A 58,544-nucleotide genomic window follows, 5' to 3' on the forward strand; every position below is an offset into this window, starting at 1 on the left:
TTTTACTAGTCGACCAATGGTATACCTGTGTTGGAGGAAGCGGACGCAAAGAACAATAAGTTTGATGTGAATAACATAAAAATTGTAGTTGCACTAAGGACCTCCGGTTTGATTAATGCAGAGTGACAGATTTATCAGAATCAGAGGCCAATTCCTTTTATTATCAAGTTGAAACAGTTAAGAGAAAAGGGGGAAATACATTTTGGTTGCACCAAAAATATATATTGGCTTGTCAAGTTAATCCTTTTAATGACTTGATAGTTTTATGGTTTGGTGTAACCAACTAAAGATGAGAGAAGACAAGCCCTTCGACCACAGCTTAAACCAATAATTGGTTCATGCTTGAAAACCGATACGAACACCTTGACCTCTTGCCAGACTGGCAGCCAAAAAGAACCTTTACACCGTGTCCGTGTACCTGCTTGAGCTCCCCTGGTCAGAAAAACAAACACGGAGCGGAGAAATGTTTTTTCCTGGCTTACACCTCGGTCCCAGGGCACGCAGCCCGAGCGCTAACCAGCAAATGAGCACGGGGCAAGAGGCTGATCTGAGGTTTGACTCTTGCATTCGAGGGCAGGGACAGAGTCAGAGGAGGGGGTGACACTGGGGCTCGCTTGTGAAGAAGAAACCGAGATGATTTCCGTTCCCAAATTTTGGAAATTATAAATCCCTGCCAAGAGCGCTGAATAGACACCTAGGGAACTTCGAGATGCAACTTTTGGCATATTAATTGAGCCTTTAAGTCACTTTTCCATTTTAAAAATCACATCTCTAGCTTTGCCTCTTTGTAACTCCTAAGTCTAAAGACATAACGTGACACTGAAAGGATGCCTTATGCACGTGAATACCAAATGTGTTCCTTGACTCCGGGTGATTCGTGCTGACTGATAAGTGGAGGTGGTTTCAGATTTGTTTTAAAAACAAGTCTTGATGGGTCACTAATAGTTCTGGGAATTAAGTGGTTATGAAAATAGACGCAGGAAGGGTTTGGAGAGCACTTTGTGAAATCTGTACCGTGGCCAAAACATATCTACATGTTTGATGAACCTACTTTCCCATTTGCATTGCATTTATTCTATGATTTTATTTTCCTATATACACTTCACCAAACACGGTTTGGTGCACCTTTGTTCATTCACCTCACCCTGGACAGCTTGAAACTGACCCAGAACGATGTTGCCTGACGTACGTTTCGTCTTTTTTCCACAGGTGTCCTGGAGATCAAGTCCGTGGATGTGGGAGTTGTGGCCATCAGGGGCCTCAGCAGTAATCATTACCTGGCCATCAGCAAAAAGGGGGAGCTGTATGGAGCGGTAAGCACATGATCACCTCCAACACCTGCTTCGCTAACATCCACACGTCGGGACAGAATTCGGGAATTACAAGTTCAATAAAAGCGATGTCTCCCCAGCACACAACAGGACATACAATCCTTGAGTTTGTCAACTCCACTTCAGCCCCCCGAGGGAGAAACCCGTTGTTTCATCCAATTTCTCGCTCCCTCCTTTTCTCCGACTCATTCTAGCACTCCTTTTTTCTGCTTTCCTTGCTTTGAAAGACCGAACTTTCAACGTGTCTCTCTGGAGCCACACCACAGATGAAATGACACACTGTAGGAAGAAAGAGAGGCATTCTGTTGCATGGCCTGAAACTGAATTCCCATGACGTCTTATGCTCGCTGCAACACTAGCCACAGTAACACAGAGCCCAAGAGCCGGCGTCCGGTTACACTTGATGGGTTTACACAGTAGCTTCTTTATCCAGTGGTGATCAAATGAAATCATTGTGTCAGATTATTACATGTGAGATAGTTATGATTGCTGTTCTGGTATCGTTCCATTGATTTCTGGAGAATAAAGGATGGACCACACATGAACAACTCGAGGGCCACGAAACTACAAATCAAATAACAAAACAGAATAGAGACATTATCAGCTTCCAGATCATTTCAATACTTTTACGAGATTGTTATTGCATTTTCAACACACAAGCCCTGCAAGCATTTTCAAGTCTGTACCAGTGGTTGGTCATGCATGTAATGAACCGTAAAAAAAAGTGTCGTGGTGTTTTTTTGCTAGAAAAAAAATGGTCTGAAACTTTACGATTCGGTGTCACGTTAACCTCTCCGGCTGTGACACACTCACAACATCTCTTTTAACTTTTATGATGTCACATGGTGGCAAGGAAGATCTTGACTTGAAATCTGCCTCGTCACCACTTTTAAAGCATTCCAATCACCGAGATGTTGAAATTAGATCGGCTGCAAAAGATCATATGTTCAAGGTAATCACTTTGGTTTGCCTAACAGCAATATCTGAAGAGAAAGATGGCTTTTAAAGGTGGACTTCTTGAACCAAAGTGTTTACAATAATTGAAGGTTCAATAGTGCATTTGTAGATCAGCTCACAGGTTTTTTTAGAAACTGTGTTAAAAATGTTCAAATTAAAGCGTCAGTAAAAGGAAATAGGAAGGTTTAGTTGGTGATAAATCATTAAAAATACGCTGCCATTTTAAGTGTTTCAATGCACTTTTTAATGCATAACGTTTTGATTTTGATTCAATACTAGACCTTGGATGAACCTGCTGAGCCATCATGTCATGTATTAAATCCCTTCTATGAACAGAGTAGACTTGTGGTTCTGAATCAAATTTGTGAAGCAGTAAAATGGTTGAAATATGAATAAAACTAAGGCAAAAGTCAACTTTACAGCGGACACAAAATTATTCATGACAGAATATGAAACTAACCACTTTTATCTCCGTGTCACCATAATGACTGTTGTTGTTTTCCCCCCGCAGAGGGACTTTGGTCCAGACTGTCGTCTAATTGAACGCATCGAGGAGAACAAGTACAACACATATGCTTCGGCCGAGTGGCGCAACAAGAAGAAGCACATGTTTGTGGGACTCAATGCTAACGGAAAGCCGATGAGAGGGAAGAAGACAAGAAGGAAAAACACTTCCACTCACTTCCTGCCCATAGGGGTTCAACCCAGATGATCTGACATATCAACCACGTACAGCTCTACTGACCACAGAGTGATGGACCCTGGAGCGAGAACAGTGACGGAAGAATTGGACGGATTCAAAAATTGGACCAGAGATGCACTGACGAGGAACAAAAAAGGAGATATTTTTTGGACTGTTGGATAAAGACAAGTCTATTTTTTAAGAAATAAATAAGATATATTGTTATTCAATGTATATATTATTTTCTGTCTTAAATTATGAAAGAGCATCGGCACGTTAGGAAATATGAAAGTCTCGTGCCAAATTATGGTTATCAGCTCACATTTCGAGGTTCATGAGGAGATTAAGTTAAAGAGAAGAGCATCAAGAAAGAAGAAAAGAAACAACTGTAAGCAAGACTATCCTAATCCTTCTCCAAATTTATTTATTTTTGTGTAATTTTGAGGAGAAAAAAAAGGCAAGTGGACATGTGTTGTCATTTTTCTACCATTTATGCTTCTCTATTTGAATAATCATTTAAGCCTGAATAAATATAAAATATATATTTGTCTTAAAACCTGCTTGAGTGACTTTCAGTTATTTGACTTCTGAGAACTCCACAATAAAAGTCTCGTCCATGTACATGGACAATATTCATTCTTGTATTTGTGAACCAAATCACTGAAAATAGTGGCTGTATACTCAAGTGATACCAACTCATCATCATCCTCAAATATGAGGAGGCGCTTCAGTACAATTGGTTAATGAATTTTGCAACTGGCTTTACTACACAAAATAAACATTACGACCATCCCACAAGCTTGTGTCTCAGCTGCGTCACTTCATTACAACAGGCGATACAAACTATAAAATGAGATGCCCTTTTGGTCTAATGCCTCACTTCGTCTCCAGGGATTGTTGTTTCACATTCATAAATCCAGTTAAGAATACTGCGGAGTCAACACAAACAATATAATTTGTCACCATAGTCACATGAAATTCATTAATTTTAGTGAGCATTTTCATAAGGTCGACCTTTGTGTTTTATGCCCTTTATGTCATCTTTTTAGCAGCAGTGCACTGATGCAACTCAAGTGATTGGTAGAACCTTCAAAACCTTCATTAAGGGTCAGAATTTTTGAAAGACATATGAACAATTTAAAATAGAATAACCTCCCTATTCTTATAACCACAACTGGTCTTTAAAATAATAGCACATGAAAGTTAATGAGCACTTTCTAAAATATCCATACATACTTAATAATATTGTAGATCAAAGCTTCTTGTCTTCATGCATACTGTAACAAACAGATTATTTATTTAAACTACAAATAAACTTCAACACAACTCACTTATGGAGCCAACTGAACCGTGAGCTTCCATGATGTCTCAACTTAACTGCTCTATTTAATGAAGGCTGACTAGTAGCTACAATACTGTATTTAAATACTTAATATATGCCATTATGCCAAAGGTGATCAACATCTGTGATTGGTTGGCTAGGTGGCAAAGCATTATGAGAGCTGTTCAGGTCACTGTTACCGAGCGGGTTGTTGAGAGGCAGGGCACTTCATATTCAATGTTGAGTTTCAAGGTTCAAATAAATTGTTGAATAAATGTTTAATTTAAAAAGGGAAGGATTAAATTGTTGGTACTTTAAGGATTTCGTTAAATCTATGTGGTGGGTTTTCAGAACGTAACCTTCATCATAAAGGAAGGACCACCATATACTGTGACATTAAGATCATAACATGACAGTAAACACAGACAGAGAGAACCTACTTCTCATCGATCATCCATCTTAAACGTTAAGTGTCAATATTGCGGCGAGTAATTCTACCTCAGATAAGATTTGTTAGCGCGCAGCAGAGCTTTCCCAGACTTCGACAGATTTTCCAGCCAAAAAGAACAGATGTTAGATGAGCACTGGAAACTTGATAAATACAGCAAAGATAGCAGAAACTCAAAGTTCTTCCCTGCGATTTTCGAATGATCTGGCAGCTTTAAAATCATTTGAAATCGGGGTAAACAAGCCTCGTAGCTATGATTGGACTGATAGACGAGTCTGTTAGGAATTATGATTTTGAGGCGAGTCCAGCAGACGGCCTTGTTGATGAGTCTGAGGGTTTTAATTTCGACTACAATGGCAAACGTTTGGCAGACGACTATTGTTTTTAATGTGATGTTAAGCAAGGCACAACAGGCTTGAGAAACACAGATACAGACACTCGCAGTGAGAGAGGGGGGGGGAACAGGCGTGTGCATCAGTGTGGTCCAGCAGCTGGTAAAAGCCTCGTCCTTGACCTGACTTGTCTGAAACCTGTTGTTGCACCCCTCGAGACAGAAAAGCACATGAACCAGGGCATATGGTATAATGTAAATATCACTCGCTTGTTTATCACCTGATTCTAATTAACTATGATGTCATGTTTTCTTATTCGGCCCCCCCACCCCCCTTCTTTATCGTTTGCCATGTGGGCGCGGTGACTTTTCTATCAGCGTTTCTTTCTTTTTTTTTTGCAGTGAGATTTTCTTTTAGTTCAATCACCTTCAACTCCATGCCATCTGGTCCCATTTCTCCATGTGTCTGTAGGTTAATTTCTGAGTATGATAAAGGCAACTGGAGTCTGTTCCCCCGCAAACTGTGTTTATGACTAAAAATGTATTTAGGATTCCTGAATGTTCAGCGTGAAAACGTGAGTAAGCGCAGCACATCAGAGGCAGATTGGAAGTTCCTTTCATCCTCCCGGGGCATCTACCCTTTGTTTATATGATTACTTGGGTGTTCTGTAAACGACATATCAAGTACAATTACTTTGAAATGTGTTCGAGACACTGATCCCCCCTCCTCCTTCACTCACCCCCATAAAATTCACAAGCTGGCATTACTGAGCCAAGAATTCTTTTTTTTTTTTTTTAACGGGACTAATTTTAGTCCAAACATTACATAGACATGGTGAATATCTAGATCTTGCTGACTCTGCTATGAAACAACTGGTGGTCTTTAACAACAGATTCAGATGATTGTGGAAATATCTCACACAAACAAAATGGTGGGTTTGCCAAGAAGATCAACACTTAAATAAACCAGAACATGCGGAAAAAGTCTCTAATTCCACATTTATCTAAAGGGCAACTACACTGTTTCAGTTAAAAACTACTGCCGGATCCCAATCAGTCAGTATTGCTGTATGATAAATGATATTAAATATATTCCGACAATAATAATAATTGATGAGTGTATATCAATTGTTGTCATAATTTAAAGAAAAATTCTCAAACAACATAAAAACCAATCGCAAACATACAGTAATCTATATAGTTTTTATATACCTGGAATTTGTCAAATTTACAGATAAAAATGAATGAATGCCAATTTAATCATGTGATAAATAAAACAATAAAGAGAAGAATGATACATAAATTAAATAAGTCATAATTAGTAATCTGGGATGATATAGTGAAGGGATGGACATGGGGACATACAAATCACACACATTAATATAGAGAACAAAGGGTTGCCTCAAGGTGGAATGGTTTGGAACAACCAAACTACCCAAAATATTAATCTAGTACAACTTTTCCATACCTGTCTCAGAAAGAAAGCACTAATTTCCATCATTCTATCAACTTTTAAAAACAAATACAAGAAAACCTCAGTCACACCATGAAATAGCTTCCCAAAACCCAGGGAGCCTGTTCTGCACGCTTGTGGATCACCTTTCTCAAAATGAACGACCCCCCGACACGGCCAAGCTAGTATTGCCCGCCTGGTTGTGGGTTCAACCCCCAGCTCCAGATAACATTATCACTTAAACCCTAAAGGCTGCCAATGGCTGGTACACTGCGTCACAGAATACATGACATAATGTACTTGATAAGTCACTTTGGAGTCTGATTTTATTTACATTTATGCATTTGGAAGCCACTTTTCTCTGGTCTTTTTCAAGTCGAGACAGGTTTACCACAACTTTAAACAACCAAATAGGATGGTAAGAGAGTGTGTTACACTCTAACCTTTTCTCTGGACACGTGGGTGTATCAGCTCATTAAAGGAGCTAAAACCAGACCTGCGTGTTCATCATGTGGACCCGTTGGAATAGTTGGATGAGGTTTTATTGCAAGTTTAACGTGACTTAATGTGGTTTTCTCTGTAACTGTAAGGCACAACAAGGCCAAACTTTAAAAGCAGGACATTTATTCAACACAGATGTGAAACACTGTCTATCAACCTGGAGGAGAGTCGCTCGAGTCCACACATCGCTTCTCCTGTTTCTCCCCATGTTTGTAGGTTTCTTGAAGCTGTTTGTTTGTCAATGTCACATTTGAGAGTCGTGCTTGGCTATGTTTGGTTTGTCGAGGCATGCGGCGAGGCCCAGTATGCGGTTTCTGTTTTGACTACATCAGGATCTATCGGACCTGTGTCGTATCTCAAATGAAACGTACACCATTGGCTTCGCATGTTCACAGCTCCTCTGTTTGCTCAGAGAGTCTTGCGGCTGAGAGATTCGACCGCAGCAGCAGCTGTGAATATTTTACATCCTGCGGAGCGGCGGAGTCGGAGAGACAGCGATGGAGATATAGAGAGCGGGCCTGTTGAACCTGTGGCTTTTTTTTTTTTGAGAGCGTGAGGTGCAAACTGAAAGAACCGCAGTCCCCTGAGGATATACAGCAGCCAAGTAGATTGGGGCATAAATATTATTTTTTTTAAATGATGAGGGGGGAAAATTGGCACTGAAGGCTGGTACATGAAGGAGGGAGAGTGAGGTGGCTGCTGTTGAGGAAGAGGAGGTGACAGCTTTAGATCAAGAGGTTTTTTTGCTATTGTATGGTAAAGAAAAAGGTGGAACTTGAGAGCATGTTTGCCAAAGCAAAGATGGTCGGGGGCAGAGGCACAGGTGAAGTTATTGGAAGCAGACCGTAAGAGTTCCTGTAACACAGGAGGTGGCAAGAATTTTGCTTTCTGCCCCGTTCATCATTTTGTTAAATCGTCCTTTTTTTTACTCACATATTCTTCACATCGGCCTATTATTTTATTTTAAATCACAGCCGTTTGAAAAAGAACTACTACATATTACTAATTAAAGATCTATTACTCAATCAAATCAGCAAAATAACACCCATGATTCAAGAGTTGTCAATACTACAGTATAACGGTAACATGTAGCGACTTCGAAACAATTGTGAATCAACAGATTTTTTCATGAAAGTTAATTCATTTTGCTGACTTGTTCTGTTTGTTTGTTTTCTTGCAAAAGTTCCAAATTCAGCAGAATGACGATTCTTGAACCCAAATGGAACTTCAGAAATCATTCATTTAAAATTCCCCCTAATTTGATTAATATGTTGGACTCATTTTGACAGAAGACTGATAGAATCAAAAACCTTAAATACTGTTAACATCACAGTGGTCTTAATAGTAGTATTAACCCTTTGCATGCACAGCCAATGTATAATGACCACACATTATAGATATTTCCTATTAAATTCCATTTGAAATGGAAGTGTGTTGCGTCATGGAAAGTAAATAAAAATAAACTTCAAGCCTTTTATTTTCATCTCCCAAACTCACGAGAGTGATGTGGTAGGTGAAAAGGTTAATCACATCAAGATTATAATGTTTAATAATTTAAAGTCAGATTCCTGCTTTGACTGTTCATGATGAATTTTTTCCCATAGACTTGCTAAACTAGCTATTCATTTGTTGACTAATCACAGGTGGACACAATAATACTTATGTCTTGTTGCCTTTTAAAAAAGGAATAATTATAGATTATTTCTAGGGACTGGGGACTTGGCATAACACAGATTTCCAGAGGCGCTCATGTTGAGTTGCTAATAAAGCTCAATAAATAAGTACATGTTGCAGGAAATGTTGGTAATTCTGTTCAAAATAAGACAGAAATTACTAGGTTCACGGATGTGGTGGAAGAGGATATTAGAGAGGACTATTTGCGATGGCTGGAAATTATTATTCTAGTACATTTGGATTTATTATCATTTATTTGGTTATAATAGTCACTTGTGTTGCCCCCAGTAGGGGGAATTGGTTTCGTGCAAAATATTATTATTTCATCTTTATGGTCTTTTGAACATACAAATGAAAGAAAACGTGTAAAACGTGTTAATTCCATCCCCTCTGAGATCAACTTTGGGTGTAAAATGCGTTCGACTCGTATACAGCTTTTTATGTCGGTTTAAATATAGTTCTCTGTTCTGGTCAAAGGCGACCTGTACCTGGAGTGCAGCTCCATCTTCAAGTCTCCTGGGGGCGTCAGGTTCTCTACAACAGGTGGCTCAAACATTTGCTTTGGCCTCAACTGAGTCGAGGCCTCTGTTTGTGGACTCGTGGTGACGAGAGGGAGGGGAAGGCTGAAAGGAAAAAAAAAAGAGGAAAATCTAATAAAATTGACAAAATAGATTTAATCACATCTTCCGCAGACATCCTCTGAAACGGTATAGAGAAAAACAAATAAAGACTTTTTAACTATTCACAAGAGCTGTGGTTTTAAACCATTTTTATATTTGTGTAATGAGTCGATGAACCTCATCAGACCTTCTTGATTCTGAGCCAGAACAGGTACTGTGGCTTTGTCGGTGGTACCTGCTGGAACATTTCCCTTTCCTCACTCTTTTTCTGCTTTACCTTTCGGCTTCTCTGCTCTCCTCACTTCTACTCCTCCACCCCCTAATCTCAAGAGAAATATGCCTCAAGTCCAAAGGAAAATATATTTGTTATTTTTGTTGGCCTGCCGTCCTTCCACTCCTCTAGTGTGATTAAGTCTTAAACCCGGGGTCTCTGAAAGCAGCCATGGCAGCAGAAAGCCTCCATTAGTCCTTGATCACTGGTTGTTTGACAGCGAGGCAAGATGCTGAGCATTAGGGCCGACATGGGATCAAATAAAGGTTAATTTATTGGGTGGCTGTACATGTTACAACCCAGATAACTAACCTTTTTCCCTGGCTTTATTGTACATTAATGAAATTAGCCAATGCAAGTCATTTGCAGATCAAGAGGGGTTTTTATTTATTCTGTCATGTGATGAAGAAACATTAGACTGGATCATGTTTAGACTTAAACAACAAACAATTTCAGTCTTTGGACAGTATTTTAAGTAACAGACATTTTTGATCATGCTTGAGTAGGGTGTGACTGATGCAAATAATATTCACAATCAATCTTCACTTTTAATTACTTTTCAAATAAATAAAACATACTCCACAGGGCGGTGTTTTTTCGGGACCCATGAGTGAACAAAACTTGATTATTTCTGGATTTTTCTGATGAGAAAAGTGTTGATTGAAAAGGCAGTGAACATTAGATTAATTTATTACTTGATGATAAGTGTTCTTTTGCACTTTAAATCATTTTTTCAGTGAGAAAACATTTTTTCTGCTTTGGTACATTTCCACTCCAATCCAATTCAAGATTTGTACCATTTGTAATTCCATTTTCTCAGTCAGTATTCCTCTTTAAGAAATTGGTATCGGGAACTGGTCAATGCGAAGCCATCTGTATCTGTACTGGTATCAAAAACTGTTGACTGAGCCATAAAACCCACACCTAATTAAAAAGCTCACAACAAATGGAATCAGAGTGAACACAGAGGTTACGATGTACAAAGTGAAAGTGGCATCATTCAAAATCAACAAAGGACTTTTTGCTGTACAGGTTACCAGAGGAACGGAGATTTATATACATGATTATGTTTGCATACGTTTGCATGGTTATTACACTTAAGTTATTTAGATGCACTGATTGAAATGTTTTACTAGTACCGAGTATCCTTCGTCTTCTATCTATCTATCTTTATGTTCTTTGTCTTTATCTTTAGACTTAGATTGTGTCATCTTGTTCTTTCTCTTTATGTTCTTGTTCTTCTTATTTTATTTTGATTTTTTTTTTTAATTGCTGTATGTATTGGCTATTGGAAAAAAAACAATAAAGTTTTACCTTATCTTATCTTATCTTTCGGTGCCAAGTTGCGGTGCCCATGCGTGATCAAACTAATAAGTGAAAATAGGCAGTGAATATCAAAACAGTGTGTCATGCGTCTTCTGAACTAGAAATTATTTGTTACTGGCTTCGAGGGCAAATTTACCAAACCTGAAAATTAAACTTGATATATGCATTATGTGTAATGTCAATTTTCAAATTTAGGATTTTTAATCGAAAAAAAGTGTAATTCAGTGAAGGTATCGGTATTAGTACTTATTGAAATTAAGATGGCATAAACTTAGATTCAATCATCTGCATTTAAACATTTAAAAAAGGCCACTATTAGTGGTTCCTTGTCTTTTTTCTCACGTTCAACACTGGCTGTCGTCACCTTGAGTTGCTTGAGCCGTGACATGACAACAAAACTACATCTAATGGTGAATTTATAATCTCCACGACTTCCATTCACTCATCCGTGACTTCAAGCAGAAGTTTAAACTGACTGCGGTGGTCAAGATGAGCAAGAATCCCCCGAGGTCAGACTCCAAAATCCAATAGAACACAGCGAACAGATACCGGTGGCATCTGGAGCCGCTCAGGACTTTTAAGTGTTTCAAGCTTGAGGTTGCTGTTGTTTAGTCGTGTATGAAACTTTATGGTTGCTCTTTCCATGTCCAACACGACCCTGGCTGTGTGTTCGTGCGTATGCGAGCACGTCTACGACCATGTGTGTTAAATGTGTCCGTGCATCCAATTTTCTATGGCACAAACTGTGAAAGCTGTATTCACTAAATAGCCACTTCTACAACCTCTTCATGGTAACAATCTCCATATGGTGGCTGTTAGGATGTGCTCTCTCTTGCATGACACGCATCAGATAGAAAAGATGAAGGTCTCAGCCTTTTTCATGGCACTTACACAGTTCCCTCACACACTTATTGTTTGGTACACTTTATATCTATACAAACAAAACCAGCAGAGAGAAGTGAGGAGGTTTAGAGTACATTTTATCGGATCATTGTTAAATCAAAAAAGGATTTAGTTGAGTTTACCGTCAATAAAATCTGATGAGTGAGTGGTTTGGTTTACGAAACACCTCTTTGCAGAGTCTAATGCTTGTATTTGAATTTGATTTTTATTGAAAGAAAACATCCCAAAAAATGCAAAAGCACCAAATAAATGTTCATTTGAAAAAGTTAAAAGAAATAATATCTGTTCCAGGCTTTTGTTGCTGGGATAAACTTCAACCCAATGTGACCCCATTAAGAAAAAAAAGGGATGGAAGAACACATTCATAGTAATGTTTGTATCGAGCTCAGTTGTGGTCACCAGTTTTAGAGAGTTATAGTAAAGTTTGTATGAGCTAACAGCAAAATAAAAAAAGTATGCAACTATGAGAGCTTTACGCGCTACATTAATGATATTTTTAATCTTCACATGAAGTTATTTTATCACTTCTATCTCTGTCACGGTTTTATCTCCCTCCATTTTGCCTCTTGCTTTTCTTTGTTTAGTAGGTCAACATGTCCTGCTTCCACTCGACATTAATTGTTGTCTTGCTGTATCACGCAACCACACACACATGTGACTCATTAGACCTGTGTTTGTCTCTTTGTGCAAGTGTGCGTTTGGGTGTCTGGATGTGTGTTCACCAGGCCACGATAATTCCCCTTGTGCCTTTCATGAGCAGGTTGGTCCAAGGCTCTGGGCTCATTTATGTACTTTGCTTCACACTTGACAAGTCAGCTTGTGTTTGTCATTTTACACACACCATCTCTGCTTCTCTTGTAACCAGTCAAAGGTTAAAAAAAAAAAAAAAACGAAATCTGCTCTTGTTTTTCCCAATTACAACTCAAGCTTGTATGCATTATAGTTTTCTCAAATAATGATTGTATCTATACAATGTAATGATGCAATTTCTAAAATATGTTCATCAACATGCATGTTCATTTTTCGAAAGACAGCTCATCCCTTTTCTTCTGAACATCTTCCTTACATCTCTTTTGAAGTCCACAAACAGTTCCTGGCTCTTCCCAATCGTTTCAGGACTTGTGTCAGCGCCAACGTAAGATAAACTTTGAAACTAATACCGTTTCAAACAACCGGAGCGAGCCAAACAAACGTCAGGATTTTATAGAGAATGATCAGAGTGGTGAAGTGAAGGATATGGGAAGCAGCAGTATAGAACTTTAGGGAAAATAAGACCTAAATATGCAGCCTTATACCTATTGTGGGCAATTTTATATTCAGTACATGTGGAATACCTTTTGAAATCCACCATTTCAATACATCTCAATCAACAAACCTCAAAGCTTGGGGGCCAGATTTGTCCGCTCATTTTAAAAGGATGCAACATTATTTCAAACCAAAAAAACAGAACGATTCCATTGAAAATATACTGATCAGTAACGATTAGCTTACAACAGACTGTTTTGCAGCAAACAAAGTTAGATATATCATTGGTTACTTTGAAAACCTCCAGCAGGCAAAGTATTGAAAGATAAAATTCAATCAAAACATCTCTGCAGGATTGACAAAACCAATAAAATTCTATCAAACAAATTTTTAGTACACTTTAGTTTGAAAGAACATTTTTATTTTAAGGCCATAGTTCCCACCCATGTCATGAAGGAGCCACAACTCACTTGAAATGTGTTTAATTCAATCATAAACATGATATACTTCATACATAACAGTATATATAGCTACTTGGTTGAAGGAATTTTTATTATCATTCCACAAATGACAAGAATTAATTTTAAGGCGGAATATATTGGTTCAAAAACGGTGATGGTTGATAAGAAGCGAGATAAGACATTAGATTAGACTTCAGAGTTCATCTCCCCCATACTTCTAACCGTGCTATCCATGCAATTTGAAGATTCTTTTTTTCTTGGATTTTGGAACCTTGTTCCAGATGTTTTGGATATGGCTCTTCATCCTCTAAGAGACGAAGATGGGTATATCTATCGTTTTTGAAGACATCTTTGTTCCATTTGTTGTCATTCCCATTGTTCTAAATTTAATGTAGGTTTATTGATATTTATTATTTTTTTCAGATAAATAAGATACTTGTCAGAAAATTGGTTTGAAAATTGCTAAGATACGCAATCCTTTTTCTGTCATGGAATAAATAATTGACTTTCTTTTGTTAAATTGTTGGGTTGATTTTAAGGTCCGGCACAACTAAAGGTGTATTTCTTTATACAAATATAATGATGTAAATAATAGCACACAAATAATAAATTAAGAGCTTATATCTAGACATTGCTTTTAGGCATTCCACGTTTTCTTTTCTTACTGTTGGTCACATGATACACGTTCTTAGTTAGTTCTTGATTGCATAACCGTTGTTTAAAGAAAACAAGGGTGGTCTTATCTTTTTTTCCATGACTGTATTTGATTATCTCAGACTCAGAAAAGCTTCGTAGAGCCCCATCAGAACGTTAAAAAATATGTTACTATAAAATATTAGGGACATTCCTGACGGTTTAAGTGTATATTTAAAAAAATACATTTTTTATGGCTGTGTTTTAATGTACTTGTACACCTGTGCTTCACCTGTCCATACAAAAAAAACTGAAGTGTAATAAACACCTGTCTAATTTACTTTTGCCGACTCTGTAAAACCAACAAGTAACGCACTAATCCCATCCCCACAAATATTTTAAGAGGTGAAAGCCACAGCAGCTGCTTGGACGTGTACGCACACACACTCGCTCAAGATGCCCACAAACATGCAAGCAAAGTCATTTATGTATAAATGCTGCCCCAGTGTTTTATCTCTTTTACTGTTGCACACATGCACGTACACAAACATGCACACAAAATGTGCTTTCAACTCTGACCACCCAACAATCTTCAGGCTAATAAAGAGCTTGTTTTTTGGCCCAGTACGGTGATGTGTTTTAGTGACTCTGCAAAGTAAACAAAGCTTTAAAAATAATAACCGGTTACAAGTGAATTGTACTTGGCAACTTTGGAGCAACAAAACATGTGACCTTATTGACTCCTGGGACCCTTGCCCAAAGAACTATGACTTTTATACTGTAGGCAGAGGTTTGAAAAACATTTAGGCAAAGGAAAAAAGGCGTGTTCGTTTTTTTTTTTTTAAAGCAAAAAAAACAACATTAAGTTGCTAGAAAATCACTAAGACAAATCATACCTCTGCCAAGGACTCCATGATCCATTTATTGCTTACGGCACAAAAAATAAGGTTCTTTCTTTGGGACCGTTACAGATAAAATCGCGGCAATAACATTAAAAAAAAACATTTACAGTGTAACAGAATAATGTTTCCTGAAAATGTCATCTAAATATGTTCAGGAAAACTGAGCTATTTTTGTAAACTGCATTAAAATGCTGACAAAATCCAGACCTGGCCGAGGTAATGAGACACAGAACCTCGACATATGAATCATATCAAGCAAGAGCAAAAGAGCGAAACAAAGATGTGATTATGTTGTCATAGGCCTAATTACATGATTTAGCAAATCTTGAATCCACTCCTAACTTTATATTCCCACACCTACAGCATGAGTCAACTCAGGAAGAGCATGAACATCATCCCCTAATATCTCCTAATGGGATTGTCTACGTAATACTGCGCATGTACTTATGGAAGCCAGGGAGGTCGATCACCTTGACCCAGAGACGACACAAGGGATACCACAAACACATTTGTTTACAGGCCTTTGGGTCACCTTGACCCAGAGATAACAGAAGGGCTGAAACAGGTACACCACAAGTTTTAAGTAGTGTAAAGGTACAGTAGTTTTTCTTCTTGTTTACTATACTCCTTAAAACCTGCTTTATACATTAATTGCCAATTACTTAAAGGTCCCTTCACAGAAATTAAACACCTACATATTATTTATATATATTGGTGGTGTCGTCTTATACACATGCAAATAGTCACATTCATATATTTAAAACCTTTTTATCATTATTATTTTGGTCGTTATTAATCCAGGAATATGGCGAATCGCGGTGGTAATACTATGAAGTCTCAAAGAGTAAAACTACAGTGACTAAGAAGTTATACTTCAGTGACTCTCATTGAGACTTTGCATTAAAGAATCTGTACAAATATAGGTAAACTACAATGTACCAAATCAAACAGTAAGTAAAACCACAATTAAAAAAAAGAGGCACTATGGATTTTGGAAAGATTTAAAGATTTTCAGCGTGGCTTTATAGTTTGAAATATACAGGGAATGAAGCTGTGGGATTTAGCTGTTGTATCGGCTATAATCAAGTATCTATTAGAAGTGTCTCTTTAAGAATTTTGTCTGAGAACTACTGGAAGGGCTTTGCTGTAAGGGATTAAGGAGTGGTTTGAATGGAGGTCGAACCCTTCTGTGGTTATATAGAGCAACTGTGTGCAAACGGTTACACGGCCATTTCAATCCTTGGCTACACATCTAGTAAGAAAAAAAAACTTGAAACAATAACAACAAACTCTAACCAGCTAAGAGAGTAAAGACTAAATAAAGTTCACAAAAAAAACAGATAAACTAAAAACAGTCTGTCCATCCAAAGAATGAGCAAGGTAGTGCAGCTGGTCAGGATGAAAAAGATTTCCCACACGAGTCAGCACAGACCTGGCATACAAAAGTCTTCAACATTTTACCACAAAGCTTGATCCTGACAAGTGAACAAAACTCAACAAGTCACCATAAGAGCTTTAATACGGAGTCATAAAAATAGAAAGTAAAATTGAGAACTATTTTAGTTTTTTTTAAACTCAAACAACAGTGCAGAGCCAATACTAATATATTCCCAGGACCACAAAGGCAATGTTATTACATGTGAATATGAGTGTGTTTATATGTGCATAATTACACGTAGACGAGACCTCAGAAGAAACCTCAGATTTTAAAAACCACACACAATGGAATTTGCACAATGTTTTGCTTTGTTTTATTCAAACCACAAAGTATTAGTGCTGACAGAATAGAGAAACAGGAGCTGAGCAGGAGCCAGACACGGACAAGAATGAAGCTTAATGTACTGACTTACATCTTATGAAGCTGCAGCGACGCCTGTCATACTCAACACTCAAGTCCAAAGTAACAATTACCTTTTCAGAAACTAGAAATTTAAAAAAACGTTTGGATTTACACCAATTAGTGTAAGTCAGCAACTTTGCAGAGGGCAGTTATCGTGTGTCAACCTTTTTAAGGGGCATAAAAAAATGTATTCAATCGATTCAACTCAACCATTGATTGAAATGATCTTGAAAAAATACAAAATTATAAATGTGGATTATAAGATTATAACCTCTACCGTGAAGGTCAAGTTCTAGTCACTGTTTTTTGTGGGTCAGCAAACTAACTTATTGACTATGAAATGTAATGGCAATTGATAAGGTGAAAAAAACATAATTCAATCAGCTCTAATAAATCTTGCATGTTGCAAGTGTTCTAACAGTTTTCAATCAGTATTATTTCAAGGTTACTATGTTACACTTAGAAGAGCTTTAAGGACTCGGGAAGACAAGAAAGCTAATTGGCCATAACCCAACACCATTCTTGAATCATAGTTATACGTTTATTTTATGGATTTGATTCCATGCTGTGTTATTATGAAGTCAAAATTAACTCCTTGATGGAGGTATGTGCCATTTGAGCGCCTTTCTAGCTCTTAACCACAATCTCATCAAGCTAGCATCCCTGGTACTGTTGCTAAAAAAAACGGTCTAACCTTGTGAAAGTACTAAACAAAGCTGATTTGGGCTGCATTTTGAAAACATAAACGGAAAATGACGTGAAGGCAACTAATCATCTTTCTGATCCACATCCAAATTGACAGGCAGGTAATCTTAGACACGGAGAGAACAAATTGCTCCGTTTTACCCACTCAAGTCAATCAAGACAAGAAAGGTTAGAGTGGTGGTGGGGGGTGGGGGGGGGTAAAAGAGTAAGTTTGAGAAAGCAGAAAGTGGGGAGGCGTTCTAAAATGTTTCATGAAGTAGGTCATCACTGCCTTAAATAAAAGCGAACCAAAAAAAAAAATGACAAGTCGGTCCCTCTCTTCTTCCACTGGTGGTCCGCGCTCCCACTGCTCTTTTTCTTGATCTAATTGCCCTGGTAGGCGTGAGATCAGAGCCACAGTTCAGCACTAGGCTTCTATCAGACAAGTGAAACAAAAACAAAGCAGAAATTAAGGAGATGAGAGAGTAAAACGACTGTGGCAGAAAGAAGAAAGACGTGGAAGGCCATGAAGAATGAGGAAAGGGACATAAAAGCAGGGCTCCAGAGGACAAACAGAACAAACTTGAGTGAAACAGAGCAAAAGCAGAGACAGGGAGAGCTGGTGGTCCATTTCCTGGTTTTCCACTATATTTAATTATCCAAGTAGGAGTGAGTTCAGTAGATCAGTGGATCAGAAGTAGGAGTAGCAAGCCTTCATCAAAGCAGCAGTCACTGCTTATTAGAATATTATTACAGAACAGAAGAGCAGCGAGTGGCCTGATTACTGACTGGGCCCGATGGAAGGTCTCATTTGACAGGAATGTATGGAGGCTGAAATGGAGAGCAGGGCTAAACACAGAAATACCTTTTATAGACCAGACACTTGTGATAGACGGTGATATTGTTGCGATATCTTCTTTTCTTCGGAGAAGAAAAAAAAAAAGCAATTTTATGTGGTGTTAAAACTGCATTACGTAGAATTCTGTGCATAGTTTGTGGAATGACTGGTTTAATTCTGAACAGTCATGACTCATGTAGCTCTCAAGCCATTATTTTAACGATGCTCTTTATGCGCAACTTTTTCTCGGCGACTCGCCTGGAGGGTCTGTTAGTGTCATGTGACCTACAAACTGATTCATTACATATGAAGCACTGAGAGACTTTTTAAAGTAAAATCCAGAAACTGGCAAAATGAGACAATGGTTGTTTTTTTGGGGGATTTTTTTTTACATGTCATATGGCACTAATGACGCCCTTTACATTGCAGATGCTCTGACCTGACACAATCTTTCCAACCTTATCAAATAGATTCATCAAATTTCCCAAATCAACAAGTATGATTAAATAAAAACAAATGTTTTAGCCTTTTAAATAACTTATTTATTATAGTATTTATTATATTTATTATGAAATAAAAATTGATTATTTTGTGACCAGAAAAAAAGATGTTGTTCACTTAAGTTAACAGTCAAAAAAATATATATACACAATTAGAAAAAAAATACATAGCATGTGGTGGTTAGCACAAAGAAGGTTGCTGGTTCGCTTCCAGCTTCAGGCAAACTGCATTTTTTTGTGTGGAGTTTGTATAAGCACCCAATGTTTGCTTATTTTCTGGTTAACTCTAGGCACTCCGGTTTCTTCCACAGTCATACAGAGGTAGGTGTGATTGGTTGTGTGTCTCCATGTACCTTTCTGGTGATCTGTTCAAGGTGTTCTCCGTCTCTTGCCCGAGTAGCTGGGATAGACTGCAGCACCCCACAAACCTCGCTAAGGGAATCGGTAAAAGAATGTGAATGAATGGAAAAAAAAAAGGTTTAAATATTGTAGCTGAACTTGGAAGCTTGAGTCGACTAACACTCCGACAAGAGCTGAGATGAAATTATTATATACAGTCAAACACTCGTGCTGCACTAAATCATTCTTTTATTTGGAAGAACACATTCAGTGAACATGTTTTGTTGTGCAACAATTTGCAACTCAAATTGTTTAGTCTTGCTGAATAAGTTGGGAATAAAGCGTTCCTTTGAATTTAAAATAGGCTTTATCGTACATACTTTCACAAGGAAGCGTTCAGTTGGGATAATGGAAGACAGATTTGTGGATTCAACTTTAAAAACCAATTCTCGGGAAAGTTGTAAGCTGAAGTAGAAGTACACGTTGTATAACAAGCATGACTATTGGGATCCGGATTAAATTTCCATCAGTCTGGACGGGGGCTGCCCATGGTAAACTTTATCCTTAGATGCCAGGGCACGCAGACACAAAGATGGATGCACACACAGACACACAAACTCTGAGTGTGGTCTTACTTTCGACCACTGTGACTAAATGAAAGACAAACAGAAAAGCCGCGGACTTGAGTCATTCCCGATGACTGCTGAACTATCATATAACCGCCCGGGTCCACCGGTGAAACGGCTCGGAGCACAGTTATTTAGCATCCATGCAGGAATAACAAATTATTTACAGCCCGAGTCTTTTTCCAAACATTTTGCAGCTTCATTCAGTTGAACCTGAGGTGAAGCGCTTCAGGCTGAATCCCAGCAGTTTTCTTTTTTCTCTTGCGCTCGTATGACTTGGATCACACATTTAAAGTCCAAACTAAGCCAAAAACCACAAGAGTGTCAGTTGGGAATGTTTGGAGATTTATTTCTGTGATTTCAATTTTAGAAGCATCACCTCTGGAGTCCTGGATTTAAATCTCTAATAAGTCAAAGAGGCAGAGGATAAAAAGTGAATCCAGGGAACGGAAACAAATGTTGACAGACACAAACTACGTCAACATGTTCAGCTCCAACGTGAAGTGTGTGTGTGTGTGTGTGTGTCCTTTTGACTTGAGCACAACTCTTACACAAGTGTAGACAATCAGTTGTCATTAAACTTTGAATAAATGAAAGCTTAAACAATATCTTATAGATCTTTGTCGCACTGCAGTGGAAGAGTAGAGGCATCTGCCTCCATGTTTGTGTGTTGAATCCAGGAACAGGACAAGTCAAGGATCCTCTAATTGGAGGTTGTTTGTATGTCTGGGTGAACGTGTAAATGATGGAGGGAAGCAGAAAACGAAGGGAAGGGTTGAAGCAGGTGGCCTCCTTCATCTGGACCACAGCTGTACCAGCATGACTCACACACTCCTACCTTGACCACAATACATGCACAAAAGCGCACACACAAACATGCATGTGCCACACACAAACAAACGCTCGCTAACAAACACACATTTGCGTCTGTATGACACTAAACACATCTCCAGAGACCCACCCAGGTCGGCTTCACTTTGAAAGACAAAACAGGTTTTAATATATAATGTTGTTTTCTAAAAACTTGGCACTGACTGAACTTTGACTCCACACAGTCCATAAAAGATCTTTTAATCCTCTAATAATGGCAGTTAAATCGTCACAATTAACCAATATTAGTTATGTTTTTTTAACACCCATATGTACTTCAAATATTATGGATTGCCTAAAAATATACAGTATATGTATACTTTACTCCCCTCGATTGTTATTTAAAACTTAATTTTGATTTATGAACTATTTTTTCTATACCTCCATTTAACCGTGTTTATGTGTGCATTTGTATAAATATCTGATCATCTATCTTATTATCTGTTTTTATTAGCTTTATTACCATCATCGTTTTTGCTTTTTCAAATAACACTGCCAGCTAATTTTTCATTATCCTTTTAACCAAATAGAAATGTGGTTAAAAAAAAAAAATAGTATAGGCTATAATAATCTTATACATCACTAGCTACACTACTTAACTCATTCGTATTTTAACAAACAGAAATAGAATACATGGGATTCTGATCTTGGCGATTTTCCACACCTGGCTTTGAAGTACAGTTTCATTTGTGTCCAAATAATCGTTTAAAGATGTTTTTTGTACGCATCTAGCTACTGGATTTTGTCCTAGACAAGATGGAGAATTTCTTTTGATTAAATCTGGTGATTATCCCATTTCTTGGCTATTTGTTTGCGGTGTAAAGTAAACTGAAGTCAGTAGGCGATGAAGTGCTTCCCGTAATGTTGCACCACATTCGAGTGGATTAATCATCTTCTTGACTATTCTAACTAAACCTGAACTACAAAGACAAAGAAACAAACCCTCGATTCAGGGATTTGAGTTTTACTTTAGCCTTTGTGTGGTGGTACTGTATCTGGTACGGTACTTGTATCTGGTTAGTGAATTTGCTCCCAACCCATATTATTTCCAGCTGTTTTGGACTATAACTGTGTGCAAGCATGGATATAAATGGATGTAGTCAAGGCTATTTTAAGACAAATGTACTTCCTCATTTTCAGTGTTTAATGGTAATTAAAGGGCACAGGGTTCACGGCTCTTGAATTGAAAATGGGCGTCCTGCACTTACACCATGAATATCACAGCAACAGTGCATCATTTTCCAGGGATTTGTCTGATACCACGAGTCCACTTTCTTTTATGCACGTCTTAGAGTAGTTGAGATAATCCTCCTGAATTTCCACAACAGACAGTTTTATCAATATTGATATAATTTTAAACTAAACACCAGAATAGGAATGGAATTTTCCCCCTGCAAGCCTAGACTCGCTAACCCCTCCCCTGACACGCTTAAAGATCTGGATAAACAGAAAACACTGGTCCGATATCCTGTCGTATCTTCCTCTGTTATATTGAGTGCCATGTTAGATTCCCAGTAACCACAGCAGGGATCTTTGCCGCATCCCACGTCCGATAATCTGTAATTTGCATCATTACCTGATCACTTGACTGCCCCATCTGTAAATCTGTCAAGCACATTCCTTCTCTACCTCTCTTCTTTCCTTCCTCACTCTCCAACTTCTTTTCCATTTGATTCTCCATCACTCCCACAGATCCATCGGTACTTTTTGAGTCCATGAGCGCAGGTCCATTAGTCATTGTTATCTTCGTGTCAACAGTCACTCTCAAATATTTACAATAGTCTCTGGAGGAAAGTCATCCTGGCCCGGGTCGAGATGATTCACTCTTTGTTAACAAAATCAACCAAAAAGTAACTGGTTCAACTTAAAAAAAACACCCATCAGACACATTAAAGATAGCGGTACTTTGCATCCTCAAATAATCAGCTATTTGTGTTGAAGATTGAGGACCAATAATATCTACTGATTCTGAAACTATAGCCAATAGTTTCAAAATTGGGTCTCCAATATATATATTTAATAAGATTTATTTGTTTTCCCCAGAAAAATAAAGTACTTTTTCCTGAATTGTGAATGTGGAGAGTTACAATTGTTATCATATGATCAAAATTCTAAAAGTTGTTTTCAATTTCTCAGCAAAACTCAATAACAATGGAACAAGGGACACAAAATCTGTCAATCAACACAACTTGAGGTGCATTTGACAAACAAATAAGTCAGTTAAATTTTTCAAAACAATGACATGAATAAAACAAATCCTGCACAATGGCAAACATTTTTTGACAAATGACTTAGTCAATGGTTCAAACTTTTGTGCCAAGGATTCACTGATAAACCAAGACATGCTCATTGATAACCAAGAAAACCTCTAAAAAAGAAAAGGGTCACACAGTAGCAGCAGCTTGAAAAAACAAGTAAATACCAATTAAAAAACAGTAAAGCGGCAGAAAGGCCACCCCTGTTGACAAAAGATATGTTGCACACACTACAGCACTTTTTAACCGGGACACCCACCATCAACGTACAAAAAAGATCATCAAATATAGTACAAGTCACATGCACGTGTCACGTAAGCTTATGCACATAAAAATAGTTACTAAGAGAATCAGAAAACTAGATTGTTTTATTACCAATGTTGTTAACACAACATAGCGATTTTATACACAACCATCCAAACAACAAAGACAAATGTACAGGGTGTTTGTCAACAGCAAATGTCAGTTAAACCAGGATTTGTAGGTAGTTTATTTTTCTCTCCTTATTCTAGTTCTATGGTGTCACAGCCAAGCAGCTCCACTTCCTACAGTCAGACCATCCAAAAACAATAAAAACACAACATGAAATATATTGTTTGTTCAAAGGAGGATAAAAAGTATTACTACATCATAGATATTGAGATACACATCTATAAATCTGAAAATAATCATTAGACTTGTAGATTTTTGTTCATTTTATTACCATGTGTTCCTCCCAAACTGTGGTTTAAATAAACCTGTAAAAAGGTTAGCGGTCCCTAGAGTCCACCTTGTCGTTCATCTGCATTATAAATCTGTCTTTGGGCAATGACTCTGTTTATATTTGTGTTTCCTGCTATAATAATGGATCCAGCTGGTGGTGCAAAGAAGCGATAGAGTGCCAACAGACAGCCACACTGTTTCTTTGTCCAGTCTAAACTAGAAGGGAGGATTCAAAGTGGATAACTTTAAGGTGATATTACACAATTAGGTGTTCAAGAGTGTAGGTCTTCAAGCATACACCAACGACAGATTGCTCGAGTGCAGGAAATCACCCCAGTAAACAATGTCTCTCAGATTGAATGAGCAGTGGATAAGTTGATTGAAAAAGACTCATAAACATAGCAAAAAAAAGGATGTTTTTCTTCTGTCGTAAAATATGTTTTCTAGTTTGATACTCAACATGTTGATGAAGGCGATGATGATAATGATGCATCATCCTGGGTTGTTTAACAAACCTTGTTGCACTGATAGTTAACCTCCTGCCTGGACGTATAGCAGGGTAAGCAACAATTACCCACAACCTCCTCACACACACACACACGATCACCTACACACATTCTCTGCACTCTGTGATGGCATGCGGAGCGATCCTTGTATGGTGACAGCGAGAGGATTGTGTTTCAAAACATGTTGGCTATTCTACTCAATCATGAAGTTCAACACACAAACATGCCTAGTACGAATAAAAGAAAACAACAACTATAGATCAACATTACTTTATTTAATCCTTTGAGATGCAATAGGTAGATCATGATCAAGAATTCAAGACTTTTATCACCAACAACACTTGTATGTTCTTCCTGGAATAGATGTTTGTGTTGATCTTTACGGTTTTAAAAGTAGCTGATAGAACGGGAAATATCGGACAGCTCTGATTTTTAAATTATAATGGTGACACAAAAAATAACCACAAGATTAGATAAATAAAGTTTAAAATAAACGTAATACACTATATAAATAGCTTGAATAGCCCCAAGTTAATCTTCATTATGATACAAAATTATACGAAACTATTTAAACTATAAAATCAACTTATGAAATATATTTTTGTTCTACATGACAGCAGGTGATATACCAACAATAGTCCACTTTGTGAAATGTTTTAAATAAAACGCCTTATTTCGACTGTTGCAAAAATATATATTGATTACTGGTATTTTAAGTAAGTAAGTAAGTAAGTGAGTAATTTTTATTTATATAGCGCTTTTCCAGACCAGGGTCACAAATCGCTTAAACAATCAAAACTATATTCAATAATGTATATACCTTCACAACAGGAGTTCCAGAAAATCAAGGAAAAGCCTGAACAAATAACAAAGATTCTTAGATTTAAAGACACTTCCGATGTCTCTCAAAAATAAATCATACTTAATTGATTATTTGATCGATTGGTAGATTATGACTAGGCTATCCTTATATAGAATGGTTGAATTTTAAAAAATGAATAAACTAGAATTTAATAAAATCATGACCTTCTATCTGAAACTAAAATGGTATTTTCATCTAGTCGTAAAGACAAGACAAAAGGCAAAGATTGTCTCTTCCTGCAGCTGAAGACAGGTGACTCTCTGTCAACACAAGAGTTTCATCAGATACACACTCAAGCCAATGTGATCAAACAGTGATCGGTGAATATGCCAGCATCCAGCTGCTGCGTTCAAAGACACCCAGGTTGGAAGGCTGGGCGGTATGCAGGCTGATGCTCTTTTCTCTCGCTCGCTCGCTGCCAACACCCAAGTAGAGACGCACACACAAACACACGACCCCACACAAGTGGCACATTCCTGCTATGACATAGTGCCGCCTAAATAAGGGGCTCAGGTGTTTCTGCCTTTGAAGTTTTCAAAGAGCAAAGAGAAGGGCCAGAAAGTGAGTGAGCCAGAAAAAGAAAAGAGAGAGAAAAGATATGGTGTTTTTCTGCCTTTGCTGTGAAACCTCATCCTTCTTTCATTGTGTCACTCAGTCTTTTGTGTGTATGGGGATGAGGCCCCTGAACACTAAAGAGGTTAACCAGCTGATACCTGACTCCCATTGATGACATTTTCACTTGAACACTGCAACATTCTCTCTCTTTCTCCGCAGCTGAACTCTGTTGTGCAATATTTTTCTTTTCTGTCCTTGGAGTCTAACTTGATTCTCTTGGACCTGAGGACAGAAGTTGAGGGCAGACCGATAAACAACCCAAGTAGGGTGAGGAAAACCCTTACGTCACTGGAGGGTGAAGACGGGGGGCTGAAGGGAATATGGTGGGGTTAGCCATCTGCATGTACTTTTCCATCATTTCTGCACTTTGTCTTCCCTTCACCGTTGAGTGATTCTGGAGTCATTGAAGCAGGTTTTCATTTTCATTCTGATTCGACTACATCGATTCAATCATATTTGCAGGTGCACGACTTCGGCACGTGGGCTGTCTGAATGACAAACTGCTCTATTGTGTGTTCTTACACCTATAGTTTTAAGTTTTAATACGACCAGAGAAACACTTTCGCACCATACTAGGCCTACGGCCTGAGAAAAAAGGAAAATATAAATGAAATTAAAAAAACCTAAGAGTCACATTCATAATTTACATCTCCGAAAACTCAAACAATACTTAAGTTAAGTGAAGCCTACTGTCATTAATACTGGCATATGATACCTATTGGATTTCATCAGGATGTTAAACAATAAAACCAGAGACTGGTCTATTTGAAGACTTGGTCAGAACTTCCTGAATCTGTCAAATTGAGCCATCAAAGTTCGGTTCTACATCGTACAAAAGCACCTTAGCCTGCAGTCTTTCTGAAATCTGACCAATATCATCTTGGTAGAGTGGTTAGAGGGGGAGATTTAAATTGCAGAAAAATTGGTGGACTCCCTTTTTTTAACAAAAAAATAAAAAATAAAAGACAAATAACAGAAGACCGAATCCAGAATTAAAGTTTTAAAAAGTGGAAACGCATCCAATCTGCGCTTTCTGTAAATGAATGGCTGAACACTGATGTCAGTGTGAGTTTGTGTTTAGACTTCAGGTTTCTCGTTACTGATGTTTGTTTTGGTGGCCATGGCTGAGGTGACAGCTAAGCTGTGGAGCTCACAGTTCACCACTGAATTTAAGTTGTTTGGATGAACCATAACGATCAGACTTTAAACACTACACAACACACTACAATCATTAACTTGAAGATGTTCACAATCGACAGGAAGGAATGATAGTCAACATTAGGGTGAGTAAAAATTAGTTATTATTTGAATTTTGGGTGAACAAGCACTTTTACTTGGTTAAGGGTTAGAATTGGTTTCAGAGTAATCTGTTCCTTTTTAAACTTATAGACAAAAATTCATTTTAATACAGGACTGGCGCTCAATTGACAGCCACAGGCTTCAGCGTAGCTGGATATGTAAGTAAGTAAGTAATGTCAAGCGTGTATGAACTCAAGAGGTTTTAGCTGGTTGAACATTGCTAATTATGCAGAGACTTTTCATCCGGTTACGATAGGCTTAGTATGAACGGGGTAAAACTTTCTCCAAAAAGACAAACATCCATATGTCTCCATGCTGCTCGTATGCAAGGTCCATCTTGTATTGACGCTTCGACGAGAAGAATTGTTCCGGAAATAATTAAATAAATCTATATTTTAAGCTAGTTTGTGGCAGGAAGTTCGTAAACTGGGCCCTAATCGCTAGAGACAAGCTTTGACAAATTTCAAAACTTAATCGACATGATGGTAAATAGAAAATGAGTGAAGTTTGAATTTTGGGTGGACTAACCCTTTAAATAGTTAACGTATAATCCAATATGAGGTATAAATTACTTACACAAAGGCTAGATTACAAACATGTGAAATGTTGTTGACCTTATTGTTCTTCTCTTATACAATACCAATCTAAAAAAACAAATGGTGTTACCAATAATAAAATAAATGTTAACACTTTATTTTTGCTTTCAATCCATATTGAGGTTTGCTAGAAAACTATATTACAATAATTTCCTATCAAAGGTTAGAATAAAAAGATGACTATATATTTCTTATCTCATTTATAAAAAGTATTTGAATTTCATATTAATTATGCATTACATTTACAAGACAGTTTATTGTCATTCTTCATGAGTCAATGGGGCAAAACAACATTAGAACATAATTATATACTAGCCCCCTGATATATACATCAGCTGTACTAAGACTAGACTGCATTTAAACTTGCCACTTACCACTTGATTCAGAAGACGAGGGAATCAACAGAGAACTGTCATGTGCCTCTTCTCAGTATCTTCAAGCAAGTCCTGAAAGGGTTAAAGGATTATTGGGTTTTTTTTTCCATGTGCAAAAGTTGAACACATTTTGCATCACACAGATTCAATCAATGGCAATATAAATGAGATGTGCCTTCGCATCCATCACAAGAGCAAACATTCTAACCCATAGTAGGGTCTGACTGTCAACATTAATAGGAGAGGACGATTCACAAATGAACTCTCCCATACAGCTCAAGCTTCACAAGACAATAACAAACTGATGCTAAGTGCTCTGGAAGGATGTTTCAATAAACATTTTGTTTCCCTCAACGTAGGGAACGCTTCCCTTTAACTGACACACTCACAGAGATCCACTCTAAATATTTCCCTCCTTACATCAGAGACGATCCTACCTCTTTGCCGGCTACCACAACATTAACCAGCCCCTCACCTCTTTTCATCCCTGCCCGAACTTCCCTCGGGTTTCTTTTCAACAGTTTACATCCAGAGGCTGGGGAGCAGCTCGACAATAAAAGCTGTTTAAAAGGACGCACTCCCACAATGTTTACGTTGGCCAGGTCTAAGCACCTATGAAATTGAACAGTAAAGAGGTCAGCGGGGTTAGTGCCTCATTTATCTGCAACGCTCGTGGGTGAAACTGCTTCAGTTTTCTGTTATTGAAACGTATAGAGAATGGTTTTGACTATATTTCTTATTTTGTGCAAATGGCTCCCTGCTCATGGGATAACACAAAGCATGAGTGGAGATAGTATTTTGGTGCAAACTTTACTCATGATAAGCTACCACCCCAACTTTTTTTATACAATAGGTTGAAAGACGTTAAGCAAGTAAGTAAGTAATTTATATTTATAGAGCGCTTTTTTAGAACAGGGTCACAAAGCACTTACCATCAAAAAAAATACTCCAAAAATATATACTTAAAAGATCAAGATAATAGAGAAAAACACAGGTGTACCAGAAAATCAGGGAAAAGCCTGCACGAATAAGAAAGTCTTATATATTTATTTTTTTCCACAATGAACATTGGGCAAGTGTAATAAAACAAATAAAAACATTCTTTAGGGGAATATGCATGTATGTTTTATAATAGAAATTATCTGTTAATCTATTGTATTGAGCAGGCCCATGTTTTGCTAATATTCGTCAGAATATAACTTACATACATAAATAAAGTTAGTTCACAAAAACACTGTTATTTTTGTATTGAATTGTGCATCTTAGCTAGGCACTTCAAGTATAGAGCTAAATCTGACCACAATTAATTTTCCTTTAACATTTTAACAACTTAAATCGCATTAAAATATAACAAGTTTAGCATTTTTCGTTTAGGAAAAAGTTTTAATCTCGTGTATCTAAATCCGGTTAGCATCTCGTGTTAATGACAGTTAGCATCTCGTGTAGCTAAATCCGGTTAGCATCACGGACGTCATCTCAAAACCTATACATTAACTGAAGTTGTAAATATATCTGTATGTTTTGAATGCATGTGTAAGCATAGCTTAAAACTCTACTACAAAAATACAAGTTATTACCCATTAAATATATTCGGTTTATTACCAAACTGTTCTCCTGGTTAGCTTGACGTCGACAGGTTTGCGAAATGCGAAAAAGTGGGCGGATGAATACGTGTCCGGGTACAGCTGTAAAAGTAGTCCCTAAAAATGAAACTTTGTGTTACTGTCAACAAATTATAATTTTTTTGTTTGAAAAATACAATTGAACTACACAAACTCATAATGATGGCACGCAGGTAAATTAATTTTTTAAATATTTTATCATGTTTTTATTTTGGGTCAGTTGTTGAAGCACGTGTAAGGGGGTGGATAGGGGTCAATAAGGACATTGCTCCTAACGATTTTCAACATTTACTAAGATTTAATACAATTTTAAATAGTTTTATGTAGTTCTTTTTACTTGTTTTCCCCACAAGCAAGTTATCCAAAGATGGACATATTTTCAGCTCATCCAGGAAAACACTCGACATTTCATAATTGTAAAAATACCTGTTTGAATAGTTGCATGCAAGGTTTGGTAAACAACTTGTTATATATTTGTTTAGAAGGGGGATGACGATGAGAAGATACACACAGTATGGTGGCTCATTGTCTCCGGGTCATGCCGCTGATCCTCTGGTGCTTTCAGAGCCCCTTGAGCTGAGTGGATCCTCACCTCAACGCTTATCCGAGTCTGGATCTTCATGCCAGGCCCCGTCCCAAACCTCGATCGCCGTCTCGATCCAAATGTGCTTTAATTGTACAACGGTGATCACGTGGTCGAGTCACTCCTCGGTAAACTCACGTCAAGGTTAAACGCAGACAAAGTGCTCGAGCACATTTGTCACCACAATCACCTCATCTCACCTCTGCTGAAGGACTGACAGTTCTCCTCTGATCTCCCGCCCGAGAGCAGATAACAGCCCGTCTGAGTGCTACTTGTTACAAGATGAAGCGACCCTCATGGCCGACACATGCGATCCCCATCTTCATAAATCTAATCCGCTTCATCCGTTCGCTGCTTCTATTCTTAGAGCCCACAGCTCACGCCACGGCCATGAATGGCAATCAAGTGACGGTTGCAGGCGAAGATGTTACAAAAAAAAAGTTGATATCTGCACTTCAGTCGTCAACGCTACCCTCATGTGGAACGCATGAAACCTTGTTGTGGTCACTCGGAAACACTTTGAGGACGACATGACAGGTTGGTTCGCTATTATACCAAATCAAAACAATTTGTTTTTGCATAATATTCAGACCAGTATGAGGACTCATCAGCTTTTAGAAGTTAACAAATATCTCCAGAAGTTAACAAATAACAAAGTCAACTCTTGAAAAGTTGTAAAAAGAAAGTATATCTCAATTGATCTACAAAAGATCTTGAGAATTAAAAAAAAGAAAAAAATCTTGAAAAGTTAATGAAGATCTTGAGAAGTTGAAAAAAAAAAGTTTTAAAGGGTTTCAAAAATATTTTGAAAAGTTAATTAAAAAAGCTGTAGAGAAGTTACAAAAGATCTTGAAAGGTTGACACTCCAGGATATACAGTATATATATATTTTTAAATAATTTCCCAAAGGATATTTCCAGAGGGATTAATAGTCTATCTATTCTTTCTTTTAAGGAAAACCCTTTTCAAGATCTTGTTATTTTTGGATGCCGAAAGCCTCTGTAGATTTTCATTGTCGCTCGAAATCTGACTTAACAATGGAAGACGACTGTAAGACTCCAGAGTGATTACCGAAGAGGAAATCTCACGGTTTGTGGGTTGGAAAAGGACTTGCAACAAGCATGACCTCTTTTGTCTATTATCCACTTTAAGTGTCACAACACTTGTGGAATAGTTTTATTTTCTATAAGGAACTGATCATATTTCTTTGTACTTGAGGGGAAACAATGAACTGTTCTATTGACCAACAGTCCACACATTGACCTACAGTAGAAGGACAAAAAACTTCAGATCAAGAATGTTTTGGAGGTTAAAACTTCTTGTTTAACTTCTCGATATCTCAGAACGGTTTGAAAAATAGGTTCTTTTTCTTTTTTTTAAATGATGCGAAATGGTAAGTTTAGAATGATCTCCTTGTATACAAGAGGTATAGCAGAGTCCGACTATAAAAGGAATGAAAACTCTGATGTAACAAGCCTCAGTTGTTGAGAAAAAGATTAAACATACGATTTGAAGATCTAAAAAGAGAGAATGTTGCATCACACATCACCTCAAAGGTAGTATCTGAAAAATTATACCATCTTGAATCAAAGCGTCGGGAGTCATGATCAAGTGTAAATAGTTTATTAGGGATGAATCGTGAACATAAATGGGGAGAAAACATTCACAGTTCATTTCATCATCCTATCACTCTATACACCTTCATTTCATTGTTGCGTTGCACGAATCTCATCGGTCGTCCCTTTGTAAAAACGTCTTGCCAAATATTATCAAAATGTGCACGTCGAATACAAATATAAAGGCGATTCCAATCTGGGTTCTGCGTTGATTTTAATTCTGACGTGCAGAAACCTGAGCAGGACTAACATCCTGCAGCTCTACGCGGTGAGAGAAGAACGAGCAAACCGATGGAGGAAGAGGCAATTGGTCAGAATCTGGTTCAACTGAATGTAAGTGAAAGGAAAGTTGGGGGTAAAAAAAAGAGGTCTGGATGATTAAAGTTGGTCATTCTATGGAGAGGTAGGACAGTTGTCATGGTCAACACATGGGGTCCCGTAACTGCAGGTATGAACGTCTGCATGCAAGTGTCGTTCAAGCACTTTGTTCCACGAACCTTGAACCAGAGAAGTCACCTCGACTTCTGTATGCCGACCATAAACATGAAGAAAGGGAGAATTAATGGAGGGATGGCAGCGGTCCAACCCAAGCAACAGGGAAACTCTGTGCACCGACGTGCCTGGTGATTTTATTTGGATTGGCTCAGCTGTGGAAAGGTGTGTGCACAGTGGGGACTATTATCGGTTTCCAATCCTACATTTTCACATTAGTTGTCATACAGTAGCTCCACATCAATGCACGCCTCTGACAATTAGCCTAAACCTTTTTTAACGTCCCAACTGTGGGCTCTCCACACCCCGTAACAGTCACTTGAACATTCCTTTACACGATATTCCTTCATCACCACAAATAAAGAGGACACACATATCGGAGTGGATGAGGGTCAAAGAAAGAAAACACAAACTATTGCTGTAAAGGCAGAAGCAATTTTGAGTTTCCATCTGCTCCAAAAGGCAACACAATAATCCAGATTTGTTGCTTGAAATTAAAGACTAGAGATGAAAAAATAAAAAGTAATTTTGTAGCCAATAAATGTGATGAACTCTTTCAAAAGTCTTGCTTCAAACAGCATTGTGGTGTAACAATGTAACACTTACTTGGGGGAGAAACATGGGATGAGATTAAACAAATGAACATGAAAGGAAAACAGGGGGAGGAAAGGAATCTTAACATGTGCTAGTTTCTACAGCTGATGGGGATTTCTGCTCTTGTTTGTACATTTTAGCGTCTAAATATATGACAATTGTTGCTTTAGACGAACATTTATACGAATCTACATCTGATTGTTGATGAGACAGATGCCCTCCTTCTACCAACGATAGAAAAAAAAAAAAATCTGTATCGAGTTTAGTTAACACGTGTGTTTGTTTGGAATAATTCATTAAGATTCCTCTGGGAAAGAAAATAGGAGGCTCGGCCAAACACGTGGCATCTGCTGGAGAGAGCTCTTCTTCCGTCGAGTCTTACTGGCTCGCAGACTCACGGACTTTAGCTTGAAGGGCGTCGCAGGTCTTCTTGGCGTCGCCGAGCAACATGGCGGTGTTGGGCTTGTAGAAGATGGGGTTGTCCACGGCGGCGTAGCCCACTCCCAGCGAGCGTTTCATCACCACCACCTACGGGAATCATGGACAATGACGGTGAAAGAGAATCGGTGAAGAATGACACATGTAGGTCGACTTCTCCGTCTGGGTGTTCCCTCCTCTCAACATCATCATCGAGTGACAGGACTGGAGGAGGTCGCATGCGTGTGTCCGAGCACCTGTGTGTGTGCGTAAGTGTGTGTGTGGTACAGCAGGACGGCCTCTTTGATTTCTCCTCTTCTTCTTTCGGGTAAGATCTCGGAGCGTTGCCAGTGGGACGCTCCGAGTGTCGTCATTCCTCAGCGACACGGTCACCACTAATGGGATCAGGATGGGACTGCACCTGGCGCTCTAATGATGTGTCTCGACGTGTGCAACCCGACGCTGGAGTGCATGTGTGTGTGTGTGTGTGTGTGTGTGTGTGCTGCCTCGGATTATAAGTGTGTGGCGGCTCCTTCATGAAGCATCGCTCGTGGAGATAAAAAAGCAGCCCAGTCGTAAAATATTTAATTCCTCTATCTGTTTGGGCTTCAGGACAAATCCGATCGTTGCACATGCACGCGCCAGATGTCTCACCTGCTTCGACTTCCAGACCTCCAGCACCGGCATGCCGGCGATGATGGAGTTGGGGTCCTCCTGAGCTGCCGAGTTGACCGTGTCGTTGGCGCCGATCACCAGGACCAGGTCGGTGTCTGTGGCACACCAGTGAATCACACGTTAATTTAAATATACATGTTCAAGAAAGTAGACTGACGCCACTGTATTTGAATTAATGGTACTGGTTATTTAAATGTAACCTATTGGTGTTTTTCATTCCTTATAATTGATAGATTAAACTTTATTGATCCCTCTGGAGGTCCCCATTGGAAATTGTTTATTCATTTAAATAGTTGTATTTATTTTGTATAATCCTTTCATTTTTACCTCAAAACTTTTTCTTTGTGTATATATTGTATCGTTTGCAACCAGTAATGTGGAGACGCAAAACTGAGTTTTATAGTACAGCAATCTCCAAACAATGTTGGATTCTTTTTATTGTCAGTCAGTCACACCAGCCTCTTCAATAGTCCGTTTAACTTGTTAAAACTATTTAAAAATACTTAAAATTAGAGGTAAAATACACTTTAGAGAAACTAAAGAAAAATACTTTGACTATACATGTAAAGAAAGGGAAGAAATTATATGCATTTGCAATATTTGTTTTCATTAAAGTAAGGAAAACTATCTTTCATTTTTTTTTTTAACCACTATTTATTGATAACTTCAGTTTCATAAAACATAATATTCTTTAATAAATGGTATTTGTAAAGGATTTTCAATCGTTTACCAGGGAAGTCTTCATTAATCTCCTCCATTTCCAGGACGATGTCGTACGGAACCCCAGCTTCAGCCAGCAGCACGTTCAGCTGACCGGGCATGCGTCCGGCCACCGGGTGGATTCCAAACCTGCGGGGAAAAAATTGCCGTTTTCATCATTTCGACATTCCCAATGTGCCACGACGAGGCCTCGTCCCGAACATCTGTGTCTGAGCAGAGATCCACTCGTCAGTTAAACGGTTGCACAGTTGGCAGCCGGTAAAAACATTAGAGCATGAAGGAGTGTCAGAAGTGGCTAAAGAGCTTGTCAAATAAATCCTGCCCGAGACGAGAATTGAGGTTGTGCAGTTGGGTTTTTGTGAATCGAGACCAGCTACAAACACACACACACATTCTACTGTGTAATATGTTGTGAGGGTGTGCGTGTGTTTGAACGTGTGTATATCAATTTCAAACTCGATTAACTGCGTCATGAGATCACTGCAGAAGATAAACAACAGCCACTGAATTCTGGTGGCCGTCTCTCTCCAAACACTCGGCCACATCCTAGTGTGTCCGCCGACCATATGGACCGTTCTTTTCTTGATCTGTGCGGAGATTGTAGGCAGAGTGGGATGGTCTGCCAGCTCTGGGATCCATTAGAGATGCAAGATGCCGATTGGAAAAGTCAGTTTCTGCCCTTTGTGTGTTATCCGTGCGCACGTTTTGATCTCGCCATGAAGACTGTGCCCCTCCATGGTGAAGACACTCGTGTATGTAGCCCATTTAAGATCACAGGAGAGGATGAGGAATTACAGGCATAAAGATCAACAATTAAAACACAAAACAAAAAGGCGGGGGGGAATGAGGGGGGGGGGCAAGAACATTTCTCCTCTGCCCCCTTTCCCCCCCTGACCACCCACTTCCCTCTAATCAAGTACAAATGCTCTAAACAGCAGCAGCTGCCACAGTCACGATCAAACGGACAGAGCGGGACAATTACGCTTCACTTCCGCTCCACCTTGTCCTTCTTCTCTCTCTCTGGGCCACTCTCGGTCATTCTGGAACCTTCTGGACCTACACTGTTAATCTAGAGAGCTTCTCAGAGAGCATCGATCACAGACATCATCTGTAAATAAAAAGAGTTTAGTCGTCGACTCACCTGACGTTTTTCCCGGAATCGATGAGCCCCTTCACCAGCTCTGCGATCGGGTACTGAGCCTTCGCGGCACAAAGTCCATAACCTGGCGAGATAGAAAATAGTTTTTTAAAAAAAAAGGCTTTCATTTGAGAGGATTCCTCAGTAATCCATCTGACATGGCCTGTGTCGACCCACGGGTCTCCATCTTCTTTATAGAAGCTAGATCCAGTTTTCGAGAGGTTGCTGATCAAAAGCCCGAGCATCCAAACGAGCAGGCATGAGATGCGCATACGATACGCAGAACTAAAGCCAAACACAGGCATGATTGTGGTCGAACGAAGGGCGGTGGTTTGGTCAACAAGTCGCAGAAGCTCTGCCCTAAAGCCGACCCTCCACTCTGACCCCTGCTCCCCAGCCACACACCCCGCACCCCAATAACCTGCTGTGACTTTGATATGGTTTTATGACCCTCATCAAGGGCTCATACAGTCGGGACGACGGTGGTATACAACCTCAACATTTAACACATGACCCGGGCTGCTTCAAAAGAATTCCACCAGGACTGGTTGTACTACCAGCAATAACCGTTAAAAACGCTGCGCTCCTGATGTCGGGGTCTGTTTCGAAAGTGTTTGAGCAAGTGTTTAATTAATTAGGAATCAGCGCCCCGAGAGCACGGGGTCACGCTCAAACAAACCCTGGAAGTGTTGGTAGGCTTCACTCGAAAGTCATGAGATCTCACATTCGATTTAGTGGCTTCAGGATTTGACAAGAAAATGTGGAGAGAAGAATTAGAAAGAATAAGAAATAAAGAGAGAATGTATTGGTTAAATTAGACTTAACTAATCAATGCACTTCACTGAAACTAGTGGGTTTTCTCCAGTTACATAATTTGTCAAATGGTTATTGATCTACATTATTTGATCACATTTTAATCCGTAGAACACAATTAAATTCAAGATATTCAGTGACATGCATCCTTAAAACGCAACAATGGGATTAAGATTCTTCAAAACCTTATTTAAACATGTCAAAAACCCTCATATTCAGGTCTATAACATCTTTTTTTTATCCATTAACAGTTCACTCGCTCGAAATCTTAATATCATTCCATTATGAGTTTATGCAGGAATGAAACGCTCTAATAACATTTGGCCAGTATTCACCATTTAAAAAACATTCATATTTAGTTCATGATATAAAGTGACTGAAGAGGAACAATCGGAAAAAATATTCTGACAGAAGGAAAAAACAAGCTTCATAAGAACCCAAACTTCATACACTATTACTTACATAACTAACCTCCCTAAAATTACGCAAATTGTCACACACCGCACAAAAAAAACTACCACCATGTGTAATCTATTTTTTCTTCTTCTTTGTAACAACAATCTATTATCATGATTCGATTAAAGATTTCTTTTTTATTTCCTTATTACTTTTCTAAGTTTTAAATTTTCTCCAGGTTAGCTTCGTTAAAAAAAAAAAAGATGATCCAATTGACATTAAAGACAAAGATTCACATGCATTCTGATTCACTTCCTCAGCATGAGACTTAAATGTGTGTAATTCTTGGAAATTACAGCCATTTCCTCTGAAGTTTTTGTATATAGGCCCTCAGCACTCCCGACTAAAATCACCACTTTGCAGGCTGGATGACTTTAGTCTGTGTTTACATGTACCCACGTGAGTAAAACAACCGTTAGTAACCATGACAAGTTAAAAACAGTCTGGCAGCAGGCCTTTAATGTCACCGGGCCACACAATGACCGATTTAGGTCATTGAAGGAGTTCTGAGGAGTGAGGAATCACAACTACACTCGCATGCTGAAGCCATCTGAGACACCAAATAGCGGGACAAAAGGTTGCCCGAGGAATGCATCGACTCTGGAAAAAAAACAAGGATCTGGAAGCCAATTGTGGATGTAGTATTTGAATTGTCAACAAAAGCCTGACATGCGCTCATTCCGTTTCATTTTCCCTTGACCTTCCATATATACTCTGCACTGTAGAATGTCTATCTACCAGCGCCTGCCGACCACACAGAGACACGTAAAGGTGTGTGTGTGTGTGTGAGGCCACTCTACCATGTCTCGTCAATTAGCCTGGCAATATGGTGATGCAACATGGGTCATCAAGGGGTTAAATAAACAGAACTTTGACTTTGTATTTTACCCCCTTGAGTCCCACAAGAGTTCCATGTTGTTCCAATCAGAAGCCCTTAAAAAAAAAACTGTGTGTAGTTGTGTGCGAGTGTGTATCTCACCTGGAGTGATGATTATGTTGTGGGCGTCTTTAATCATTTCGATGGTCTGATCCACGTTGACCTCGGTGTGTGTTCCTATGATCTCCATGGGCTTCCCGGTACCAGTGGAAGATGTGCCGTAGCCTCCCAGGATCACATTAGCCAGAGAACGATTCATGGCCTGACATGGGGGGGAGAGAGACTTTTGTTTCAGTTTTCATTTCATGGTGATCTTTTGGTCTTCTATTGAATGTGGCACATCAGTAGGTGGCCAGGGTAAGGTGGGAATTATTTGGGATATATACATTTCGGACCTCAACATTGGATGCTGCTGGCCAACTTTAACGAAACCATAGTAAAGTTAAGGGTCCTCCAGGTGGACAGGAGAGGTACTGCCAGACAGCCATATGCACTTTGTTTTGATTGTTAAAGCGCTTTGTGATCCTGGTATTGAAAAGCACTCTATAAATATAAATTACTTACACAGAAGTATTAATATGGAGTTTGATTTTATTCAAGTGCCTTTGATTTGAAGCTAGAATGTCACAGGCACTCAGATAATTGCATTTGTATCATCATGTATGACAGGCTTATGCCAATAAATGCAAATAAATGCTTGGTGTTTGAGTTTTTATATCATTGTTATTATCATCTTTATTATTTTTCTCATTCATGTTATTCTCTCCATCATTGTTATTTTATAAAAAAATATGTCTATTATTTTAGTTTGTTTGTTGAAAAGTAAAAAAAAAAGTGGAATCACTGTGCAAATGTACACTGGATTGTTCTATTATAAATAATATAAACAAACATATTTGGAAAATATAAATGGTGCAGACAAGAAATGCAAGATAATTCAATGCACAATCTTATACAAGTGTACCAAAATGTGTTTGTACAGTTTTAATAGCTCCAATGTTTATAAAACATTTGTTTTTCTGGCTATGTTGTTCCAAGTGGGGGTAAATAATGTAATTGATAACATGTTTTTATTTGATTGTTTAAGCGCCGATCGATCGGTAGCTTTGGAAAATCACCTACCACACACATGATGTATGACAAAATGGCTCCAGATGATCCGATCAAAGCTCCAACAATGGTGAGCAGGTTGTTGTTGAGCAGGAAGCCTTCAGCACAGAGCGCCCAGCCGGAGTAGCTGTTCAGCACAGTGATCACCACTGGCATGTCAGCGCCCCCGATGGCAGCTGTGAGAGTTACACCCTGAGGATAAACAAGGAGGCGTAATGAAGCACGCTGGACCAGACGTGTGATCAAATTGAAGTGCTTTAAAGTATCCAACACACATTTACAAGAAGTCAAATACTAAGGCAATAAACTAGTTTCTCAGTAGTGCATATCTATCCATATCTCTAAACAGATTTATATAGATGTATAATAAGATAAACAGTATTTGTGTCGAATAAGGAATCGTACCATGATGGCAGAAAGAGCCGAGACGGAACCGAGACAAGCGATGCCAGTGGTGTAACTTGGGTCCAGCATGTAGGGAATCATTCCACCAACACTGGCTGCCATGAGACTGGCATTCAGTGCGTGGCGACCAGGAAGGTGCAGGGGAGAGCTGTTGAGGAAACCTGATGACGGAGGGACGGGCACAGTCAATGACGGAAGACAAAAAATTCTACTAAAACAGAATTCATTCAACATCTCTAAGTGTCTGAGCAAGAAGCATAAATCATGTGAATCATATTCTTCTAATGAAACACTTCCATATTAAGGCTGCTAAGAGGTGCCATCACATGAACCTAATGAACTCCAGCACCCCCCCCCCTCTTGGAGAAAGACATCAACACTGTTTCATGTTGCTGCTGTTGATGTTGTTTCAACAAGCTAAGGATTGATCACATTTGGATTGATCGTCTTGTTTTTGGCAATATGAAGTGATTATGAAGAGGGTTTTTTTTGCCCAGACATACTCCATCTTACCACATATGTCTTAACCAGCATCACACAAAGGCTAATATCTGCAAATTATTAGGTACTTTTAAACGCCAATTTGAATGTTAAAAAACTTTGAATAGAACTATTGAGTTAACTTTGTAAATTATTTTATAATAGAAAAAAACTGAATCAAAAAACTTCAACCAGTCAACTACAAAATGAACCAAAATAATGTATACGCTTACAAACAAAATGTATATTTACCACACTGTCGATAAAAGTAAAAAGAGTCTAAAAGCAATATTAGGTTTTATTCTTGGAGGCTCAATATATATCAATCATCCCGTTTCATTTGTCCTCCTTTGTTAACATTCCTAAATAATGATGTTCTCCAACACTGGCATCTTTTTAAGCCATCATATCAACATGAATATTAATCTTCTTTGATTTGAGCCAACCATCTGACTGGCCACACAAAATGACTTCAGCAATTCAAACTACATCGCTATGGATGTCTATACTCCTGCGCCTTCTCCGACCTCTCCTCTCTTAAAGTTAGATCACCTTGCAGTTTCCCGTACGCCACCAGGGAGCCGCTGAAGGTAACCCCGCCGATGAAGGTCCCGAGGTAGGCCACTATCTTGGTGAGGTTAGCAGCGGGGTCGGTGGCGAAGTGGGGGAACTCGATCATGTACTCGGCCACGCACGTGAGCACGGCAGCCATTCCGACCAGGCTGTGGAAGGCCGCCACCAGCTGGGGCAGGTCAGAGATCTCGATCTTCTTGGCTATGGCCAGACCTGGAGAGATTGGGAGAAATAATAAAACAAATAATCAACCAATAAGACATAAATCACAGTCTCTGGGCTGCCGGGAAGTGGGTTCAACTGAGGAACCAGGTGTTCCTGAGGAGGCCCGTTTAGGGAAATTCCATGTTTGTGAGTGTGTGTGTGTGTGCACGTGTGTGTTTGCTAATCCAGGAAGCCTTGGACGGTACTGGTTATGGGAACGAACAATATTGTCTCAGTGGATAAGTTTAGTCTAGATTTCAGATCAGTTACTGGAACAAATTGTGTTTTAATTAGCCAACGGTTCTGAGAAAGACATGCGACCGTTAGAAGATGCGTACGGTTTAGATTTAACTCCTGACTTTGGCAGTGCTTTAGTCATGTAGCCTATGATGTAAACATCACAGAGTGTTTGAGCAATGAACACCTGTTCCCTAATCTGTCCAAGCTTGGAAGAAGACTACAAAGACATTGATGTCTGCAACTTAACGATTATCTCGTAAAAACCTGGGATGCAACCAGTTATTAATAGCATCTCGACTTAACATTGATGCAACATGTCACTTTAATATGTTCTAGATAAATACGTATACATGTATGTGTGTGTGAAAAAAACTTCACACTAACTAATTACTGAAGTAAACTAGTCATGCACTAGCACCTCCAGATTTAAGGATCCCAACTGCATTTAATGAAAAACTTTACTGACAAATGTCTGAAGGTCAACACACAGAACTTACCGTTATAAAAGTTGGAAAATAAAATTCCTCAAAGACAGTAATACAAATGATAATTAAGGTTTCAACATCCAATGTTGGGCAAATTACTTTAAATGAGTATCTTAGTTAGTTACTTCTTTTAAAAGTACCCGAGTTATTTCATGTTACTCATTACTTTCTAAGTAACTTCACTTTTTTTCAAGAGAAGGAGAAGAGCAAATTTTCTAAAGTGCTAGGGATTGGATGCTTTAAGTAGAGAAAAATAAAAATCGGAAAAAACGCAAGAGCAATACATGAAATAAATAAATACAAATAAATATATCCTTAAATGTAACACTTAAACAAGGATGCTGCACAACGGATCGAATTGAACAATTGAATAATGCATAATAATTTAAAAATTACAGGTTTTGAAAGGCTGTTTAAATATTAGTGAAACGTATTGTAATGCAGGGCGGCGCAGTGGTTGGTGCGAAGGTTGCCGGTTCACTTTCATGTTGTAAGGGAGCCAACTTGTGATCTTCCTGTGTGGAGTTTGTATGTTTTCCCCGTGTTGAGTGGGCTTACTGGGGCACTCTGGTTTCCTCCCACAGACCAAAACCATACAGAGATTGATTGGGAACGTATGGAAAACGTCCATAGGTATGCGTGTGAATGGTTGGGTCTTTTTGTGCCCCTGAGACAGACTGGCGTCCTGTCCAGGGTGTCCCCAATCCCTGGCCCGGACAAAGTGGGATAGGCTCCAGCCCCGAAAATGAATGAATGAATGTATTGTAATATTACATTAAAATTAGAGTTTATATGAACATTATGAATAAAAAGTTATGAAAAACTTAAATATGATTAAAATAATTCCATTGTTTGTCGACAGGTGTTGTACAAGTAGAAGCCGGTGCTCTACCAAGTAAGCTAACCGAGTTAAATGGCGGCAGGTGGAAAGCAGGTGTAATAAACATGACGGATGGAGAAGAAAGGTAATGGAGTCGGCGTTACGTCCAACACGGAAACTTAAGTGCTCAGTTATGCACGTGAAGTAACGAGTAAAGGTTGATCACAGTAAAGATAACCATGTTATGGTATTGGACAAAGTAATTAGTTACAGCACTCATTATCGCAAGTAATAATATAGTTACTTTAACACGTTACTAAACATGTGATTTTCAACAGTGCAGACTTTATAAACGCATCATGTACATTTTGCTCTAATATTCTCCGATACGTGCGGTTCATTAAACCCTTCTTATTCCTGCATCACATCTTATTTTGACAGTTAATGATCGGAATCACAGTGGAAACTTACCAGCTGTGCCTCCTATAGCCATCGCTCCGCCCATCTGTGCCAGCAGCTCAGGAGTCGGAGACAGAGCTCCGAGAGTGGCAGCGATTCCTCCTGCGACTCCCATCATTCCCAAAGTATTTCCCAAGCGGGCAGTTTTCTGGTTGGACAGCCCGGCGAGAGCTCCAACACAGCACAGACCTGAGGCCAAGTACATCATCTGGTAGAGCAGAGATTGTCTGGTTATTGAGATGTATAAACACAAGTCGTACTATTGCGTTGTTGATGATGTGATGAACGCTGCTGACCTGCTCGATGTTGTATCCCGTCATAAGAGCCGCACCGTAGCCGCCGACAAAAACGCCTCCAGGAAGAAGATAAAGGTGGTTGTACTCTGGGGGGTCAGTGGGACGCTTGAACATGTCCAACATCTTCCGAGTCACCAAGAAACCACCTGAGACCAAGTGAGGCAGACAAGCAACCGTCAGATAAAAAGAGACAATAAACTGCAGTTGTAGGTCATTTCAATCTCTCGGCCTAACATTTATACGAGTAATTTCAATTTGATCACCTCATAAGTAATATTGTATGTCTGCATCATAATAATTATAATAATCTTACTCAAGGCATTTAAGACTCATCTTATGTGTGTTAGTGTCAACCAACATGCAGAAGTATTTTGGCACATTACAGAGAATTGAATGCAAGTATATCAGTGACATCAGAATATTACATGGTTTAATATAACATTTAAAATGGTTTAATTTTGCTTTTAATTGAAATGTTGTCGTTCTTTTTAAGAATGATTTGAAATAATTGAATTCAATAATAATTATATATAAAAAGGTAGAATACATTTATTTTTCATTTAATTTTCCAAATTTAACCCTTAAGTATTCGGGCCTTTGGGTCAACATAACTTTGATATGACACATGTTTGTGGTATCCCTTGTGTTGGAGGTGGAGGTCGTTCACCTTAAATAAAAGGCAACACAAGGGATACCTTTAATAAATGATAAATTATATTTTGTAATTCAAAAAAAGTGTTATTCGTTGTTCTTTCAATTTAATACAAACATTTTAAATACAATTGTGCCAACAGACCCTAAAGAGTATAGAGCTAGCTCTTTATCGGACTTTCAAATAGTAGTGGCACTATTTATTTTTAATTGGAGTACTAAACTGTAAAACAAAACATTTGATTTCTTAAATTATATTATCTAAAAACAAAAAACTAAGGATTTTATTATAAAAATGATTGAGTTAAAATATTTAACAGTTGAGGAAGATGACAAGACTGTAACACACTTATGAGCACACTGTTTATAATGGTGGTCACTGGTGACCAGGTTAGTGATACTAACCAGCGATGTTGACTGAGGAGATGAAGGCAGCGAGCACCGCCAGCGTCTGAGCAGTCGTGGTTGGAGTGAGTCCGCCTCCCATGAGAGACAAACCTCCCACAGCGGTCAGACCTGCCAATAAAGCATTTTTCAAAATGAAACATCCTTCACACCTTCCAGACATCATTTCTCAATTCTCTTCAGGGACCAAAATAGAACTTTTCCTCTATATTGCACCACGTTTACCTCAAGTACTGAGAGTCCATCAATAAACGAAAGGCCTCAGTTTGATGATAAAACAACTCCAGAATAAGGCGGAGATCAATGAGATGTCACCATTTTTGGACATGATTAATCATAAAAGCCTTAGAGAACACCAGGGTGCATCTATAGGACGACCAAGTACTGGGTGGCCCGACGTGCTGTAATATTAGCTACCATGCTACTGGCTACTTGTAAATCAGTATCCCGAGGAAGAATAAAGGACTGATATCAGATATTTGAGTTCCAGAGTTGGCCACGGAAAAGCCCACTGCAGAAGAAAAGACCATCTTGGGAATTTTAGACGCACTAGTCACCAGAGGTTGAAACTCAACCCTCTTTCAAGAAGAAGATGACTGTCCCTCCATAAAACCCCGAATTCCACCATGATTCTCTAATGTCTGCAAGTTATTAGCCATCTTCAATTTTTCCAGCGCTGCAGTCACAGATCAGTGACTTAAAAAGGCGAGAGGGCAGTGCCAAATTTAAAAGGGAAAATACCTGGAGGAGAGAAAACCAGAGGAGTGCAAATAGAGGGCAGACGGATGGATGTTGTGCACAAAATAATGATTGACGCATGTCGGTTTATAAACAAAATTAGTTTTTTGATAACATCGTTGCGTATCCAGAAGAAAGGGCCTCTGAAAGGCGACTAAAAAACGAGACAGGCGCTGGAAAAAAAAGGTGATGGTGAAACGTAAAACTAGTACAGAGGTGCAAGTAATAAAATTTAAGAGGAAGTGAAAACTGTCCATTGAGTTCCCACCTCGAGCCTGATGTGAAGCTGTGTGCATGACTAAATGAGAAATAGACCACCCTGACCCCCACAGATCACCAACGGTGTGTTACTTCCTATGCCAGCGTGATTCTCCAGCGTGATCAAAGCCACAAGAACACACACGTGCACTTACTTCTCTGACCTCTGAACCCCCTCGTGTGAAGCAGCAGCCAACAATACGGACACATGTTTTTATGTGGGCTACATGTCAAAACCTGAGCCGAGGAGCTCGCCTGGCTGAAGAGTTCTACTCTTGCAACTCGGCCGGTAATGCAAGACTTCAAATATTACTCTCTGGTGAATTGGTGATAACTTGTCGTTTTAACAAGGTCCGACAGTTTTTATGCAATGGGAGAGAAATCATCATGAATCATATGCGGCAACAGATCAACGCATCACTATTTTTCCTCGATTTCTGAAGAGATGTTTGGAGAATCAACAAAATGAGTGAACCTCGTACACATTAAGACGGAATCAGTTGTAAAGCCAAACCAGTTTTGCCAAAAAGTCGTGGTTCTAGTGACTGAAGGATTTTCTACGTGAAGTTCACAACACTAGATGAAAGCAGGAACTAGGGGAGTCAACGGTTACAATATTTTTCCCCAACGTATATTCAAGTCTTGAAACTGTGGCGTAACCGGTTACGCGCAGATGCTCCATATAACCACTAGAGAATTCTGTCAAAGAACTCCTAATCCTATCAAGTAAGTAAGTAATTAATTTATATTTATATAGTGCTTTTCCAGACCACAGTCAAAACAAGTCAATAAAATATATACTTAAAGATCAAGATAACACTGAGAACTAGAAGTCTCAGAAAATCAAGGAACAGTCTGCACAAATTAAAATGTCTTCAGATGTTTCTTGAAGGAGTCAGTAGATCCATCAAGTGGAGAGAAAGAGGAAGATCGTTCCAAAGCTTAAGAGCAACAACCTGGAAGGATTTCTCTCCTCATCAAAGCCCTTCCAGTAATTGAACAAAAAAAACACTTTTACACATTATTAACAAATGATCACATCATTTCGCTCGTCACGTCAATTGAAGCTATAAAACGCACTACAAATCCTTGAATTTTCTTTCCTTTTTTTAAACCGACAGTGAGCCTTATGAGCCTAATTTATTTACTGACCTCAAAAAGAAATGTCAAAAATAATGTTGCTGTACCCTAACTACTACCTCAGGGTAGTATTAATCCACAATGCACTATATTTATTTGCAATAAACAAACATTTTAAACCTTGTATAAGTAGAAGAAGAACTTATGTATTGGTTACAATTTGTTACCATGTAACAATTAAGACGGGTAGACGTTGACACCACTAGTAGGGACGTAAATGAACTGGAAAAATCGGGTAATGAAATACCTGCAAATTACTTTATGACTCCTCCTGATGACAGATTAAATCAACAATTTTGGACATAACATTGCACCGTTTGAGAGTGAAAACCAAGGTGTAAAATTAAATGTAAATAAAGCAAGTGAACCAACTGTAAACAAGAGGAACAAAAGTCTATTGGCAACCACCCTGTCGGGAAAGAAGATAAAATGGCGGTTTTAATGAAAGCATTTCAAAACGGACCTGAGATGGCGTTGGTGACGGACATGAGAGGAGAGTGCAGGGCTGGAGTAACTCCCCACACAGTGTGGTAGCCCACGATTCCCGCAAGTCCAAAAGTGGTGACCATCTGAGAGAAGCCGGCGTTTGGAGCCGCCAGACCGAGACCCATCAAGGTGGCAATACCTGAAGAGAAACAAAGAGCACACTCATGTATTTGGTGAAGATGATCAATTGCTACAGTACTGTGTTTAAATTCTATATCCATTTTGCCATGTCAAAACTGGTTGACAGCTGTGATTGGTTGCCAGGGCGGCAAAGCATTATGGGAGTTGTTCAGGTCAATGTTACCGATATGGTCGTTGAGGGATGGCAGCTCTATATGTTTAATAAATGTGATTAATTTAAACCTTGTCCGTCTACTGGTAGAAATTAGTATTGATTTCATGTTTATCATTACAAAATATCTTGGATTTTATTTTTGGAATTTTTTCAAATGTTTAATGACAGTTTGGAAAAGGTTTGTGAAGATTTAATGAAGGACTATGAGTCCTCAACAATATTTTGAATAGAAAAATTAAAAAAAACTGTCATTAGTTGGTTCAATAAACGAGGGACCACTGTAAATATATTTTGTGGAGAGAAAGGCATTGAACCAGTTTATTTCTACATGGTTTGTTTCATTTAAAAGGCTGAAACCATCCAACAGCTGGCAATAAACTTTGAAAGTATTTTGAGGTCGATGCTCAATTAGAAGAGTTATCCTATAACAAATGATGTTTGGATTCCAACGCTCTGGAAAGAAATATCTAACACATTGGCAATATCTGACCATTATTGTCAGGGCCGTCACAACAACAGATTGTTTTTAATGAGCCAAGAGAATCTTTAATGTCCAGCTGTGGTTTAAAACTAGGTCAGAATTAGCATGAATACACTCCAAGCACATTTTCACTTTTCCAATAACGAGCGGCTAACAGCGGCGGCTGTGAGCTGGTGTCAAGTAAGAAACTGCTCCAGCACCTCGACAACGTGTGATCCGTATTTAACTGCATGTGGTGAACCCGCGAAGTCAACGGCGTGGCACCATGGGAAACACTCGCTACGACACCACTTCAAACGAACGCCCAGCGTGACGCCGGTTTTATAACGCACACTTCCTGACACTAAGAGGGTGCCTGTGTGTTGCGTGCACGCACTTTAATCTGTCGTGTCGCTTCTCGCCTCCTGTGCACATTCCAGCGGTGACCCGGAGAGATGACTGTTAACCTAGCAGTCACCTTCAGGCAGACCTCATTCCAAAAAGGATAAATTACTATGAACCGTTAGCATGAATGTCTTGACATATAGACAGGTTTTCTGATCGTGGGACCACATGTATAGGAGACCACTCAGGTCACATGCTTCTGCGCAGCACAACTTCCATTTCCAAATGTTTGGTGCATTTTTGTTGATCATTTCTGTTAAAAAAAAATGCAATTTTCATATCGAAAGTAAAAATTGAAAATGAAGGTGAAAATTTTTACGTGCATTTGATTTGTCGGACATGATGTGGTCACGTCACTTATGAGCGGCGCCGGGCAGAACAGGCGAGAGAGACATAAAGACTCTGCTTTAACCTGTCGATCAATGACGTCTGCATAAGCTAAAGAGCAGCAGTATATGACGACTGTTTGGCTAAAATGCTATCAGTGTCTTAACAAGATGGAACAACATGCATCAGTGTCACAACTGAAATCTTTAAACCTCTGTGTGACCACAACTCGAGACACCACGCGGAGTAGTGAGTTCTTGGAAACACACAAACAACTCCACTAATATGATGATGGCAGCACAGATTAATGAAAGAACCTCCAGTGCTTTCGGTTCATAAATTTGAATTGTGACGTGTTCTGCTACCGTGTCTGTGTGTGTGTGCACTGCTGGCGTGTTTGTGTGCGTTTGCACTCCAAAGTTTATTACCTTGTACAATCACACAATTCAAATTCATATAAATTCCAATATATACATTTTGGATGACAGGAGATGCACCTAAAGATGAAAGCATCCGTGCAAACATGTGATGGAGGAAAAAGGCAGAACGACTTTACTTTGCACTGAAGTTTGTGTTATTTATTATTGACCAATAAATATGCTTAAATCACACTTTTAACCACTTTTTTTTGAGGAGTTAAACAGTATTTGTAGTGAATAAATTATTTCTGTTTGCAACTTTAATTAATGTAACTAAATAAACCTTTAACCGTTTCTTTCAATGTATGCTTAATTTGCCCTCATCCGAATTTGTATTAGGAAAATAATCGCAATTAGATTATTTTAAATTCAGTTCAGCCCTAAAATTATTTTTTTTTTGTTTTTATTTAATTGACTTAAGTACATTCAAGTTCTTTAAAACATGGCCTTATCTTTTTTTTTACAACATAATTTTCACTTAGAGACAGAATAAAATTAACAAAATGAGTTTTAAAAAAACAACAATAATAATAACCCAACCCTGTACTATCCAGTAATCCAAATATTTTTTATTTTTACTTCAGTGCAGACCATCTCCCTCATGTCGCAGGGTTCAGAACGCAGCTAAGCAATAAATGCAGGCTTCTGAGGACTTTTATCCATCACACTATAATGAGAATTGTAGAAAAATGTTTGGTTTTAAAAAGATTTAATACGTTAAATTGAATTAAGCAGCTTCTCGCACGTAGGCAACATTAACCAGTATAGTTTAAACTTTGACTTAAACTATGTACTAACATTTCATCAGGCATTTACGTTCCTTGTTACCATTCAGTCGTGATCAAAACAACCAAAATGACCCAATTCAACCTAATTTAATCATCAAAATGTGTGCTGCGTTTCATCGCAGGAATCACTACAGCTAAATCATAGTTTACAAGTAAATGAAAGCAGTGGCGTTTAAAATAATTTTGAAAATCAGACCCAAACGTTGTCTTTCCAATGACCCATTTTTATAGCAGCAGTCTCTCCTCATTTCAAGAAGACACTTTGACACGTTATCTGAATCAAATCAAAACCACATTCTGAAGTCGTACCTAAATGCTGTCAGGGGTCATGAAGTTCAGTCTTGACATCTAATATTAATATTTTAACTGTTTGTGTAACGTACATTTGTTTTTTCTTTAAGAGGTCTTGCAAGTTTTACTCAATGTAAAGCTTGAACAGCAGTGTATCACAGTTGTAACACTTGAACAAAGTAGTACAAATGCAGAGAGAATGAACTTTGAATTTCAGGATGAACGACTGACCTCCGGTGTAAGCGCCAGCATTGGTGAGTGTCGCCTGGAAGGGAGACACCTGAGAAGCCTTTTCTAACTGCAACTCTTTGACAGATTTGGTTTTCTGAGGCGCCGCAACAGGCACATTGTTGGGCTGAGGAGCAGGAAACAGGTTCCTTCCATTCTGTGGCAAAACGGAACACGAGATTAATAGAAAATAAGAGAATATTTTGACATCAAAGTTGTCGGGGAGTTTGGACGGAATAAACAAAGATAAGTCAAGATAAAAACTTAAGGAACATTAAAACGTAGATGCAGGAGGATGCGGCGCGAGTACAAGCAGGACTCACACAAATTGAAAAAGAGTAGTGGCAGGTTACATGAGCATTATCAAATAACAGTGAGGATGATGCTTGTACTTCTCATCCAAAATATCATCACTCGAGTGTCTTTTCTGTAACTTTAGACGATTCATGCAGCATCAAAGAAGGTAAATTCAAGGTCGGAAACAGAAATAAATGACATTTCCACACATTTTAATAATTTACTGTGCGTGTAACACTAGCAGAATGACGATAGTAATAGAATCCAATGGACGCATTAGAAAATGTATTACCAAACTGACTGATAGATGATAGACAAATGGATTTATTATATTGGCAGAATAGTTTAAACAAGAAACCATGATTCTGCCTAAAGTTTTTTTTTTGTTATCTGAAGGGAGAAACTCACTTTCGTTTCCAATACATTTTATTGGGCCGTTGCTAAAATATAAACCAGGGTCATTACCATGATTTTGTTTATTTCATACTGTAATTAAGGTCCTTCAAAACGACTTTTTTAGTTAACTTTTAATTTAGAGAATTTTATTATGAACAGTTTTCTTTACTATATCTTTGCTTTGTTCCTGGAAAATAAAAATGGTTTCATTTTAAATTGACTGATTTAATTTCCTTCAAGCGATCAAGACACTTGCAGTTAAGCCTTACATTATTTCAAGGGTGACACCTAGTGGTCAAATAAGAACCGCGCATGACAAGTGAACTGAAGCTTCTTTGATCCGCTCCAATGTTATTAGTTTACAGTAGATGTCTTCATAGTGATGCATGATCAAGCCAATTAAACTTTGAACACATGCTGAACACAAGCTTGGATGAAATGACAAGATTCTAATGGAACAAGTTGACACACTAATGTCACTAATATCCAATTTCAATATTGTTCTTTTAGTCCAACGGAGTTGAAATATGGTTTGGTTTGGCCAGATGAGTCTACATACCTGCATGACAACAGAACCTCTGACAACATGATCCATGGTACCGTAATCAAACTCCTCCTTCACGTCCATGAAGAAGTTTTCCGTGCTGGGACTGATGGCTCGCATCAGCTTCGTGATGTTGTTGGAGTACAGAGTGCTGGACTGGGTTGGCAGGCGGCTCGGCAGGTCCGTGAAGCCAATATGGGTCACTCCCTAGAAGAATGAAAAACACATTTAAGTGGGATTCCAGTCGGATTCTCAGCAAATAGTGGTCATCTCGGACCTTGTGAACCGAGAGCTCTCCAGGAACTGTCGTCTCGATGTTCCCGCCAGCCTCGGCAGCCAAATCCACCACCACTGACCCGTCCTTCATGCTCTCAACCATGGGTCTGGTGATGAGGATCGGTGCTCGCTTACCTACAGTAAAAATCGTACACGTAGGGTTATATTTGAAAGCTGACCCCAACATCACGTCTTTCATTCGTACCGGGAATCAAAGCAGTGGTGATGATGATGTCCACATCCTGACACTGTTTGGCGAACAGCTTCATCTCAGCCTCGATGAATTCCTTGGACATGACTTTGGCGTATCCTCCTTGGCCTTCTCCTGATTCCTTGAAATCCACCTCAAGGGGTTCTGCCCCCAAAGATTTGAACTGCTCCAAAGCTTCGGCTCTAAAAAACATGGACAATTAATTCATCTCTTTTACTGAACAAGGATCAGAGTAGTTCTTGACCGACACAATATTTGGTGTTACACAATAATTCCATGTTCCATAACGTTTGTTTCTGCCAACTCAAACATTAAGGTACTTCTTTTTCACCTGGTATCAAAACCTCTGACGATGGCTCCCATGGCTCTGGCAGAACCAGCAGCCGCGAGTCCTGCCACACCACCTCCAATAATCAGCACCTAGCCATGAACACAGCAGCAAAGATTTAGATTTTTATTTAGAAGAGCATTAAGAAACAGTTGGTATGCAAACCTTTGCCGGCGGAACTTTCCCTGCTGCTGTTATTTGTCCAGTGAAAAAGCGACCAAAGCTGTTGGCTGCCAACACAACCGCCTTATACCTGCAGAGAGTTTATGTCAACAGATTGAAGTTTTATAGGAACTTATGTAAACATTATTTCATGGACATTCACAAAAATTCTTCAGGCTGAATAATTTTAGATATAAAACTTGGAATTCTCATTAAACCTACATGTTACATGTTTTTTTCTTCTTAATTAAACAAAAAGCATCCAGAATGAATCTAAATTAAATAAATTAATGCATTTGCTTACGAGGATTCAGAAATCAGGGCTATAAGCAGCTGAAAGTCAACGTACCCTGCAATGTTTGCCATAGAGCTGAGGGCATCGTAACCCTGGGCAATGGTGACTCTGGGCACCTGGTCCATGGCCACCACTGTGGCCTTCTTTTGTGACAGTATATCCAGGAGCTCTGGGTTCTGAGCCGGGTAGACAAAGCTGAATAAAGTAGAGGCCTCCTTCATCATGTCCACCTCATGCACGCCCAGATCAGGATTGAAAATTGGAGCGCGGACCTGTAGTATTAGAAGAGACATTAGAAGAGATCATTTTTCATGGTGTCGTACATCAGGACGGGCACGATATTAAGAGAATGATCCATTTGAATCTTTCATATATTTTATAAAAAAACACCACAAAATCAACAAAACCAGAGGTTGAGAATACACTTAATTTCAAATTAATAAATAAAAACAGTTTATTTTAAATGTTTACTACCATTTGTGATGTTTTCTTTATAAGTAAATGTATTTAAAAAACATTATATTCACATCTTGTTCATTTTTGTGTTGCATTTAAACCCCTAAACGCTAGTCATGTCATGGCAGTCATTAACTCCTCTGAGGTACAGGGTACAGGTACAAGGATGAGAGGATACCTTCGACTACAGCAGCTTTTAAAGCTGATGTTTGGACATATTTTGGCTTTAGAACAAATTAAAGGAGTTACAAATTCTTTAAGAGTCATGTTGTCTGTTTATTTCGCACAGCCAGAGTAAGTTACAAGTAGTTGCAATACTACAAATATATCCCTTTTCCAACTTCAATATCACAATATATCGTATAGTTGCCCCTATAGATCAAGCATGTATGATTAAAATGTGTTAATTTTTCTCTTCCTTCAAGTTGTCACTTCAAAAATGTTGATGTCAATATCTTGCCCAACTCTGCTCCATGTCCAAAAACAAAATATTGACAAAGTTAAGTAGCTGTTTCTGGGGCATCTGCTCAGCAGAGGAAAATAAACCCAGAATGTACTACTACAGATTTTTTTTGTTTTATGCAAGGAAGATCTTCTGTTCAATATGGGAACAAAAAGAATTATTAACTAGAAAAAAATATAAAAGAAAATATTGAATCACTGTACACAAAAAAGGACAAACCTTAACGACAACGTCAGAAGACAAGACTTCCTTGACGTCTTTGATGGCGGCTCCGGCCTGCAAGTAATGCTCGTCGTTGAACTTGGAAGGTTCTCCAGCGCCGGACTCCACGACCACGTTGAAGCCTTGTTTGATGAGCGCCTGCACGCCGACGGGAGAGAGCGCCACACGCCGCTCATTCTGGAAGATTTCTTTTGGTACGCCAACCGTCAGCTGTTTGTATGGTATTCCTGGAAACAACGAGAGACAAAAGCAGTTCTTGAAATTATTTTGTTGGAGAAATAATTTAATAATAAATAGTAAGTGCAAGGTAATTTGAATGCAGATTAATGGGTGAAAATTAGTATGATGTTTGTTTTTAATTTAAAAAAAATTAGAAACAATTTTTGCAATGGACAAAGTAGAACAGTTTGAAATGAACATGATTCAAAGACAGCAATATTTTCACTCCATTTTTCACTAGACACTAGATATTAACCAGTGTTCTGTGTTTTTTTGTTTTTAACTGTAGTACCAAGACAGGTAGTGGCAGACTGCTAAACAAAATGACTGCACTCAAAGTAAAAGTTATGCTTTATTCAGTTTTTAGCAGCAGGTGTTAAACGGTCTCTTCTATGTAGGGCAGAAATTATTATTAATCTAGATTTTTTTTTATTTACACATGGCAAATTTAAATTGAATAAATATCCATCTTTATCTATTTAAGTAACAACATAACAAAGAACAAAAACAAAAGTAAAAGTAAGAATATGCAGTCGTTTGTGTACTTTTAAATGTACACAAAAATTGATTTAGCTTCTTTTAACCTCTGATTTTCTTCTTTAATAAGACAACAGAATAATTCAATATAAAATGTTTGATAATGTTAAATCACATTTTACAGAACAAGTTGCAACCCTGATTTACAAAGGAAGACACACAGCATTTTCATGTGTCACAGTGTCAAACCAGCAGGGTGGTCACATGATGCATGAACTTCAATGGAAAATTCCAGTGCAGCCATTTTCTACAGTTCCCTCGTCTATACATAAACACAAGAGTCTCTGCCACCCGGATCTTCCTCTTGCAAGCAACACGAAACACCCACTCTCACACACACACACACACACCTGTGTAAAAAAGGCAGTTTTGGATGAAAATGAATAAATATTTTAAACCTCTGATGAATTCTAAATATCTAGCATCTATAAAAAAAAATATTATTTACAAACCCTATGACCTACAGAGCATATTTGAAGCATCAAATCACGTGCAGACTTTCTTAGCACCAATGAAACTTCACTACTGGACGCATGTATGCTTCAATCTTGACCATTATCGCTGCGTAACTTGAGCAGTACTTGTCAAGAATAGATCCTACCAGCTGTTACCGGAGTGAACAAATCTGCTGGAATGTCAACCTCTGTCCTGTGAACCTGCTTCCCTTCAACACACAATCAACAAGTTTAAACTCAACACACACACACACAGCTAAGAAGCACCCACAACTAGTCTGCACCGGACACCACGGTAAACAGCGAGTGCAATAACGTTGATATGAAAGACGTGAAGAAGGGAGTCGTTAGTTTGTGAAGCTGAAATACAACAAAATCTGCTCAAGAGTGAGACATCTTAATAGGACGAGCCGTTGTTCAAATACAACTAGAATTAACCATTTACCATGAAGCTGCCGCACATGAGAATGCACACAGATGTTATGCGCAGCGGACATTACGTTAGGGTTGAAAACAACATTTTAGATGATCTTAAGCCCAGCCTCACTTGTCGAATGTAGTATTTAAAGTGCCAAATATTGACATCGCCAACATGCTCGTCTTCATTAACGTAATGTCAAAGTTAGAAACTGAATAAATAACCCACAAAGCAAACTTATAAAACCAGCCCGACGACAAAGAAGTTAAAAGAAATCCGGTCTGATAAAAGGACAAGGTTGTCCTCTAATGTCCTCTAATGTAACAAACGTGACTTTTCACACAACGTCTATAAACATGAAGAAACAACTTGACCCCATTTGGATTGTTTTACGATTAAAGAAATGAAGGAGAGTCAAGAACAAAGGTTCAATACAAATACAATAGATTCTCTCGGTCTGAACCTAATGCAGTAGTAGTAGTTATCTCGAAAAGCGCTATATAAATAAATATTACTTACTTACTTATAGCTCATATATTTAACAATAATTGAGCCTGTAGCTTCAAACATACTTGAAAGAGCAAAGAGAAAATGTAATAGAGGTCAGCTGATATAGGTAAATTTTATTTAGAAAGTTTGTTTAAGACCACAGAAACCAGACAAGAAAGATGAGAGATATTAGCCAACTAAACAAAAAAAAGAAAAAACAGATTAAGAATGGAAAGGTGACTTGTGGACAAAGGTGCGTTCCACCATTATGACCCCTATGTGTTTGTCTACCACACACGAACAAGTGATTCATTTAATTGTGTCTACGCTTGAGCTTGAGGTCATATCACTGCAACGTTTAGATTTTTTACATTGATTTGAAAGCACTCATTCCAAAGGGATCTCAAAGAACAGTCTCACCTGGAGTTGCACACCGTCCTTGGGCCTGGTGGGTCCTGAAGAAGCGCAGGCATGATATTTTCAATTTCTGGCCGCTTTGGAGCTTCACGCTGGAGACGCCGGTCAGCACGGGAGCTGAACAGCTGGTTGCGACGACACGCAGAAGGCTCGCCATGGTGCGCACACACACCAGGAGCTCGAGCGTACAGAGAGCAGACCTCCTGCCAAAGACAAATGTCTGACAGGTGAGAGATAAGCAGGACCAACGGTAAATGCGGGGAGGGGTTTATACGTATGCGGGGCAATTATACGTCAATAATTTAGCAAATTTGAGTAACTTAACAGAGAGAAAGGGCCATGGTAACACTGGCATTAACTCACTAACTTTTGCAACCAGGGCACACAAATAAAGTGGGTTTAAAGGACACAGTCACCTTCACTGCAGAATCACCAATAAAGGAAAATCAAATTCACATTTTTCACCTTTAAAACTACAAACTTATGCTTGTGTTTCCAATGGATGACAAGAATGGAGACCTGAGGAATTTAACAAGTGATATTTATATGCAACGTAAAGCCGTGTCTGACTCAAGGTCTGTCGTACCGTTCACTCCGTTTGTTTACACTGGGACAGATATTGGCTCAAGGATTTATCCGAAGTTCTGGCCAGTCCAAAGAGGTTTAAACGAGAATAGACCGAGACGGCGTGGACGCTCAGACAAGGTGCTCCTAATTATCTAGAATTACTGATGGGTCTACAGAACGACTGAAAAACATGTAATAAGTCAAATCTATTTTTGCTGTGGAAATTTAGGTATTTTAAGGAAGAGGAATTAGGGAAATACAAACTTTATTATGAGTTCTGACAATAGTTAATTATTATAAAACTATATTTAAAAATATATATAATTGTTAACATGGAAAGTGTGCCAAAAATAATTATTTGTGTGCTTAAAATATATCAAAAGTGACTTTAAATAAAGTCATAAATTATAATCATCATAAGTAAATTATTATAATTTGGTAAACAGGATTATTTTTGCTGAAAGCACATAGTTTTAAAATCGTCTACACTACGGATTGAAAAGATGCAAAATGGACGAATAAAGAAATGCATGGATTTTTAAATCGTACATTAATTGAATGACTTTTTCTACTTTAGCTACTTTCGACAGCAGATGACAACACAACGTTTGACCATTTAAAAGTTTGAGTTAAATAAAATGTCTACAAATAAATCTTTTTGTTGTTTATTGGAGTTTTTAATTGAACTTCGATCACGAAATGCAACACTGAACTCACCACGTCATCAACTTCAGATTTATCAAATACGTTGTTTTAAATCAACCTGTATCTGCTTTTAAGGTTTCGTTTTGACCTGCAGGTGAACTTCAGTCATAAAAACTCTTTTGTTGACATTTATGAGCCATAGCGGTTTATAAAAACGTCATTTAAGGACATAGGTTAATGTTCAGTGTCACCCTGTTGTGTCATTGAAACATTCGCAATGTCAAACAAGCCCTGGTTTTACTTTTAAAGTGCATTAATGGACAGTTTTTGAGATAAAAAAGCTCAAAACATCAGTGGCCACTTGTCCTTTCTTTTTGTTTGTCTTCTCGCCGCAGCTGCTCACCGGGGGCGCCGTTAGCTCGAGCTAGCATCCGAGCTAACTGCTAGTTCACGTCTCACCCGCTCTTCAAGCCAGTAAAATAAACACCTGCACCCCCGCCGGGGCGTCATTCCGAACGAATGCATGTCAACACGAGATACACAGTAAATGTTTGCGTTGGATAACTCGACTGACCTTTGCAGACAGTCCTGGCTTTTTGTGCAGCACAGGCGAACTCTCGGTGACCCGGAAAGAGTTCACAGAAGCGGCATATTATTGGAGCTCGAGCCTCCTCGTGACGCTGCCGCCAGCTCCTTTCACTGCCGTGTTGACAGGATAATTCAGAACCATTTCGTGAGTAAATATATACCAGAACTCAACAATAAATAAACATTAATTCAGCAAATGTTAAAAAAAAATAAATGAATAAATGGCAACTTTAAAAAAAATAAAGCATTTTTTTTATTGAAGCTCGAACTAGATAAAGACACGAAAAAGATATATACTAAAGACACAAGCTTTATCTTTATCTTTTATATGCGTTAAATATTAAATTTACTCACAAAATATGCAGTAAAAAAAAAAGTAAAGTTTTTCCTTGCTATGTTTTTTTTTGCCACTGGGTGTCGCTGTTCACTTTCACCTCAAGCGCTACGCTAAGTAAAAACTTTCATTAGTTCATTCATTTGTTTCTTTTATTCCATTTGGAGCGTATCCCAGCTACATGGGGCGAGAGGCAGGGGACTGAAAAGGATATGGGATTTTTTTTTAAAACAGTGCAGTTGGAAAAAGTTATAACGGATCAATAAAGTTCTATCTATAATGGAGAGACATAAA

At 38.6% G+C, this 58,544-nt stretch overlaps 2 protein-coding genes and 1 long non-coding RNA gene across 4 annotated transcripts in view; 1 reads left to right on the top strand and 2 right to left on the bottom strand.

Annotated features, from left to right (window-relative positions):
- The window catches only part of fgf10a (fibroblast growth factor 10a), a 12,802-nt gene extending 9,062 nt beyond the window's left edge, over positions 1-3,740 (top strand). Inside the window, exons 2-3 of the mRNA XM_087792510.1 lie at positions 1,210-1,313; positions 2,800-3,740. Of these exons, the coding sequence (XP_087648636.1) occupies positions 1,210-1,313; positions 2,800-3,000 (305 nt within the window). The 3' untranslated portion in view covers positions 3,001-3,740. The remainder of the gene's footprint in view (positions 1-1,209; positions 1,314-2,799) is intronic.
- Positions 3,741-9,109: 5,369 nt separating this feature from the next.
- Positions 9,110-29,612, bottom strand: LOC148079630 (uncharacterized). 2 transcript variants are annotated; one of them, XR_015711330.1, is made up of 3 exons: positions 29,568-29,612; positions 27,966-28,037; positions 9,110-9,321 (listed from the first exon to the last, which is right to left on the bottom strand). It is a non-coding gene; the product is annotated as an uncharacterized LOC148079630 (long non-coding RNA). The 2 variants fall into 2 exon arrangements; XR_015711329.1 differs by having other exon boundaries at positions 29,543-29,608.
- Positions 29,613-31,777: 2,165 nt separating this feature from the next.
- nnt (nicotinamide nucleotide transhydrogenase) lies at positions 31,778-57,984 on the bottom strand. Its single transcript, XM_087791245.1, has 22 exons — positions 57,903-57,984; positions 56,120-56,319; positions 53,579-53,808; positions 52,495-52,712; positions 52,149-52,236; positions 51,987-52,075; positions 51,650-51,837; positions 51,446-51,579; positions 51,184-51,375; positions 49,935-50,088; positions 46,696-46,857; positions 44,097-44,207; positions 43,041-43,186; positions 42,757-42,952; positions 40,516-40,749; positions 39,484-39,644; positions 39,091-39,270; positions 38,071-38,230; positions 35,826-35,907; positions 34,695-34,813; positions 33,944-34,059; positions 31,778-33,400 (listed from the first exon to the last, which is right to left on the bottom strand). The coding sequence occupies exons 2-22, from the start codon at positions 56,271-56,273 to the stop codon at positions 33,251-33,253; spliced, it is 3,264 nt and encodes a 1,087-aa protein (XP_087647371.1). The 5' UTR covers positions 56,274-56,319; positions 57,903-57,984; the 3' UTR covers positions 31,778-33,250.
- Positions 57,985-58,544: the final 560 nt, after the last annotated feature.

This window comes from Callionymus lyra, chromosome 5, assembly GCF_982586985.1.
Source record: "Callionymus lyra chromosome 5, fCalLyr1.hap1.1, whole genome shotgun sequence".
Lineage (NCBI taxonomy): Eukaryota > Metazoa > Chordata > Actinopteri > Syngnathiformes > Callionymidae > Callionymus > Callionymus lyra.

Bases quoted from the DNA above. Each gene is read 5' to 3' on its own strand.
- nnt (XM_087791245.1), bottom strand. From the start codon at position 56,273: ATGGCGAGCCTTCTGCGTGTCGTCGCAACCAGCTGTTCAGCTCCCGTG. The intron at 39,271-39,483 runs GTACGATTCCTT...GTTTATCCTCAG, and splicing joins CGGCTCTTTCTGCCATCATG to GGTGTAACTCTCACAGCTGC. The intron at 33,401-33,943 runs GTGAGACATCTG...TGATTCCCGTAG, and splicing joins AGGTCTGGAAGTCGAAGCAG to GTGGTGGTGATGAAACGCTC.